This window comes from Capricornis sumatraensis, chromosome 12, assembly GCF_032405125.1.
Source record: "Capricornis sumatraensis isolate serow.1 chromosome 12, serow.2, whole genome shotgun sequence".
Taxonomy (NCBI): Eukaryota; Metazoa; Chordata; class Mammalia; order Artiodactyla; family Bovidae; genus Capricornis; species Capricornis sumatraensis.
The window spans coordinates 42080045-42152133 of NC_091080.1; the positions used below are offsets into that span (position 1 = coordinate 42080045).

Genomic DNA, 72089 nt, shown 5'->3' on the forward strand with positions numbered 1-72089 from the left:
AACTGCTAAGAGGAAGGCGTGTGTGCAGAGCAGCAGGAACAGGAGGGAAGGCCGTGGTCCTGAGAGCAGGAAGGAGCCTGATGGGATCTGACAGGAGGTAGAGGCAGAGCTGAGACTTAGAGAGAGGAGAGGTTTTCTCAGATGTGTCAGAGGAACCAGTGATGTGTTATATCCTGTCCCATCCCCCTACCCACCCCAACCATACTTTGGTGCTAACTCTTAGCTTATCATCTTTTATCCTGGGCTGGATCTTCCAGGTTAGGGCCAATGAGGACCCTTTTAGCCTAAATGAAAAGTAACAGTAAGATAAATTATCTGAATAACATAGTTTAGGAGTGTGCAGATTAACTGAAAACTACCCTCCATCTGAGTTTCTAAGATGTACCAGGATAGTCTTGTCTCATAAACCAGGAAGAGCAAGCATATTAATAGTGACTGGAGTTAGGTGGTAAACAGTCTTATAACTCCCTCTCCAGTGCTATTTAAATGTGTTGTAATATTCCCAGCCAGTTTAATAGCATCCATCTGTTTACTGCAAAGAATATAATCAATCTGATTTCAGTGTTGACCATCTGGTGATGTCCACATGTAGAGTCTTCTCTTGTGTTGTTGGAAGAGGGTGTTTGCTATGACCAGTTCGTTCTCTTGGCAAAACTCTATTAGCCTTTGTCCTGCTTCATTCTGTACTCCAAGGCCAACTTTGCCTGTTACTCCAGGTGTTTCTTGACTTTCTGCTTTTGCATTCCAGTCCCCTATAATGAAAAGGACATCTTTTTTGGGTGTTAGTTCTAAAAGGTCTTGTAGGTCTTCATAGAACCGTTCAACTTCAGCTTCTTCAGCATTATTGGTTGGGTCATAGACTTGCATTACCATGATACTGAATAGTTTGCCTTGGAAACGAACAAAGATCATTCTGTCATTTTTGATGCTGCATCCAAGTACTGCATTCCGGACTCCTGTTGACTATCATGGCTACTCCATTTCTTCTAAGGGATTCCTGCCCACAGTAGTAGATACAATAGTCATCTGAATTAAATTCACCCATTCCAGTCCATTAGTTTGCTGATTCCTAGAATGTTGATGTTCACTCTTGCTATCTCCTGTTTGACCACTTCCAATTTGCCTTGATTCATGGACGTAACATTCCAGGTTCCTATGCAATATTGCTCTTTGCAGCATCAGACCTTGCTTCTATCACCAGTCACATCCATAGCTGGGTGCTGTTTTTGCTCTGGCTCCATCCCTTCATTTTTTCTGGAGTTATTTCTCCACTGATCCCCAGTAGCATACTGGGCACCTACCAACCTGGGGAGTTCATCTTTCAGTGTCCTATCTTTTTGCCTTTTCATACTGGTCATGGATCAAATTGCCAACATTCACTGGATCATCGAAAAAGCGAGAGAATTCCAGAAAAACATCTATTGCTGATTTATTGAGTATGCCAAAGCTTTTGACTGTGTGGATCACAATAAACTGTGGAAAATTCTGAAAGAGGTGGGAATACCAGACCACCTGACCTGCCTCTTGAGAAATCTGTATGCAGGTCAGGAAGCAACAGTTAGAACTGGACATGGAACAACAGACTGGTTCCAAATAGGAAAAGGAGTACGTCGAGGTTGTGTATTGTCACCCTGCTTATTTAACTTCTATGCAGAGTACATCATGAGAAATGCTGGACTGGAAGGAGAGCAAGCTGGAATCAAGGTTGCAGGGAGAAATACCAATAACCTCAGATATGCAGATGACACCACCCTTATGGCAGAGAGTGAAGAGGAACTAAAAAGCCTCTTGATGAAAGTGAAAGAGGAGAGTGAAAAAGTTGGCTTAAAGCTCAGCATTCAGAAAACGAAGATCATGACATCTGGTCCCATCACTTCATGGCAAATAGATGGGGAAACAGTGGAAACAGTGTCAGACTTCATTTTTTTGGGCTCCAAAATCACTGCAGATGGTGATTGCAGCCATGGAATTAAAAGATGCTACTCCTTGGAAGGAAAGTTATGAGTAACCTAGATAGTATATTATAAAGCAGAGACATTACTTTGTCAACAAAGGTCCGTCTAGTCAAGGCTATGATTTTTCCAGTGGTCATGTGTGGATATGAGAGTTGGACTGTGAAGAAGGCTGAGTGCCGAAGAATTGATGCTTTTGAACTGTGGTGTTGGAGAAGACTCTTGAGAGTCCCTTGGACTGCAAGGAGATCCAACCAGTCCATCCTAAAGGAGATCAGTCCTTGGTGTTCTTTGGAAGGACTGATGCTAAAGCTGAAACTCCAATACTTTGGCCACCTGATGCAAAGAGCTGACTCATTTGAAAAGACCCTGATGCTGGGAAAGATTGAAGGCAGGAGGAGAAGGGGACAACAGAGGATGAAATGGCTGGATGGCATCACTGACTCAATGGACATGAGTTTGGGTGAACTCCGGGAGTTGGTGATAGACAGGGAGGCCTGGTGTGCAGCGGTTCATGGGGTCGCAAAGAGTTGGACACGACTGAGCGACTGAACTGACTGATCTGTATACAGTATTCCTGGAATACTAGATACAAATAATGTAGCTTGTGAAGATACACATTTTGTGACATTTTGTCTTTATATTTTGGAGACTATTTAAAACTAGTATTTAACTTGTATTTTGGAGAAGGCAATGGTACCCCACTCCAGTGCTCTTGCCTGGAAAATCCCATGGATGGAGGAGCCTGGTAGGCTGCAGTCCATGGGGTTGCTAAGAGTCGAACACGACTGAGCGACTTCACTTTCACTTTTCACTTTCATGCATTGGAGAAGGAAATGGCAACCCACTCCAGTGTTCTTGCCTGGAGAATCCCAGGGACGGGGCAGCCTGGTGGGCTTCCGTCTATGGGGTCACACAGAGTCGGACACGACTAGAGTGACTTAGCAGTAGCAGCAACTTGTATTTTTATATTCAGATTCTGCTCCTAGAATATCTGAAATCAAAATTAAACATGGGCGTATGCTTCTGTATGTATAAGTGTATTTATAGCCACCTAACTAGCAGGAGTGAGCAAACATTTTGTTACTCAGTTGGTCACTCCACGTTTACGGAGCTTCAGCCCCATGGGAGGCTCAGGTGTGCGGAGCTCTCTGTTAGTCAGGGATGGCAGTGTGAGATGCTGTAAGAGCCATTATCATGGGCTTGCTCCCAAAGTAGAATTACGTCCTGGGCTGCAAGGAGAGGAGTTGGGCTGGGGGTTGGAAAAGCAGGCTCAGGCTCCCTGGTCTTCACAAAATTCATACACTAAGACTTTCATGAGATAACTTTCCTCTTTCATGTAATTACTTAATGTTATTCAGTTGCTAAGTTGTGTCCATCTCTTCACAATGCTGTGGACTGTAGCCCACCAGGCTCCTCTGTCCATGGGGTTCTCCAGGCAAGACGACTGGAGTGGGCAGCCATTTCCTTTTCCAGGGAATCTTCCCACCCAGGGATTGAACTGACTTCTCCTGCACTGCAGGCAGATTCTTTACCACTGAGCCACCGGTGGTAGCCAATTACTGTTGGGTTATTTTGAAACAAGAAGGAACTGGATTTATTTTCCTTCTCTCTTACTAAGTAATTATAAGTTGTGTGGCTTTGAGCAAATCATAAAATCTGTCTGAACGTTTATTCCTTTATCTTTGATAATAATAGTAAGAGCTCATATCTCTACAGCACCTATTATGTGCCTGTTTGTTCTGTGTATCACCCCTCTGAGATCGGCACTGTCACTAACCTCATTTTACTTGTGAGCAGGAAACAGCCACAGAGAAGTCCAGTCAGGCCACAGGGCTGGTAAGTGACTGAACAAGGGTTTGAACCCCTTGCAGACTGGCTCCAGGGTATATGTACTTGTAACTTTCTAGGATCTATGATCTTGATACTCTAATCCATATTTATATGAGCATGTTAGTGATTTACCCCTGAAAAAATTTCAGTGAACATTTGTGTCATGGTACCATGGAGGCATTTTGGGGCTGGCTGTGATCGTGCAATTGTTATTTGGAATTTTGAATGGGAGCATGTTATTTTTCCTCATGAAAAGGTTTTGTGATAAAATAAAAATAAAGAACTAAAAGTTATTTAGAGATTTAGCAAATAACTAAAATATAAGTGTCTTAAGAGAAATGCTTCCTTAGTCATTACATGGGAGGTCAGAATTGCAGTATATTTTCTTGAGAAAAAATTAGCGTGAATGCTGTCACAAACCAAGAAGAGCAAGGGATATATTAATTTTCTTGCTATTTGAGTAGGGAACAAGAGTCTGTGCACATCCTGTATTAAAATGCCTACATTGAAGTCGTCTGTTTGCCTGAGATAAATTTTGTTTCTATCCACAATCTCACATACCTCGTACTGACAGAAGTTATGGTGCGCAGAGTAAGGCCCATGAGTTACAGAATAGGAGAAGTGTTTGCTGTCTTAATGCTCTCCTGGTTATATACACGGAGAAGGCAGTGGCACCCCACTCCAGTACTCTTGCCTGGAAAATCCCATGGGCGGAGGAGCCTGGTAGGCTGCAGTCCATGGGGTTTCTAAGAGTCGAACACGACTGAGCAACTTCACTTTCACTTTTCACTTTCATGCATTGGAGAAGGTAATGGCAACCCACTCCAGTGTTCTTGCCTGGAGAATCCCAGGGACGGGGCAGCCTGCTGGGCTGCCGTCTATGGGGTCACACAGAGTTGGACACGACTGAAGCGACTTAGTAGTAGTAGTAATATATACATATATGTGGATGATCAGGGGAGAATGATCACAGAGACAATGCCAGCAGCATTAACATGCTGTCTGCTCTTTCTCATCTGGTACCGGACCCCAGGTTTCAGGACCACCCCACCTGAGTGCCTTTCTTGTCTTCGCCATTTCACCTGCTCATGTGCCCAAATTGCTGTGCCAGTTCAGGTGTGACTTAGTCGAGCTCCCCTTGTCCATTTTCTCCTCTGGCCACTGATTCCTGCCACTGCCCAGCAGCCACAAAACCAAACTGAGTTAGATACCAGTTCTTCTCCACTTTCTCTGTGTTTGCACAGCGTCCTGTGCACAACTTTCTTAAAAGTTTTAGTGCCTTTAGTTTTCACACTGGGCTTTCTTAACCATCCTTTCCCTACATCCCCTCTCTCCCTGTTCACTGTTTGGTACTTACCAGGGTCTGTAAGTATTCAGAGTAACTTAGCTGCTGCCTTTGGAGGTGAACTTTTAACCCCTGGTCCTGCAGTGGCAAGAGTTATGGAACCTTCCCTGCTGGCCCTGCACTGGAGTGGGCTGCAGTCTCAGAGGAGACACATACATGTACACACACACACACCCCTGTGCTGAGTAAGCCAGAACCAGTGGGTGTGTGGAATAATATGAGCTGAGATTGACATTTATAACATAGCTTATCTCTGTAATTGAATTATAGCAGGTTTTTTTCTCCTAAAGGCATATAATAATATTGAAGTTTATGGAGTTTGCCTAGACGTCATTCATCTATGCCATGTCTACCAATACAGGCAAAATCTGTATTAGAGAATATTCTAATCATACATACGTTCTTTGAAATCCATTTTTTCCTAAACAGTGTAGTGCAGAGGTCATTTTTTCACAGATACTGACTTATCCTTCCAAAGACACCATCTTTGGGATGGCACTGTATATATGTAAAAATCCATCAGAAGCAGGGAGCCATGACTGGGATAGCAAATGCAAACATGTTACATATAATATATCTCAGTTTGCACTGTTAGCATACTGTACAGATTAATTGGCATTAAAACTACCATTAAACAGTGAAGTCTTGAGTGATTTCAGTCAGTAGAACATGTGATTCCTGTATTATAACACATATAAATATGACTTCTCTGCTTTTAATCCTGAATTCTTTTCTTACTGATAACTTGGCATGGTAAGTCATTCTTCTCAGCCAACAAGCAAACTATATTAATTTTCTTTTTTTTCTTTTTTTATGTTTTTATGGGTAATTTATTATATGACCTAAATTTTAATTTTTCACTGAAATTTTTTTAGTAACATTTTTATTAAAATGTTAACTGCTAATATGATGTTGATTCTTTTAACCTATGTTGATTGATATTAATTACTTTTTTGGTTATTTTGCTTTGTCTAGTCTAGAAAACCAGGCCTGGATTTTAAAGGACAGCATCACTGACTTTTAAAGGAAACCAAACCTTTGGTGGAAGTCCAGCATATGAAGATACAGAAACTGCTGCAGTTGATTCACAATGGGAACCACAAGTGACGAGATGGGGTCTGTGGAACAGACCTCGTCCTCCTTCAACCCTTTGTGTTTCGAATGTGGCCAGCAGCACTGGACGCGGGAAAACCACCTGTACAATTACCAGGATGAAGTGGATGATGACCTGGTCTGCCATATCTGCCTTCAGCCTCTGCTGCAGCCGCTAGACACTCCCTGCGGACATACATTCTGCTGCAAGTGCCTCAGAAACTTCCTACAGGAGAAGGATTTCTGTCCACTGGACCGGAAGAGACTCCACTTTAAGTCGTGTAAGAAGTCTAGCATTCTAGTTCATAAACTCCTGGACAAATTGTTGGTTTCATGTCCATTTTCTTCAGTGTGCCATGATGTGATGCAGCGCTGTGACCTGGAAGGCCATCTTAAGAACAGGTGAGTGAGAGAAAGGGAGAGCGTGGCTCTAGGCTTTGTGGAAAGGCTGCTCAAGCAGACAGAAATGAGAAACATGAATATAAAACCTACAGACAGAAAGTACCATTTTATACCTATCAATCAGTATTTTTAAAAAATAATATTTACTTATTTATTTGGCTGTGTGGGACCTTAGTTGTGGCCATGTTATATCCATTGCAACTCTTAGTTGCAGCATGTGGGATCTAGTTCCCTGACCAGGGATCAAACCCAGGCCCCCTACATTGGGAGCTCAGAGCCTTAGCCACTGGACCACCAGGGAAGTCCCCCTGTCAGTGTTTTTGGTGGTATAATATGAAGTTGTTATATTCACATGGGTAGCAGAATATGCAAGGCAGTTTCACAGTTTGTTTCAAAACTGGAACTGTCAGTATCATCTTACCTAGCTTTTCATCTTAAGGACATAATCCAAAAGGAGGGAATGTTGTATATAAAGATGTTCATTGCAACCTTGTACAGAGTTCAGTAAATTGGGGTCAAGCTAATAATTACTTAACAGTGCTACATCAGTGCATCGGGTTACTATGCAGCTGTTAAAAATGACAACATTGCTGCAACATGGAAATGGGCACAGGCACACCTCAGAGATGTTGCGGGTTGGGTTCCAGACCACCGCTATAAAGCGAACTTCAGGGAGCATAACACCACGGGTCACAGGAGCTTTCTGGTTTCCGAATGCTTATGAAAGTTATGTTTACACTATGCTGTGCTCTAGGAAGGGTTCAACAGCATTAGGTAAAAATGTACCCACCTGGATTGAAAATCCTTTACTGCTAGGAAAGAAATACCCATCATCTGATGACACATAGGACTGCCACAATTTGTAAAACATGGAGTATCTTTGAAGCACAGTAAAGGACATGCGATAAAATGAGGTCTGCCTGTATCCATGATTTCTTTCTTTAAAATCTTAAAAAATTCTATGTTCAGGAACTAGACTGAACAAGAACTAGAGGTTGGAAACATTTTAGTAGGGGTTTTTGTTCTACTAACAAAGGCTTTTTAAAGGGTGAAGTAATCTGTTCAGCTGATTGTTTAGTGAGTTTTTATCATTTGACCTTAATAAAAGACTTGTTCTTTAAAATTGTTTATACACTTTGGGAAGGGTTAAAACTTACCTCTTCTTAGAATAATATAAAATGACCAAAATAAATGTATTGATGTTTCATAGGTAAACCACTCTTGCAGTGTAAATCTGCAGTAATTGTGAATAACAAAGCTTAGTGTAAGATACTGGATTTAGAAATAATATAGTATAAGTCTGGTATAGAACAGCTTGTCAATATACTCACACTTGAAATCATAGAGTTGAATCTAAGCTCATCCCCTCACTTTACAAATCAGGAAGCTGAGTCACAGAGATTTGAAGGTAGGTAAAAGCATGGTTAGACTTAAACTTCAGTGTTCCTGCTTACTGTTCTGCCATACCATGCTGGCCTTATGCAGGGTGAATCCCATTCTCTGCTGTGTGGTAGTAAATGTTTGATATGTGAATATGTGTTCATTCTGATCCTAAATATCAGTGTTATATAATGAGTGTACTCATTAGAAGTAATTTACATTTATGAGAAAGAATGAGAAGATTTACAAAGGAATTGCTTAAAGTTAAGCTCCACTGAACTAAGAGTGGGATAAATATGTACACTTTTGAAAATGCATGTGATGTTAGGTTCTTGTTTGTCTTTGATCACCAGCAGGCATAGAATCTGAACACAATAACAGAGACTTCCTGGAAACTGACCCCAGACTTTTGAGTCTACTGTCTGGTTCAGGCCTAGTTGTGGTTGAGGTTGAAGATTTTAGGCTTTTCCTTGAAATGTTTCTTTTCTGGCTCTTACGAACATCAGTTTTGGGATATTAGAGGAACTGAACAGAGTCTCAGTTATTTTGATAGCAGTGAGATAAAAATTACACAATTATTATAGGAATGTTTACTTAAAATGTATATAAGAATTTAATATGTAGTTGAAGTATCATGAATTTTTTCTATCAAAGTGTTATGTTGATGATGTAAAAACTTGGGAACTGCAAACTATCCTTTCACTTATAGGTTGATAAAAGCTAAGCAGTTATGTCCAATTGAAAGTTCCATTTTCCAAGTGTGTTTATTAATATTTGAGCTACTAATTTAATCATTTCCAAAGTGTGTTAGGCCTGTGTTTTGAAAGATAACACTGAAAAAGGTGTATGATTTGAAAGGTGAGATGACTTGCTTGATGGAAAGAGCTAAGAGTGACTACTGATTATCAAAATTGGAACTAATTTTTGTTCAGTTAAGTTGTTAATCTGTGTTCTGGTTATCTATTGTTGGATTGCTAAGTCATATCTGACTCTTGCAACCCCATGTCCACCAAGCTCTTCTGTCTATGGGATTTCCCAAGCAAGAATACTGGAGTGGGTTGTCATTTCCTTCTCCACAGATCTTCCCGACCCAGGGATCAAACCAGTATCTCTTGCATTGGCAGGCAGATTGTTTACTGCTGAGCCACCAGGGAGGACCCTGACTTCACTTACCTATTGCCTGACTGACCTCACAAATGTTAAATGTCAGTATTGGTGAGAAACCAACCACTGCAAATATAACCACATAAAAACAGTAAGCACATGGAAACATATTCCACTTGTGGATTCAGTGAGTCCCAGGGACTCAGGGCATAGCAGGGCTGGCTTGTCTCTGCTCTGTCCACTCTGGGCCACAGCTGAGAACTGAAAGCCCAGGACTGCAGCCATTGGCACTGGAGTGTTTACATCCAGGAAAGAAGCTTCATTCACGTGTCTGGCACATTGATGGAGGTCACAGGAGGCATGGGCTCAGGCAGGACTCGTCCGCAGGAGAGCCTCCAGGTGCCTCTCTAGCTACTTTAAGTTCTTACACGGGTTCCAGTGAATTTGGAGAAGCTGCATGGCCTTGTATGGTCTAGCCTTCAAGTCACATAGCATCTCTTATGCTGTCAGTCATAAGACCGCCCAGATTTGAGGCATAAACTTCCCTTTGTGGGGAGAGAACAAAAAATGTACAGTCACGCAAAACCAGCACAAACTAGCAATAAGGGTGATGTCATGAGACACAGAATTATGATAATTTTATTAGTAGAAATAGTTTGTTAAATCTGGTAGTTTTGAGTGCAAAATTACCTTCCCTATTTGAAAAAAATTCTACTCTTAAGAAATCTGCTTCAGTTTGAGAACAGTTGACATTTTGTCCTAGGGCTAAGAGTAAAACATTTGTGAAAGATGACTATTTTTAAATAAAATTACTAGTTATTAACTGATTATATATTAGGAAAACAATGAAGAATTTTAAAAGACGTGGGAAAGTGCTCATCTTTGAAGGGAGAACTAAAGCCCTCAAGAAATATTCCATATATTGTATGACACATGTAACATTTTAGTAATTGCCTTATGAAGTTCTGCCAAGCAACATCAACTGTGAGGATTCCTCTTCCCCTCTCAACCCCATCCTGCCTTATCCTCAGCAATTTAACATTTAAAGCTTGTGGTAATTTAAGTGATAATTTTTTTAAATTAAATTAATCATTTGTGCCCTAGTTTATGGCAAAATTCAGAACCGTTTTTTCTTTTCCTCTTAGAACTTGAGTTTAACAGTGTTCTAAAAGAAAGTACAATACAGAGAAAAACTGGAAAGAAGTCTTTCTGTGCTGAGAGCTTCTCTAGTTAAGTTAACATGGTTTTGAGCCTTTAAGGGTCAGGGTACTCTGAGAGAAGACTGCTCTTTTATTTTTTATTTTATTTTTTTTTAAGATTGCTCTTTTAAATTCACTTTGTAACTTGAAGAGAAGTTTGTGTCTAGCACATGCTCACCAGCATTTTTTCATCCTACATAATGTAAAAAACAGATATGTATTTGTAAATTGTATCCAGTAAGGGTCTAGTATCCAGAATATATAAAGAGTTCTTACAATTAAACAAAAATTCAATACAATTTTAAATGGTCAAAGGATTTAGGTAGATATTTCTCCAGAGAAGATATTTAAATGGCCCATAAGCTCATGAATAATGCTTAATGTCACTAGTCCATTTTAAAAGTGATTGTCTTTTTGTAAGTTTTAAACAGTCTCTATGTATTCTGACCCTTATTAAATATGTGATTTGCAAGTATTTTCTCTTATTCTGTCAGTTGTCTTTTCATTTTCCTGTGCCCTTTGAAGGACAAACAAGTTTAATTTTTATGAAGTCCATTTTATCTTTTCTTTCTTTGCTTGTGGTTTTGGTGTCATAGCTAAAAAACCACTGCCTAATCCCAGGTAATGAAGTTTTGCGCCTATGTTTTCTTCTGACTTTTATGCTTTTAGCTCTTACATTTGGGTCTTTGATCCAGTTTGAATTAATTGTCATTGGAGAACATGTATATGATTTAATACTTTAAATTTTATTGAGGCTTTTTTTTTTTTTTAAGTGGCCTAGCACACAGTCTGTCTTGGAAAATATTCCATTTGTACACTAGGTGTGTTTTACTGTTGATGGGTGGAGTGTTCTATAGATTTATTGTAGGTCTAGTTGATATATAATACTGTTAAAAGTCTCTCTTCTTTTCCTTATGTCTAATTATTCTATTCATTATTGAAAGTGAAAAAGAGAAGTCTTAGACTTTTTTTTTCTTTTTTTTAAAGACTATTAATTTTTTCCTCTAATTCTGTTGTTTTGAACTTCATGTAAATACTTTGAGGGCCTGTTGTTGTGTTTATTTATAATTATAGTTTTGTGATAAACCCTTTTCATTATTGTAGAATGTTCTTTGTCACTAGAAAGTATTTTTGTCTTAAAGTCTCTGTTGTCTGAAATTAGTATACCCATTCAACTCTTTATGTTGTTTGCTTGTATATTTTTTTCTCTCCTTCTGATTTAAACCTATTTGTATCTTTGAAATGTGTCTCTTGTAGACAGTATATAGTTGGATCCTGTTTGTCTTTTTAATCCATCCTGCCAGTTACTGGTTTTTGATTGGAGTGTTTTAATTTATTATTATTTGATGTAATTACCACAAGGTGGAATTTACATCTTTTTTGTTTGTTATTTGTTAATATATATATCATTTCTTTTCAGTTTCTCTAAAGGTTCATCTGCTTCTCCCCCTGTTCTTGTTAAATAAATGTTTCCAAGAATGCCATTTTAATTCCTTTGTTGTTTCTGTTCATACCTGTTTTTTGAATTATTTTCTTAGTGGTTGCCTAGGGGATTACAATTAACATATTAACTTCAACAGTCCAGTTCAGATTAGTATGGACTTGATTTCACTGGTACATAAAAATTTAGCTCATATGTACCTTCTGTTGAAACTCAGTCATTTTTCTTAAATAAAATGCATTCCAGATTGCTACCGAACCCTGGCTTATTTCCAGAGTTCAGTAATAGTTGGTACTGACAATTTTTCCCAGTGTTCGCATGGCTTTATGGAGGAGAGGCTTTTCGGATACCCCAGTCTAACAATTTTACTAATGCCATTTAAGTTGATTTTTGCATGCTATAATCCGTGACTATTTTTATCATTTTTCTTGGTTCTAAGATGCTCGTATTCATTGAACTTCATTAAGTGCCTGGCATTGTGCTGGCACTTAATCATGAGCTATTTAATCTTACGCCTACTGTTCCTGCTGCTGCCACCCCCCCGCCCCCTTGCAACACTGCTACTAATAATACAGTGTGTTCTGCTACACTCTGCATCTCCTGATGTGAGTCATCGTATATCAGGGAATGGTGCCACTATGCCGTAAATCAAGCTAGTTCATATGTGATTTTCCTCCATAAGGAGAGCCAGAATAGGGGAGTGCAGTTAACCACCTTCAGTAGGAAAGAAGTCCCTCAGTTTGCTCTGGCTGCTGCAAGAGCCTTTGGGATTTATTTAGGAAAATTTTAAAGACACACCTGCATGTAGAGGGCCCTCCCTGGGGAGTGGCAAGTGCTCGGCCTGTGGCCGGTCACATTGCGTCCAGTGCCCTTGGTGAGGGCCCACACTGTCTCAGGGTTCCCCTTCCACCCGCACTGAATGCACACCTACCCCGATCTTGTTCAGGGCATTTAACTTGGATCAGTGTGCACTTGTTTTCTGCTGTTTTTCATCATGTGCAATAGCGTCCACACTAGCCTCCTAGTACACTCAGTTACCTGCCCTCTGGTGCCAGTTGCAGTTTGTCTTGTTATTGTTAAATGCACCATTTAAAAAGCAGAGGTTTTGTTGTTGCTTGTGAGTTTTGTGTTACCAAGGCCTTTCTTACTGTAACGTTCTATGGCTGTGTTTCTAGGTAAAAGTTTGTGAAAGCAATGCAATTTATGTTTTCTTAAGGCGCAGAGATGGAACTCCATAAGATTGAACTTAGTATGATCCAGTATAAAGAGCAGACATCTTTGAAGTCAGATCTGAGTTTGTTTGGGTTTTGACTCTGTAATTTGATAGCTCTGTGGTTTTGGCTTAGTTCAGGTTTCCCATTTGTAAAATGGGGATAATAGAGTGGTTATGAGGAGTCAGTGGAATACAGTCCATAACGTCTACACAGCAGCAGGCACAGCTTAGACACTCAACACATCCTAGTGTCTTCCTTTCTCTTTCAGGTCCAAATGTTTACAGATGGGAGGGACACTGACTCTGGCCACCTGTGTCAGAGCTTTGCTCTGGTCTATTCACTCCCTAATATTTGTTTAAAAATTAGTTTTATTGAGATATATTTCATCTACCATAAACTTCAGCTATTTTTGAAGTGTACAATTCAGTGGTTTTTAGTATATTCGCAGAACTGTGTAACCATCATCACAGTCTAATTTTTAGAACGTGTCAACACCCCAGAAAGAAGCCCTGTACCCACTAGCAACTATCCCCAGACACCCTGGTTTTGGATGGCCTGCCCCAGCCCTCTTTTCCCCTAAGCTCTGCAGATTTTGTGGAATGCATGTATTTTGTTAACAGAGCGGCATGTGTTTGGTCTGGGCATCTGCCCTCATCACTGAAAGTGTTCTCTCTAAGGTCACCATGACCTTCTCATTTCCAGATCAAACAAGCGCTGTGGCCCTTATCTTATTTGCCCCTTCATGGCATTGACACAGTTGGCTGCTTTTTCTTTGTTTTTGCCCTTGTGTGGTTGTTCTATCTCCCTCTACTCAGCTGGTTCATCGTATTTAAACATGGGTGTTCCCAAAGGTTCCCTCTCTAACTTCCTTCTGGTGCTAGGCAGGCTTATTCTTTTGTATGTTTGTATGGCATCATTTTTAATGTCTTTAATTCTTGTTACCAATTTGCTCTCCTACTGGGAACTTATATATACCTGTTTCTTTACCTCTCTAGCAACTTTGTTTTGCTTTTTAAACTTGTTTTTCTGTATTTAATAACTATTTCTTAGCCTTTATGATTATTTACTTTTGTAGGACTTTTTTTAGTCATTTGTTAGGCTAATTCCCAGGTGTTCATATTGTTTGTATTTCCTCTTCAATTCCTGTTCCTAGTTCTTTTTTCTAGTCTGTGTAGATATTTGTGTATGATATGTTTTGAGAACTAAATCTTTACCTATCTTAGTGATAAGTGTTTTTATGATTCAGTTTTTTTGTGTCAGTTTTTTATTGAGTAAAATATTTTAAAAGTGAATTTCAAATTAAATTCTAATTACTTCTCGACAGAAGTAATCTTTTCAGTGATCTAATTTTCAAAAATATTCACCAAGCCCTTACAGAAACACTCCGTGGAGCACTGCCCCGCAGTGCAGCTCAGAACATCCATTGTGCCCCTTTTTAGCAAGGTGAAGGGAAAATGAGTCAGGAGAGAGTGCTGAAGAGAGACTTCATAATGACCTTCTCAAGACCTTGAAATCCAGGACCTAAAATAAATCTTCGGTTCATGTGGGAAATTGTATTACTCATACCCTTAAGGAATAGCTTCTAATTTTAATTGAATTCTATACTTTAATTGAATTTAATTCTATACTTAATTTGTTTGAAATTTTAGGTTTTTTAAGAATGCTGTCATTGAAAGGCTGCAGGCCTGAACACAAGACTCTCGTCTACCCTGCCCCACCTTTTCTAAACTTCTTCCCCCAGCAGGAGAGTCGGTGGGGTCTGTGGAGTCGTGTCAGGGTCTGGGGCTGTGTGCCTGGCTCTCTCCTTCACAGATGCCTGACTCCTCCTGCTCACTCCTCAGACGGCATTCATTATACATCCTGTGTCTTGTCAAGGCGTCAGGTGGAAAAGAGCTGGCACCTTGCAGCATTTCCAGCGTGTGTATGTTTCTTTAAATGTTTAAACAAGCATGTATCTGCTTCCTTTGTTTGCCTAAATAAGTCAAAACAAGCCAGGTAACAGTTCTTATTTCTTGGTACTTATGGAAGTTTCCCCAGAACTTAAAAATACATTTTAAGTTTCATAGCGTACCTGTAATTCCCCTGTTGCAGCTTTGCTTTTACAAACCAGGAGGTATGTTTTCACCTGCTTCCCTGTCCGTCATAAAGTAGGTAGTCTGAGCCTTGGCTGAGCTTCCTGCAGCTGGTGAAGCTTCATGTGGATCTCTGCTCCTAGCGGGTGAGGTGCAGTGTTGGTTGCAAGAGCAGAGAGGCCAGCAGTGCTCAGGGTCTGAGGCAGGGTGCTGGCGGCATGTGGAGAAAGGCGCTCGTTCCCACTACTGCGGTTCAGCCGTCTACCTGTGAAAAGGGGGATTAACTGGAGCCTCAGGACAGCCTTCACAGGGCAGAGACTACTGTAGTGCTGTATACTGGGTATGTACTAATATATTCCTAAACACAGCTTCTTACTGAAGTATTCTTTGAGATATACCAAATCCTTGTTTGTACAGATGCCTTGTTTTAAATTTGCTGCATGGAGTGGTAAGAACTTAGTTTCTTTGGAAATTAAGATCAGAATTATGTACTGCTTGCGGGTACTTCTAGGTGCTTTTTGCATAGAAGCCTTTGCTGTTGTTTAGTTGTGGTACAAACTATTAGTCACCTTTTTTTTCCCCTTTCACACTGTCTGGAAACCACCCCCTGTTGTCTTTCTAGATGCCCTGGAGCTTCTCATCGGAGAGCTGCCCTAGAGAAACGGAAAACTAGTAAGACTCAGATGGAGATTGAGAATGAAAATGGAACCACTGTTATAGACCTTCCAGCTGCTTTATCACCCGAAACGGACTGCTCAGGGCGGACCCTGACATCGGCATCCCTTCCCTCCTGGACGGAGGAGCCCGGCCTGGACAACCCCGCCTTTGAGGAGAGCCTGGCTGGGGACAGTACGTGCCACCCCCGCCTCTGTTCTCCACCTTGTTTGAAATCAGGCGTTTCTTCCTTCCTTCCCACCTCTCCCCACTGCCCTCCCACATGTGTTGTTTTCCTCTTTAAACAGTTAACTTTGAGATATGGTTCACATACCACAGAAGTCACCCATTTAGGGGTACAGTTCTAACAGTTTGCAGCTTAGAAGCAGGACGTGGACCTTAGCCCGAGGAAGGGGACCTTTCCACTCCCTCTTATATTCAGTCCAAGATTCACTGGTTGTTAAACTGCTTCTTATTGTGTTTGTGTTCAAGCATTTGCTTATCACTTCTTGACTAAGAAAACAATATCAAGAACAACGAAAATAATGACCCTGATTAAGTGCCTCTTGTGTCAGGCTCCGTGCCAGACCCTCTCCATCCACTAACTGACCCAAAACCTGTGTCAGTGCCGTGAGGAGGTTGTATCAGGGAGAGTCTGGAGAGTGCTCGGTCAGCATGTGCGGCCAGAGAAGGACTGGGTGTGTCCCTGACACCGAGGCCACTCCTCTGGTGCGATGCTCTGGTGGCCCCCTCGACTCCCACCCGCTAGGAAAGCCTATAGTCGTAGCTCCTAGGCATAGCTTGGTGGTTGGCCCTGGGTATTTACTTTTAAATACTTAAATTAAATTACTTTTAAATATACTTTTCTTGAAGAAGTTCCTACAAATTCAGATTTTGCCCGCAATAGCCATAACCCATTTTTAAGACGCTCCCTTTCTCAGGGCCTATATGACTTCCCTCTTACCCCTGTGGTGACCACATACCAGAACTGTCTTTTCTTTTTACTGCTGTGCACTGTTGAGATTTGTTCCACCCTCCAGGGGCTTCCTTCATAGCTCAGTTGGTAAAGAATCTTCCTGCAATGCAGGAGACCCTGGTTCAGTTCCTGGGTCAGGAAGATCTGCTGGAGAAGGAATAGGCTACCCACTCCAGTATTCTTGGGCTCCCCTTGTGGCTCAGCTGGTAAAGAATCCGCCTGCCATGCGGGAGACCTGGGTTCGATCCCTGGGTTGGGAAGACTCCCTGGAGAAGGGAAAGGCAACCAACTCCAGTATTCTGGCCTATACAGTCCATGGGGTCGCAGAGTCGGACACAAGTGAGTGACTTTCACGCATACCACCCTCCAGACTGTCTCATCAGTTAGGATGAGGTGATGTTCTCTTAATACAGTTTCCAGATCTCTGTGTCACCCCTCATGATCTGATACATAGTAGCTGGTTGCAATAATTTACTGATCACCTTTAGGAGAAGAAATGTTTAGATAATCTTAACACACAGATATTGTTTGTCATTCTGTTTTCTTATCCAGTGGTATTGCATAGCTGTTAATGTAATATGACTTCTTTGCCTGAAGATAATCAAGATATAAAATGTTGTTTCTCTTTCCATCTATTTTTCTCTCACTTTTAACTTGGCAGCCACACCACAACCACTTAGCTTACCAGAAGGTGAAATCACCACCATCGAAATCCACCGGTCTAATCCTTTTATTCGGCTAGGAATTAGTATTGTGGGTGGCAACGAAACGCCACTGATTAACATTGTCATTCAGGAAGTCTACCGCGATGGGGTGATCGCCAAAGACGGACGCCTCCTTGCTGGGGACCAGATTCTTCAGGTACTTGTTTTAATTCCTCTGTCAACTTGGCGCTTTCTCGTTCTTACTCATAAGATTAGAACAACATTGTGGTACTGTGGGACCTGAGTTGTATGTAAGTAAGTTTTGCTGTTTTTATATGCAAAGTGTGTCGGAATTTGTTAGCAATTTCTCCCCTTTCCCAAGAGCTGGCTTAGGACAGGTGGTGTTTTCTTAGCCTTAAGCCTGAGAGGAGAGGGAGGTGAGGCTTCTGTGTGGGATGAAGTTCCAGCCTGGCCCACTGTGCTGGCTTGTCCACCTTCGTCCTTCCAGTTCTGCTTAGCCTTTCTCCCCTCTCCTTTGTGAGCCACTGACCACCTTCATTGCTCCATTCATTACTTGGCACATCAGGACAGTGCACTGTGTAAGTGGACTTGTCTTTTCTGTGTGACCGCAGCCACCCTGATGGAGTGGATGTGGCTTTAACATCCTGCCAGGCATAGCCACCTCCTTTATTGAAGTAAACCTGGAACCTCTAGGAATTTCCCCACCCCTAGGTGTATGCTGCCCCTCAGGTATGTTATCCCCACTATAACGCTTGGACCCCAAACCCTTAGCACGGCTGATACAGACGGAACTTCCCAGCAGAGTTTTGTTAGAAATACTAAGAAGAAACAGGGTACAGGAAGCGTCACCAGTCCTGGTTATATAAACTCAGCTTCTTGACTGTGCAGTGTTTACCAGTAAGCTCATTCTTCACTGCACAGCTGTGATTGCTCTCACCTTATGACATTAGTCTCTAGCTGTACGAGGCTGGCAAAACCTGTGGGTACCTCACCTGTACTCCCAGCCCCGAAGGCTGGGTCCGCGGGTTGCCCCCACATCGTGACACGTGGGCGGTTCAGGAAAAGAAAAGAGCCCAGCTGCCCTTTTCTGCAGCTCATATATTGTCTTATTTTGGTCCCATTTTCTCCAACTGCCAGCCATTCTGTTAATAAGTGTACATGGGTTTTTCTGTTTTCTTTTTTGCCAATAGTGATATACTAGCATTAGGTATTCTTTTTCTAAATTTTAAAGGTAAAAATAAATACTTTGTTTTCATTTGCATTTGTTTGATTACAACTGAGGTTAAATAGTTTTTTAGGCTTTGTTAGCTAATATAGTTGGGCAGTAGACTTTTTACTCCTCTGTTTTAGTGAATTGTGTTAAGTAATATAACTGAATCCTTATAACTCAACATTACAGTTATCTGAAATTATTGACTATATTTTTTGAAAATTTACTCAAAGTTATATACATTTACATTATAGAAATTCCAAGGCTCTGTTGTTTATGGAGGCATAATACTAATAACTCTAGTGATAGTCATCTGAAATCCAGTTTAATGATTCAAATTGGTAACAAAATTATGAACACATAACCTGATTAATGAATTCAAAAGGATCTCTGCTACTGTGGGCCCTGACTTCTGCTTAGCCTCTTGGCTGGTTGTGCTAGAACCAGTAAGTAAAGCCACACCCCTCACCCACATGTGGAGTATTAATGGTCACTCAGAAGTGAATACTGGGAAAGGAGGCTGCTTGGAATTTGTTACAATCTGGTTATCTCCATCTTTGTATGAGCTACATAAATAATACATGGAGCCCAATTTGAAAATACACGAGAGTTGTGAAGATGGTATATTTATAGAGCAAAGAGCTCTAAGCCTGTGCTTTTATTTTAGCAAACTATTTGCAGCAACAGGTGTGGCTTTGGTTTTCCCACATTAAACACACACCTTCTTCTGCTACATAGATTCTTTGACTAGGAGACCCATATACCTTCAGGGCCTTTTGTGATGCAGCCTTTGGAGCAGTTGGAAGAAAAAAAATACTGCTGGTATAAATTATATCAGTGTCACAATGAAAGATAATACAACTTTTAAGAGTATTATGAAGAATGAGTGTTCTCAGTTGGAATTATCATCAATGATTGAGGCATGTTCAGTTTTAAAGGAAAATAACTACAGCCATGTGTTGATTGAAAGTGAAGTGAAAGTGTGAGTCGCTCAGTTATGTCCAACTCTTTGTGACCCCAGGGACTGTAGCCTGCCTGGCTCCTCTGTCCATGGGGTTCCCTAGAATACTGGAGTGGGTTGCCATGATCTTCTCCAGGGGATCTTCCCGACCCAGGGATCAAACCCGGGTCTCTTGCACTGCAGGCAGAGTCTTTACTGTCTGAGCCACCAGAGAAGAAGCCCCGTGTGTTGATTATACTGGTACAAAGCACATTTAACCAAAATGGTAAAGTTTACTCTTCTGGCACTGCTTTTACAAAGCCTAGAAACAATAATTTATTTGGTCTCTTCTTTCTCTGCATTTTTCCAGCAACCACACATTTATGAGGGAAAACCTTTTTCCCTTGTGGGATATTCCACACCTACTGCTCAAGGCTAGTTAAGAGGCTATATGCTTTCACATGGCTACGACTGGGTTTCAGCCAGAGTCATGTGATATCTGAATGCAAGAAAGACAAATGTGAGCTGAGAGCTAGGTGGCTCTTAGCTGAATAGACAGAAAGGATGGTTTTTGATTCATGGATCCATGGCTGACTAGTCTTTTTAGACACCGCTTTAATTATGTACTTGATCCCGTGTTATAAAGTGTTCTTATTGAGGGCTTGGGTGGCTACCAAATGCACAGAAGGCTCAGATTTGGGAGAATAGCAAGTTTGTGTACGATACCTATGAATTTGATTGAAGTTTTAAAGACATCAACAGGCCAAAATCAACAAAATTTCAAGGTAATAGTGTTCAGAACTATCAACCCTAGAGTAACAGGAAGTGGGGAGGCCTTGCTTCATGTAGATTAACATGAAAAAAATGTAAGGAGTTCAGGTGATCACAGCTACCTCAGCCAGAGCCTGTCACTGCTATTCAGAGCCTTGTCCCCCTCGCTGTTGCATTGGGTTGGGAGCAGCTCTCACTGTGAAAAACTCAAGACCTGTGCTAATCTCCTCCCATTGGGTAAACAACTGGAACTGGGTGTATTTTCTTAGTGATGTTACATGTCCAAGGATCAGTCACTGTACTTATTTCAGAGTTACAGTTTAATAAGTGTTCTGTGAGTACTAAATTATGCTTATGTTTGTTAGATACATTACACTTGTGAGCCAAAGAATTAGAGTGAAATTATGATTATCTGCTTTAAAGTAACTCACTCATCTGAAATAAGATACATTTGGAATGCGCCAGTTTCCTTATTTTCTCTAACTTAAGTGGATTTCATTTGATCAAGCAAACTTGTAATCCAGTAGACCTTCCGTTTCTGTTCGACTAGAGCTAGTCTTTCATCACCCCTTGTCATACCTGATGTTAACTAGTTAGGCTCATCCTGACTCGGTGGAGTGGATAGTGGTAAACACATTTTACGCATGAGACACTCACTCAAACAAGCTCTGAAATCCACCACAGGTTATCCAGCCATCATTAAAGGCTGTGATCTGAACTACCAATCTCTACATACTGCTCTTCATTTAAAGTTAATTTTAGGAAGTCTGTCTTTTAGAATGTCTTTGTAAAGTGTTCTTTGTAAATAATGACTGTATATGTTTTTCACAAGGTTGGTCTCCTTTAGAAATGTTACACATTTCTACAACTTGGGAAAATAAGAGTCGTCCTAATGCTTTCTTTACAGGTCAACAACTACAACATCAGCAGCGTGTCACACAACTATGCCCGGGCCGTGCTGTCGCAGCCCTGCAGCACTCTGCAGCTCACCGTGCTTCGCGAGAGGCGCTTCGGAAGCCGCATGCACGGCCACCCCGAGGGCAGCTCGCCCCGGGAGGAAGTCTTCCCAGTGGTGCTGCACAAGCGCGACTCTGCTGAGCAGCTAGGCATCAAACTCGTGCGCAGAACCGACGAGCCGGGAGTCTTCATCCTTGACCTGTTGGAAGGGGGGCTGGCGGCCCAGGACGGTCGGCTGAGCAGCAACGACCGGGTGCTGGCTATCAATGGCCACGACCTGAAGCACGGGACGCCCGAGCTGGCCGCCCAGATCATCCAGGTGAGCCCTGCCTATGCCCACTGCGCTTGCTCAGTCTCCCCTTGGAGCTCAATGTGCGTTCCCAACAGCAGGTAACAGCGATTGGTCCGGGGTGGTGCAACGTCACCTCACCATCCAGCCAGGCCACCTAAATTCTTCCATACTGTCTAATCCATGCTAGTCCTGCCGCCTCCCAGCTGGTCTACACCCCCATGACCTTCTAGGTGGGCTGTTTCTAAAGGCCCTTTGGTGTCAGGTGGCCGGTGGTGGTGTCCACACTTCACATGTGGACTTGTGGGAGCAGCAAGACCCCAGGGGCTATAGTCACCAAGGGTGCGACTCACCTGGTCTCTCCACTCCCCTGCACTTCTCAGTCCATAAAAATAGGGGAAGGTAGCTTACTATTCAGAGTATCTCTATAGTGCCTTTTTAAAAAAATATAATATTCTCTAGAAGTAGGTTGTCATTATTAGAGAAAAGAAATGTGTTTTCAGTAATAGCATCAAAACAGATGAGTTAAAAACCAGAGAAGATCTTTAGGTTCTAGGATGCCATGGCATCTAAGGGGGAGTGGGGAAGGGAGGGGGCTTCCCGCAGCCTTACAGAAAGGTAAAGCAAAATGGGTTTTTTTAAGGAGGCACAACACATATTGCAGTGGAAACCAAGCATCTGTTAATTGAATATCTGAAATTAAGATAGGTTGATAGTCATGAAATATGTATATGTACATAGAATCAAATAACATGAGGTTTTAAGACTAAGAAAACCCAGGTTTTGCTCCCCCTTTGACCTATTCCCCCCCCCCCTTTTTTTTCCACTTTTTGGTTAAATGTAGCCTTCAGGAGACACACTCACAGCCATACTGCACTGAGAGGAGTTTCAGGCATTGGTCTTATTTCATAGACTTCAAGCTTAAAGAAATCGAATGCCTTGACATTCCCTCACATCAGAGGCAGCACTCAGGGCACCAGGGGCTATACCTGTGGGTTGCATCAGCTGCTGTACTGCTGAGAACAGTTTATCTTGTGTGTGGGGGGGAGTTAACCCAGTTTGGAAATTTGTTAAAGGAAATGAGTGAGTTGGATAGGCTTTTTGAAGTGAGAAGTCAGTTCAGTAAGATAGCCAAGAAGAGAGCAATATATATTGACTATGTCTCAGGCAGTGTTCTAAATTTCTAACCAAAATGTGGAAAATAAAGTTACACAGGTAGAAAACACACTTAAAATTTTTCATCAGTAATACATTTATTTGGATTTTTATAATTTAAATAGTTACATCATATTTTGTGTTGTGATTTTTTTTCTCCCAAGGCATAGAAAACTCAAGTTGCTCAATTTAAGTTTCTTTTTGAGAAAAATGAATGGGTTTGACCCCTGGGTTGGCAAGATCCCCTGGAGAATTCCATGGGCAGAGGAGCCTGGCAGGCCACAGTTCGTGTGGTCACAAAGAGTCAGACACAACTGAGCAACTTTCACTTTCAATAATCTTATTGAGGATTGTAAAAATAGATTCTGTGTCTAAAATGGAAATAAAATACCAAAGATAAAATATTGAAAATATGTCAAAATTGAATTTGCACTAAACACTGCAAGCGATGTCAACATTGTTTGGAGAACATCCTTACAAACTCCTGAGTGTATATGTCCACAGACAGACACACATTTATACAACACATACACTTACCTTGTAAGTTCTGAATTTGCAGCTTTGTGTCTGCAGTATGTTGTGAACATCCTAACTATGAAAGTAAGTGTAGAACTGTGTCCTGATCTTCACCAGCTGGTTGACTCCGTCATCTCCTATTGACAGACTTGCATGTTTTGTTTTCAGTTTAAAAGAAAGTTACCCTTCAAGAAGTCCTGGGGAGGTGGACTGCTCTGCCTGGGTTGTTGGGGAGGGGGGTCTGGGGAGGGTCTGTCCAAGAGCTGTGTGTGTATTTCAGCGGCAGACACCTTGAACCACAAGCTCACAAGACCAGCTCCCTTCCTCCTACCACCAGACACTTGCAGCCACCCCAGGCAAGGCGCTGGCGCAGTGATGGGAAGTACTTGTGCTCTGCGAAATGAGAAACATCGGTAATGACTGGTGGCTGTGTCTGTATTTCCTCCAGGCCAGCGGGGAGAGGGTGAGTTTAACAATTGCCAGACCAGGGAAACCCCAGCCTGGAAGCACTGTCCGAGAAGCAGGAACTCAGAGCAGCAGCCAGCACCACGCACAGACGCTGCCTTACAGTAGACCCAGCTCACATAAGGTGAGGCGCCTGCTCATGGTTCTGAATTCATCCACCCTCCAAGGATAAGTCATTACAAGCTGGTGACACTTGAATGAGGGCTGTGCACTCCTGGAGAAGGTGCACAGAAGTGTTTGTGCAGTGTGTGCGTCCTGCCACCTTGGAGAGTGCCTGTCTCAGTCCCTCAGTCAGTAGTTTCTTGGTGGGGAAGGCCTCCTGCCAGGTGATTAATGAGAAGTAATTGTCCAGAAAAATCTTTGGTTTGTTTAGTTCTGTTTGAAAGTGGGACTTAACTTGCTCATTTAAATGAAAAGTTTACATAATTGAAAAGGCATAATGAAGACAATGATTGACAGCCTGTATTTAGAAACTGTAGGTAGCTTGCCTAAAACAGAATTAGACATGTGAATATTAAACACATAACTCATAAATTTTGACAGCTACATGTATAGCATATATAATTTTATCTGCTAGAACAGGAAGACTATTCTAGAATAGGAAGACTACCATAAATCTTTTTAAAATTCCTGTATGTTTTATCCCTGCTTCTTCAGTATTTCACTGGTTTTATAACATATTCCAAGGTCTTTTACTTGTGCTGAGAATTTTGATACTGTCTCACTGAAGTTGCAGAAATTTAAAGAGGGTTTGTAGTTCCTTCTTGCTAAATGAGCTTCCACAGTCAATCTCTTTAAGTAAAATTAAATTTCTTTACTAAACAAAAACATCTGTTGGTCTGCTTAAAACCACAGCAAGTTCCCTGTGTGTTCAAATGACTTCTTAGTGTAAGGAGAGTATTTGAGAGAATACTTACCTTTGGAATGTCACAGGGACCCTGAGAAAAGCACCCCTTAACAGCAGAAGTATTTTTGGCCTGTCAGGTGTATCTGGTTTCCTAGCTTAAGTACAGACTTGTCACTGGTTTCTGGTTTAGTTAATACTTGTAAGAAATTGTACCCACAGGCTCGTTCTCATTTCTGAACTGAAATTGAAGTATATGAAGGAAACCTGTAATTTCACCTTCATGATGATGACTATGAAAAAGGACTTACTGTTTTTAATAGGAATTTCAAATAGTTGTTTCATATGGCTTGTCCTTGCTTTATGCATATAATGTATATTCCTAAAGAATCATAAGGCAAAAATAGATTACTGAATCAATTTTTGAATTTTATATCATTGAATTTTACGGTAATTTGAGATATGAGTGTCTGAACATAATTTTAAGACACTTAAAAAACTGTACTTGGTCATTCCAACATTCATATAGAAAACTCTGCTTATTTTATTTGGGGCAAATATTTTTTTCTCTTTAACTCTCCTGTTAACTCTTGTTGTCTTTAATGTTACATGACAACTGACTGATGCATTTGAAAAGACCCTGATGCTGAGAAAAATTGAAGGCGGGAGGAGAAGGGGATGACAGAGGATGAGATGGTTGGATGGCATCACCGACTCAATGGACAAGACTTTGAGTAAACTCCAGGAGTTGGTGATGGACAGGGAGGCCCGGCGTGCTGTGGTCCGTGGTGTCGCAGAGTCAGACATGACTGAGCAACTGAACTGAACTTACATGACAACATTTTAAATAGAATAAGTTTAGCATTACTGTGTACTCTGCAAATCTGATTGGTTAGAACAACCACATGAAATCTACTTTTAAGTGTTAGCTATTTACTACTAAAATACTACATTTGTTATATAAAATCCTGATTTGGAAAAAGGGTCTCCTAGGGAAGACAAACACAAATTCACCCAAAAAAAACCCGTTCAGATGATTATAATCATTGTAAAATCACAGCATACATGAGCCTACTACTAGGCCTCTAAGTAGCTGCTTAGATAAACATTTGTATGATTTAGTACTTTAATTGAAGTATACTGAGTATAATCTTTAAAGTTTGGTTTGGTTCCATTCCCAAGGAGAAATTGTATATCTGAGCCCTCTAGACAACTAAAGTAACTAATTGATTAAATACCTGAAAGCCAAAATTGCTTGTAAATATTCTCAAGACTACTGAATTTACAGTTGTCGTCTTAATAAAGTGGGTTTTGTCCATTTTTGAAGGATACTAAGATGGATTTCATACCTTTAAACAGGCTTAAGACATTTCCAAGTTTTCTACTAGGTCATAACAAAATAAGGTTCATGACATTGTACAGGAGACAGGGATCAAGACCATCCCTATGGAAAAGAAATCCAAAAAAGCAAAATGGCTGTCTGGGGAGGCCTTACAAATAGCTGTGAAAAGAAGAGAGGCGAAAAGCAAAGATATAAGCATCTGAATGCAGAGTTCCAAAGAATAGCAAGAAGAGGATAAGAAAGCCTTCTTCAGAGATCAATGCAAAGAAATCAAGGAAAACAACAGAATGGGAAAGACTAGAGATCTCTTCAAGAAAATTAGAGAATCCAAGGGAACATTTCATGCAAAGATGGGCTCAATAAAGGACAGAAATTGTCTGGACCTAACAGAAGCAGAAGATATTAAGAGGTGGCAAGAATACACAGAAGAACTGTACAAAAAAGATTCTCACAACCCAGATAATCATGATGATGTGATCACTAATCTAGAGCCAGACATCTTGGAATGTGAAGTCAAGTGGGCCTTGAAAGCATCACTATGAACAAAGCTAGTGGAGGTGATGGAATTCCAGTTGAGCTATTTCAAATGCTGAAAGATGATGCTGTGAAAGTGCTGCACTCAATATGCCAGCAGGAAAACTCAGCAGGGCCACAGGACTGGAAAAGGTCAGTTTTCATTCCAATTCCAAAGAAAGGCAATGCCAAAGAATGTTCAAACTACCACACAATTGCATTCATCTCACATGCTAGTAAAGTAATGCTCAAAATTCTCCAAGCCAGACTTCAGCAATACGTGAACCATGAACTCCCTGATGTTCAAGCTGGTTTTAGAAAAGGCAGAGGAACCAGAGATCAAATTGCCAACATCCACTGGATCATGGAAAAAGCAAGAGAGTTCCAGAAAAACATCTATTTCTGCTTTATTGACTATGCCAAAGCCTTTGACTGTGTGGATCACAATAAACTGTGGAAAATTCTGAAAGAGATGGGAATACCAGACCACCTGACCTGCCTCTTGAGAAATCTGTATGCAGGTCAGGAAGCAACAGTTAGAACTGGACATGGAACAACAGACTGGTTCCAAATAGGAAAAGGAGTTCATCAAGGCTGTATATTGTCACCCTGCTTATTTAACTTCTATGCAGAGTACATCATGAGAAACGCTGGACTGGAAGAAACACAAGCTGGAATCAAGATTGCTGGGAGAAATATCAATAACCTCAGATATGCAGATGACACCACCCTTATGGCAGAAAGTGAAGAGGAGCTAAAAAGCCTCTTGATGAAAGTGAAAGAGGAGAGTGAAAAAGTTGGCTTAAAGCTCAACATTCAGAAAACGAAGATCATGGCATCTGGTCCCATCACTTCATGGCAAATAGATGGGGAAACAGTAGAAACAATGTCAGACTTTATTTTGAGGAGCTCCAAAATCACTGCAGATGGTGATTGCAGCCATGAAATTAAAAGATGCTTACTCCTTGGAAGAAAAGTTATGAGCAACCTAGATAGCATATTCAAAAGCAGACAGTACTTTGCCGACTAAGGTCCGTCTAGTCAAGGCTATGGTTTTTCCTGTGGTCATGTATGGATATGAGAGTTGGACTGTGAAGAAGGCTGAGCACCGAAGAATTGATGCGTTTGAACTGTGGTGTTGGAGAAGACTCTTGAGAGTCCCTTGACTGCAAGGAGATCCAACCAGTCCATTCTGAAGGAGATCAACCCTGGGATTTCTTTGGAGGGAATGATGCTAAAGCTGAAGCTCCAGTACTTTGGACACCTCATGCGAAGAGTTGACTCATTGGAAAAGACTCTGATGCTGGGAGGGATTGGGGGCAGGAGGAGAAGGAGACGACCCAGGATGAGATGGCTGGATGGCATCACGGACTCGATGGACCTGAGTCTGAGTGAACTCCAGGAGTTGGTGATGGACAGGGAGGCCTGGTGTGCTGCGATTCATGGGGTTGCAAAGAGTCGGACACGACTGAGCGACTGAACTGAACTGAACTGAGGAGTGCTGGGCAGTTCTTGCAAGTAGCTCCCTTAAATAAAATTTCAAGAGTTATATGTGTTCTAGGATCAGAGAAAGGGAGATGGGCCTGCAGTTTCAGGGGCTGGATTAACAGATATGTACATGTCAGTGCTTTCAAATCATGTCATTAAAGGAGTGCTACAATTCTGTAACCATAAACTCATATTTCTGTTGTTAATAATGTTAATTCTTACCTGCATTTTCTCATAGTTGATAAGTGTTGGAAACCTTCTTACGTTAGCTTTCCCTGTGGGACGGTAGTGGTGTGGTGTGGGTGCACATCATATGTGCACATGTTCATATATTTGCATCTGCTCAAGTGTCTGTGCAGGGGCTTAAAGAGCTGTATGATTTGGGACAAGTTACAAGAGCTGAGCTGTTCCTCATCTATAAAAGGGGGGTGCCAATAGTACACTTACTTTGAAGACCGAGGATTAAATTAAATAATGTACATAGTGCTCCCCTGCTGGCTCAGTGGTAAAGAATCTGCCTGCTAATGCAGGAGACACGGGTTTGATCCCTGATCTGAGAAGATCCCATGTGCCACTAAGCCCGTGTACCACAGCTGTTGAGCCTGTGCTCTGCAACAAGAGAAACCACCACAATGAGAAGCTTCTGCACCATAATGAAGAATAGCCCCCACTTGCCACAACTAAAGAAAAGCCTGTGTAGCAGTGAAGACCCAGCACAGCCAAAAACAAGTAAACTTTAAAAATAATGCATAAAAACCATGAGCTTTGCATAGTAAGCCTTCAGTATTGTTTTAATATTCCTATTATATATGTACCTTGATTTTATTGAATTCTATTTTCAAAAGAAAACTGGTTATCAAGAGTATCTCACTAATAAGTAACAGTAACAGATGTCAATAAAAATAGCTTTTCCTTGAGAATACAGTTTGTTGGGGATTTATTTCCCTGTCACCCTGTCATTAACTTCAAAAATTCAATTATTTTATATCCTTTTAGTTTTTCGTAAAACGTTTGAAGGTAGATTTGCATCTGCTTCATGACTGAGTGCTCTGATAACCTTTGTAAGTCAGAATCAGAAGATAAGTATGTAGCTTTTTTGTTTTTGGCAGTTAGTAAAATCCATACTTTAATACTACTGTCAACTTTTCTCTCAAAGAATATAAGAGAAAAATGGAAGTAAAATTAATTGGCTTCTCTTCAGGATCTTAAAATTCAAGTGCATTATTTACTTTTGTAGATTGATCCGACCTGGGAGCTCATGGTAACTATATACAAATGATGAGCTTGTTTTACTTGGACTTGCCTGTGTCAGCAGCCCTGAGTGTTTCAGTTACATGTAGTCATGTGAAGAGACCGTAGTCCAGAGTTTGCCATTGTGATCCACAGGGTTCCTGTGCCTGTGAAGAACTGTGTATTACTTTCAATTCTATAGTGATTTTTTTTAATGCCTTTATAATTGCCATGTAAGTTTTTACTTCAGCTGTCTTTACTTTGCCTATATATATTATTCATTAGCCAATAAGTTTTTCTTCTCACATTTAGGATATTGCCCAGTGTGTTACATGCCAAGAAAAACACATTACTATAAAGAAAGAACCACATGAGTCCCTTGGGATGACAGTAGCTGGAGGCCGAGGAAGTAAGAGTGGGGAACTGCCTATCTTTGTGACCAGTGTTCCACCTCATGGCTGCCTTGCACGTGATGGCAGAATCAAGAGAGGTAAGCTAGGGGCTTGGACAGTTTCACCACATCTCTCAAATTCAGCTCGCATTCTTACAAATAAGAATATCTAACAAAGTTTACTATTAAGCATAGCTTCTTAAAATATCCCTTGCATCAAGAATCCCTGGCCTCTGGGATCTAATGCCTGATGATCTGAGATGGAACTGATGTAATAATAGAAATAAAGTGCATAGTAAATGTAATGTGCTTGAATCATCCCCCGCCCCCAATCCCAGTGGAAAAATTGTCTTGCGTGAAACTGGTCCCTGGTGCCAGAAAGACTGGGGACTACTGCTTTACATATGGAAGCATAAAGCCTCTATAAGGTTAGAAAAATTCCTAAGTAAAGGGAAATTGCTGGAGCTTAATAATGGTTCTGTTACTTTCTGTTACTCAGACTTTTATGTTGGAAAAGATCCTCTAAGAGGTTTATGTTCCCAGCATTATGGCAGACTAGATACTTGGAAAGATTCTCTTGATTTTACTAACTGCCAGCAGAAATACACTTGCTGACTATTAAAGTGTCTGAGTGGGAGGAAGCTCACAGAAGAGGTTGAGCAGAAGATAAACTTAGTAAAAAGGTAGTGGTTTTAGGGATTAATTCATTCACAATTTCACAACCCCTATCAATACTACTAGAGAAGGAAATGGTAACCCACTCCTGTTTTCTTGCCTGGGAAATCCCATAGACAGAAGGAGCCTATAGTCCATGGGGGTCACAAGATTTCAACATGACTTAGCAACTAAACAGTCAATACTATATAATTTGTATGGGGGGTAGTAGTTGTAAAAGTAGCATTCTCAATATATTTGGTTTGTTTCATATGGAAAAGTAAACCTTAAAAGCTATTTTCCAAAAGTGAAGTTGGAGCCCTACCTTACACCATATATAAAAATTAACTGATCCAAGACCTAAATGTAAGAGGTAAACTTTTAGAGGAAAACCAAATGTAAATCCTCATGGCTTTGATTAGGCAATAGATTAATCAATGGTTATCTTAGATATGATACCAAAAACACAAGCAGTAAAAACAAAAACAATAGAAAAGATCAATGAAACTAAAAGCTTGTTCTTTGAAAATATGAACAAAATTGATAAACTTTTTTCCATGCTCAGTAGGAAAAAATGGAGAGAGCCTAAATCAGTAAAATTAGAAATGAGAAAGACGTTAACAGCCAACACCACAGATATACAAATACAAAAGACTTTAGAGACTACACTAGGAACTATAAGCCAATAAGATGGACAACCTAGGAGAAATGGACAAATTCTTAAGAGAAGTACAATTTCCTGTGACTGAACCAGGGTGATATAGAAAATATGAACAGACCGATTACAGGTACTGAAATTCAATGTCAGAAAAAAACTCCCAATAAATAAAAGTCTATTACCAAGTGACTTCATAGGAGAATTCTGTCAAACATTTAGACAAGAGTTAGGACCTGTTCTTCAGAAATTATTACAAATAACTGCAGAGGAAGAAACACTCCCAAACTCAGTATAGCCACTGTCACCCTGATACTAAAACCAGACAAAAATACCACAAAAAAATAAAAATTACAGACCAGTATCACTAATGAACATAGACTCAAAAGTCCTCAACAAAATACTAGCAAATTGAACCCAACAATACATTTAAAGGATCATATACCATGATCAAGTGAGATTTATACCAGGGGTACAAGGATTTTTCAATATCTGCAAATCAATCAGGGTGATACACATTAACAAATTGAATGATAGAAACTATATGATCATCTCAGTAAATGTAGAACAAACTTTTGACAAAATGTAACATCGATTTATGATAAAAAAAAAACTTTCCAGAAAATGAGCATAGGGGGAACCTACCTCAACATAATAAAGACCATATGTGACAGACCCAGAGCTAACAGATTCAGTGGTGAAAAGCTGGAAGCATTCTGTCTAAAATTAGGAACAAGACATGGTTGTCCATTCTTACCATTTTTATTGAATATAGTTTTGAAAATCCAGGCTACAACAGTCTAATAGAAAGACTCTAAATTGGAAAAGAAGTAAAACTGTCACTTTTTGCAGATGACATATTAATATTTATAAAGTCCTAAACATGCTACCAGAAAACTACTGGAGTAGTTTTCAGTGAATTCAGTAGAGTAGCAGGATACAAAATTAGTGCGTAGAAATCTGTTGCAATTCTATACACGAACAATGAAAGACAAAAAGAGAAGGGAACAATCCCATTTACCATCACATCAAAAAGAATAAAATACCCAAGAATAAACCTACCTAACGAGTTTCCCTGGTGGCTCAGACAGTAAAGAATCTTCCTGCAATGCAGGTGGCCAGGGTTCAATCCCTGGGTTGGGAAGATCCCCTGGAGAAGGGAATGGCAACCCACTCCAGTATTCTTGCTTGGGAAATCACATGGACAGAGAAGGTTGGCACACTACAGTCCGTGGGATTATAAAAGAGTCAGACACAACTGAGTGAATAACACTTTCACTGTTCAAGGAGGCAAAAACCCTGTACTCTAAAAGCCATAAGATGCTGATGACAGAAATCAAAAATGAGACAGATGGAGAGATGGATACCATGTTCTTTGATTTGGAAGAATCAATATTGTCAAAATAAAGGAGTTTATTTATTTTCAGATTCAGTGCAATTCCTATCAGATTACCAGTGGTATTTTTCACAGAACTAGAACAAAAAACTGTAAAAATTTGGAAAGATAAAATATCTGGAATAGCTAAAGCAACCTTGAGAAAAAAGCAGAGCTGGAGGACTCAGGCTGCCTGAACTCAGACAATACTACAAAGGTACAGTAATCAAAACAGCATGACACTGGCACAGAAGAGAAATACAGATCAATGAAACAGGACAGCCCAGAAATAAATGCTACAGTCAATTAATTACACACCTATAGTCAGTTACAAAGGAGGGAAAAATATACACTGGAGAAAAGACAGTCTCATCAGTAAGTGGTGCTTGGAAAACTGGACAGCTACATGTAAAAGAATGAATTGAGAACATTCTCTAACACCATATATAGAAATAAACTCAAAATGAGTTAAAGACTAAATGTAAGACTGGATACTATAAAACTCCTAGAGGAAAACATAGGCAGAACACTGATGAAAACTGAAGCAATGTCTGGATCCGTCTCCTGCAGTAATGGTAATAAAAACAAAAAACAATTGAGATCTAATTAAATTTAAAAGATTTGCACAGCAAAGGAAACCATAAACGAAACAGACTACCTACAGAATGGGAGGAAATATTTGCAAACGATGCAGCCAACAAGGGGTTAATCTCCAAAATATACAAACAGCTCAGATATCAAAAACAAAACAACAAAACAATCAAAAAACAGGCAAATGATCTAAACAGATATTTCTCCAAAGAAGACATTAGATGGCCAAAAGGCATGTGAAAAGATGCTCAAGATCTATGTATTTATATGTATATATAAAACTGAATCACTGCTGTACACCTGAAACTAACATGACATAGTAAATCAACTAAAAATCTAAAACAGTAAACTGAACTTTATCAAAATCACAGATTTTTGTGCTGCAAAGGATACATCATTAAAGTGAAAACCCACAGAATCGAAGAAAATATCTATAAATCATGTATCTGATGAAGGGCTTGTATCTAGAGTACTTATAGAACCCTTATAACTCAATAATAAGAGATAAACCAATATTAAAATGGGTAAAGGATCTGAATAGTCATTACTCCCAAGATGACACACAAATGGCCAATAATCATTTGAAAAGATGCTCAGTGACACTAGTTATTAGGGAAATGCAAATTCATCACTAGGATGAATATAGTTTAAAAAGACAATAACAAACATTGGCAAGGATGAAAAGAAACTGACTTCTAATTTGCCAGCAAGAATACAGAATGGTACGATTGTTTTGTTAAACAGTTTAGCAGTTCTTTCAAAAGTTAAACAGTTATCATATGACCCAGCAATTCCATTCCTAGAAAAATGAAAACATATGTTCACAAAAAACGTGTCCATGAAGGTTTATAGCAGCACTTTCCATAATAGCCAAAAAGGAAAAACATCCCAAATGTCCATTTACTGGTGAATGGAGGAAGAGAATGTGATTCATCCATACAATGGAATATTAATTAGCCATAAAAAAGAATGATGTATTCCCACATTCTATTGTATAGTAGAAATGAATCTTGGAAACATGCTAAGTAAAAGAAGTCCGTCACAAAAGACTACATGATTCCATATATATGAAATATCCAAATTATATCTATATGTCTACATATCTATCTTTAGAGATAGAAAATAGATTAGTAGTTGTTTAAGACTAGTGGTATGAGGTTTTGGAAGTGATAATAAAAATGTTCTCAAAATGACATGTGATTGTTGTACATCTCTGACCATAAGACCATAAAATTACAGACTTTAATTGAATGGTATATGAATTATATCTTTATAAGGCTGTCTTTTTAAAGTTATTCATTCTGTTGAGGAATTTGAGGTAATTTTATTTGTTTATATATATATATATTTTAAATTACCTACAAAGAGAATGTTTTGCTTTAGTAATCTAAAAAATGATGAATTGGGAGAGGATTACTGTGGACTTTCTTACTACAAATGTTTGTGCTGCTTATAAAACTAATCCTTTCCTTCCTAACCTTTTATATAAGCTGCATTGCTGTTTTTCATTATATTACTCAGCGTAGCAACAGACACTGTTTTTCTTCCTCAAGCAGGACACGTTCGAATAATGAATTTCGTTTGTGTTGGCCTAAGGATACCCTCTGTACATACTCTGATAAGTTTGCACTGTGTGAGCTATGTAGAGGTGTCTAGATGTATAAAACTGTATAAATATAAACTAGAATGTATTAAAAATCCATTTCTAAGGGCAAAAGATCAAATCATTTTCTTAATTGGAAGGAACTGTAGATAGAGAAATGACAGTGTCCAGGGCCTGTCCGCTGCTACACCAGCGCTGACAATGTGAACCCAACTGAATCCCACAGCCACAACTTTTCCTGAATATTACTACATTAAAAAATTTTTTTTGAATTGTTTGGGAGTATTCTCTGTGAACTGGATTTTTCCTCAGTATTCTAGAATTATAAAGACGAGAAAAATGGTCTTTTATCTCATTGGAGATTTTGGACCTAACCTTTGATTAGTTTACAGATAGTAGGATTCATAGGGAAGTAACCACTTGGTAACTCATTTTCCTTGTTTCTTCATTTGAACAGGTGACATCTTGTTGAACATCAATGGCATTGATTTGACCAATTTAAGCCACAGTGAGGCTGTGGCTATGCTGAAGGCCAGTGCCACATCCCCCACAGTGGCCCTGAAAGCGCTGGAGGTGCAGGTGGTGGAGGAGGCTACCCAGGGCCTGGACGAGCCACTCAGCGCCGTCAGTGAGAACGAGTACGACGCCAGCTGGTCCCCATCGTGGGTCATGTGGCTCGGGCTGCCCAGGTGCTGAGGCTTTTCTGTTGTTTTATGGAAAATTATCATTACAGCCTTTATCAGGGTGTAGCACAGCAAGTTAATGAGGAAGGAAAGAGGCTTTGGTTAGATAAAAGTAACAAACCACTCCAGTGTTCTTGTCTAGAGAATCCTGTGGACAGAGGAGCCTGGAGGGCTGCCATCTATGGGGTCTCACAGAGTCGGATACAACTAAAGCGACTTAGCATGCATGCATGCATTGGAGAAGAGAATGGCAACCCACTCCAGTATTTTTGCCTGGAGAATCCCAGGGATGGAGGAGCCTGGTGGGCTGCCATCTATGGGGTCACATGTATGTGTTGAAGAAGGAAATGGCAACCCACTCCAGTATTCTTGCCTGGAGAATCCCAGGGACGGAGGAGCCTGGTGGGCTGCCATCTATGGGGTCGCACAGAGTTGGACACGACTGAAGCGACTGAAGTTGCAGCAGCAGCAACTTCAAATCAGGTCAGTTTTTCTTCGTGCTCGTGCTCAGTCACTAAGTTGTGTGTGACACTTTGTGACCCCATTGGTTGTAGACCAGGCTCCTCTGTCCATGGGATTTCCCAGGCAAGAATAATGGAGTGGGTTGCTATTTCCTTCTCCAGGGGAACTTCTCGACCCTGGGAACAAACACATGTCTCCTGCATTGGTAGGCAGATACTTTACCACTGAGCCACTTGGGAAGCCCCCAGTTTTTCTTAGGTTATTATAGTCAAAAAAGGTAAATTTAACAATAAGAACTAAGCTGAAGAGATTTACATATGCTTATAAAAATGACCCCTACTAGAGGCTCCCACGTGGGCCACTGTGAGAGTGGGCATTCAGTCTCCTGCTCAGAAGACTCTCCTTTACCAGCCTTCACTCTAACACGCTGCTGGGAGGTGCTGATGCGTGCTACTAGAGGCTCCCATGTGGGCCGCCTTGAGAGTGGGCGTTCATTCTCCTTGCTCAGAGGACTGTCCTTTACCTTCACTCTGACATATGCTGGGAGTCAGGTATATTCTCCACTGGGAAAACCAGGTCAAAGTGTCTTCCTGTCCCAGAGCTGTTTTAAAAGCCCTTTCTTAATCCTTTTAACTCTTCCTTAAAAGGAATGTAAAACAGTTTTTATTGGACATAGAGAGTCTGTAGGCCAAATCACTGATGTTCACAAATACGTGCTCTTAACCCCTGTTACAAAGAGGTAACAGCTGATCAGCCAGGACATTCTGCAGCTGGTTAGTGTCTGGTCATGAGATGTTTGGGACCTCCAGACCATGGCTGTGTGGCTTGGTACTGAGGTAGGGAGGATGCCCATTACATTATCATCTTTGTTTCCAGCTCAGTTTAGGTTCTTACTGTAGAGAAGAATACTGAAACTGAACTATGACAGAACATTCTTTTAACCCAGTGTGAAAATGATCGATTCGTTAAGTAGTAAGAATGTACCAGTTTCTGAGCCATCTGGTTTCATTTGGAATAAATCACTAATAATTAGCATTTATATGGTGCTGTACGGTTTATAAAGTATTTTCGCATAAAGAATAACAGAAAAAAGCAAGAACGTTATTGAACTTAGTTTGTTAATTTAATTTTCTGACTTGTCCTCTTGGTTAAAACGATAAGGGGAAAAAAAGAAGGCCCAAAATTGTAATAGAATTACTGTTACAGGGACCTATAGGGCTCTTGTGGAGAGAGATTTTTTTTTTTTTTACAACAGAGATGATTAACTGCTTTATAGGTTTATTCCAAGTACCAAAAGTGATCTTTTCCCCCATTAAAAAGTCAACATAGCTATAAATGCTTGCTTTTCAATTCCTGCAGACATGCCATCTAAGTTGTGAGGTGTTGGCCCTGAGAAGGAGCCTAACTGATCATAAACGCTCATCCCAAAAGTCTTTGCGTGAAGTTGCGCCCTCATGCTGAGCAGTTCCGCACAGGTACTCCCCACCTCTGCCTCTGGACAGGACAGGACCAATGAAGTCCTGGAGAAACACCCCTGTTACTTGTAGCTCTCCTTTTGTGTTATCCCAGGCTAGTTTTGGGGTCAGCACTTCTTCCTGTGTTCAGAGCATTTTCTGATGTGCCAGGAACAGTAACAAAGATTTTAGGTGAGAAATACACAATATAGTACAAGGCAATCAACAGATTCAATGCAGTGTCTATCAATGGCATTTTTCACAGAACTAGAACAAAAAGTTGTAAAATTCGTATGGAAACATAAAGGCCTCAAATAGCCAGAGCAATCCTGAGAACGAAAAACAGATAAGTGGTCAGGATGGTGGAGTAGAAGGACCTGAAGCTCACCTTCTCCCACAAACGCATCAAAAATGCATCTGCGCATGGAATGAGTCTCACAGAGTGCCTGCTAGATGCTGGCAGATGACCTCAGACAGCTGAAAGGGCAAGAGAATCTTGGGCTTCAGAAATGAGACCCGGGAGAGGAAGGACTGGGGTTGGCTGTGCAGAAACAGCCAGGGAGTGATGGGTGTCTGCTGCGACTGCAGAGGGTGTACACGGAGGATGGCTGGCCACCCTTGAGACCAGGTGCCAGTGTCTGGGGATGTGCAAGGCGAGGGTCAGGACCTACCGTTTTCCCCATATGCACAGAGGGCAGGACACAGCCTGCACAGGATCCAGGAGCCGCCATGAGCCACCACTGCCGCCCGCCCAGACACCAGGAGGATCACAGCTGCTGCCATCTCCCTTTCGGACTCCAGGCGTGGTCGCAAGATACCATCATATGAGCCACTGCTGCCACCACCTGCCCAGATGCCAGAAACAGTCACAAACCACCATCGCTGCTCCCCTGGGACTCCAGGAGTGGTCTCGAGCTGCCTCCATGCCCACTGTGTGCTCTGGGGGTGTGCCCAAACCACCCCTGCCACCAGAAACTCCAGGAGCAGGCCAGCCACTGCATCTGCACACCCCCATCAAGGGACATGACCGGCATACACTGAGGAGAGGCAGCAGGCATCCATGCTAAAGACAGCCCTCGCACCAAATATATTAAACCTTCACAAGTGACACAGGGATGCCCCCTCATATAAGTAGCCCCCAAGACCACAGTTTCTCCTAAACTCAGAATAAGAGAAATAGAAGTAAAATAAAGCAGAGGAACCATTTCCCGTTAAAAGGCCAAGAGAATTCCCCTGAAAAAACAAACAATGAAAGACCTCTTCAGTCTAATAGACACCAATTTTAAAAAGGAGGTGATGAAAATATTGAAGGAATTAAGAAAGGCTATGGACAGAAATGCAGAGTACTGTAAAAATGAACTAGAAATATAAAGAAAAACCAAGAAAAATAAGAAAGCTCATTTGCAGAGACAAAAGCTGAGCTGAAGGCAATGAATAGCAGAATAAATAATGCAGAAGAATGAATAAATGGCCTGGAAGAAAGAATAATGAAAATCATCCAGTCAGGACGGCAGAGAGCCAAGTGGGGGGAAAAAAGTGAAAGCAATATAAGAGTGCCATGGGGTAATATAAAGTGTGCCAGTCTACTCATAGTAGGGACTCTGGTAGGGGAAGAAAGAAAATGAAATCAAAATGTATTTGAAGAAATTATGGCTGAAAATATCCCAAACCTAAAGAAGGAAACAGATACTCAGGTTCAGGGATCACAGAGGGTTGCAAACAATCTAAACCCAAACAGACCTACCTACACCAAGATGTAGTATAATACAAATGACAGAAGTTAAAGATTGGATCCTAAAGGCAGCAAGAGAAAAAGTTGATTACAAGGGAACCCCCACAAGGCTATCAACTGACTTCTCTGCAGAAATGGCAGCAGGCAAGGGAATGGTGAGATAAATTCAAAAGTCCTGGAAAGAGAAAACTATACCATCCAGGATGCTCTCCCTAGGAAGATTATCATTTAGAACAGAAGGAGAGAAAGAATTACTCATACAAGCAAAAACTAAAGAACACTGCAATACTAAACATATCCAAAACTCCAATACTTTGGCCACCTGATGCAAAGAACTGATTCATTGGAAAAGACCCTGATGCTGGGAAAGATTGAATGCAGGAGGAGAAGGTGACGACAGAGGATGAGATGGTTGGATGACATCACCGACTCGATGGACATGAGTTTGAGCAAGCTCCAGGAGTTGGTGATGGACAGGGAAGCCTGGCGTGCTGCAGTCCATGGGGTTGCAAAGAGTTGGACATTACTGTGTGACTGAATTAAACTGAAAACATATCTGAAAGGAAAGATCGAAAGGTCTTCTCTAAATAGGAAAAAAAAAAAAGTAACAATCTACAGGAAAGAGAAAATCATAAATGGAAAATAAATCACTTCTATAAGCCAGTACACAGATTAACATATCATTGACCAGAGACACATGTTTTTAGAGAGTAATGCAATTAATGTGCTCACCCTGGACTGTAGCCTGCAACGCTCCTCTGTCCATGGAATTTTCCAGGCAACTTTATTGGAGTGGGTTGCCATTCCTTCTCCAGGGGATCTTCCTGACCCAAAGATCGAACCCACTCCTCTTATGTCTCCTGAATTGGCAGGCAGATCCTTTCAAAACTGATGCATCACGAAATTTTGTGTTTCTAAAAGAACCCCCCTCAGAGATCCACTTTGTTTACTATCATGGAAGATAAAAGAACATATTCTAGAGGAAATACCACCCATAGGACTAAAAAAAAAAAAAAAAAAAGCCACCAGAAAGTATAGCGTCTGCTCTTCCAGGGGAAAGCACAGTGAAACACTATGTTTTTGTAGTAGATGTTGTGATCCCCTGAACAGAGGAACCCGCCACACTGCCTGCCACGCTTTAATGAAATACTAGAATGCTTTACAGTAAGACATGTACAAAGTTTCAAATAAATACATTAAGTGAAAAAAAAAGTTGCTGATATGATTTGAGTTTACTCAAATGCAGGTGTTTCAATATTCACTTACATAACAAATTGCCAGCACAGGTGTTAAATTTCTGCAAAGAGCACCCCCCCCCAGTTGATAATATGTTAAAAAAAAAAAAATTTCCATGAAAGTGATAACCACACTGAACAACAAAAGAATGAACATAAAGATGTAAAAGAGGTCATCAAAATTATATAAAATGTGGGGGAGGAGAGTAATTAAATGTAGATTTTTTTTTCCCTCTAAAATGTGTTTGAGCCTGTATGACTACCAGTCTAAGGCAAATAGATATAGGAAGTGGGTAACATACTTGAAAAACAAGATAACCACAAATCAAAAATACAAAATAGATTCACAGAAACCAGAAAGAAGAGAACATTAGTATAATACAGAAGAAAATCAAACCACAAAAGGAAAAACAAAAAGAAAAAACAAGGGACAAAGAAGAAATATAAAATCAATGGGAAAACAAAGTTTAAAATGACAACAAATACATATATACTACAATAAATATTATGTCTACTACTGTTGACAAGAATCCCTTAGAAGAAATGGAGTAGCTGTCATAGTCAACAAAAGAGTCCAAAATGCAGTACTTGGGTGCAATCTCAAAAACGACAGAATGACCTCTGCTCGTTTCCAAGGCAAACCATTCAGTATCACAGTAATCCCAGTCTGTGCCCCAACCACTAATGTCAAAAAAGCTGAACTTGAACTTGGACGGTTCTATAATGACCTTTTAGAACTAACACCAAAAAAACAAAAAATGATATCCTTTTCATCAGAGGAGATTGGAATGCAAAAGTGGGAAGTCAGGGGATGCCTGGAGTAATAGGCAAGTTTGGCCTTGGAGTGAAAAATGAAGCAGGGCAAAGGCTAACAGAGTTTTGCCAAGAGAATACACTGGTCATGGCAGACACCCTCTTCCATCTACACAAGAGATGACTCTACACATGGACATCACCAGATAGTCAATACCGAAATCAGATTGATTATATTCTTTGCAGCCAAAGATGGAGAAGCTCTGTAGAGTCAGCAAAAACAAGACCAGGAGCTTACTGTGGTTCAGATCATAAATTCCTTATTGACAAAGTCAGGTTTAAATTAAAGAAAGTAGGGAAAACCACTAGGCCATTCAGGGATGACCTAAATCAAATCCCTTATGATTATACAGTGGAAGTGACAAATAGATTCAAGGGATTAGATCTAATAGACAGTGCCTGAAGAGCTATGGACAGAGGTTCATAACATTGTATAGGAGGCAGTGATCAAAACCATTCCCAAGAAAAAGAAATGCAAAAAGCTAAAATGGTTGTTTGAGGAGGGCTTACAGATAGCTGAGAAAAGAAGAGAAGCGAAAGACAAAAGAGAAAAGGAAAGATATACCCATCTGAATGCAGAGTTCCAGAGAATAACGAGAGATAAGAAAATCTTCTTAAGTGAACTTTGCAAAGAAATAGAGAAAAACAATAGAAAGGGAAAGGCTAGAGATCTCTTCAGGAAAATTGGAACTATCAAGGGAATATTTTGACCAAAGATGGGCACAATAAAGGACAGAAATGGTATGGACCTAACAGAAGCAGAAAATACTAGGAAGAGGTGGTGAGAATACATAGAAGAACTGTACAAAAAAGATCATAATGACCCAAATAACCATGATGGTGTGATCACTCACCTAGAACCAGACATCCTGGAATATGAAGTCAAGTGGACCTTAGTAAGCATTACTAAGAACAAAGCTAGTGGAGGTGATGGAATTCTAGCTGAGCTATTTCAAACCCTTAAAGATGATGCTGTTAAAGTGCTGTATTTAATATGCCAACAAATTTGGAAAACTCAGCAATGACCACAGGACTGGAAAAGGTCAATTTTCCTTCCAGTCCCAAAGAAGGGCAATGCCAAAGAATGTTCAAACTACCACACAGTTGTATTCATTTCACATGCTAGCAAAGTAATACTCAAAATCCTTCAAGCTAGGCTTCAACAGTAGGTGAACCAGGAACTTCCAGATGTACAAGCTAGATTTAGAAAAGGCAGAGGAACTAGAGATCAAATTGCCATCATTTGTTGGATTATAGAAAAAGCAAGGGAATTCCAGAAAAAAAAAAAAAAAACCATCTACTTCTGCTTCATTGACTACCCTAAAGTCTTTGTGTGGATCACAACAAACTGTAAAATTTCCAGTGAGAGCCAACTCATTGGAAAAGGCCCTGATGCTGGGAAAGATTGAAGGCAGGAGGAGAAGGGGGCAAAAGAGGATAAGATGGTTAGATAGCATCACTGATTCAATGGACATGAGTTTGAGCAAACTCTGGGAGATAGTGAAGGACAGGAAACCTGGTTTGTTGCAGTCCATGGTATAGCAAAGAGTCGGACATGAATGAGCAATTTAACAACAAAATACATATCTTAGTAAATTACCTTTAACATCAGTGGACTAAATGCTCTAGTCAAAACAGAGTGGTAGCTGGATAAAAAAAAAAAAAGAAGCCTATAATATACTGCCTGTAAGAGACCCACTTTAGGGCACAGGACACAGATTAAAAGTGAGGCGCTGGAAAAACATTTCATGCAGCAAATCACAAGAAAGTGAGGGCTGTAGTACTCAGACAAAATAGACCTTAAAGGCTTCAAAGAAAGATAAAGATGGACACTATATAATGATAAAAGGATCAATACAAGAACAGGATTTTATACTCATCAACATATATGCATCTAATATAGGAGCATCCAAATACAGAAAACAAATACCAGCAGACATAAAGGGAGAAACTGATGGGTATACAATAATAGTAGGAGACTTTGACACCCTAGTGACATCAATGGACAGATCTTCTAGACAGAAAATCAGTAAGGCAACAGAAATCCTAAATGATACAACAAAACAGTTAGGCTTAATTTATACTTTCAGGATATTACATTAAAAAAACCCCACAGTACACTTTTCTTTTCATATGCACATGGCACATTCTTTAGGAATTAACCACATATAAAGGCACAAAATAAGCCTCAAGAAATTTAAGAGTATAGAAATTATATCAAGCATCTTTTCTGATCACAATGGCACAGAACTAGAAATTAACCACAGAAAAAGAAGAAAAATCAATTACATGGAAACTAAACAGCATGCTACTAAAAAATCAATGGGTCAACAAGGAAATCAAAGAGGAAATTAAAAAAAAATACCTTGACAAATGATAGGGAAAGCAGTCATACAAAATCTGGGAATGCAGCAAAAGTATAGGGAAGTTCAAAGCAATATAGACCTTCCTCAAAAAAACAAGAAAAATCTGAAATAAACAACCTAACCTACCACTTGAAAAGATTAGAAAAAGAACAAACAAAACCTAAAGTTAGCAGGAGGAGGAAATAAAAGATCAGAGTGGAAATAAAACAGATTAAAAAAATAGGAAAAAATCAACACCAAGAACTGGTTCTTTGAAAGGATAAACAAGATTGACAGATCTCTGGCCAGGCTCACCAGGAAGGAAACAGAGAGAGAACCCAAGTAACCAAAATAAGAAATGTAAAAGGAGACATAACAACCAATGCCGCAGAAATACAAAAAAAATGAAAGAATACTATGAATAATTAAATGGCAACAAATTTGACAATCTAGAAGAAACAGATAAGTTTCTAGAAACACAGCCCACCAAAACTGAATCAAGAAGAAATAGGTAATTTTAGATTACTAGAAGTGAAATAGAATCTGTAATTTTACTATCTTAGACTTTTTACTTTATATTGATGTATACCGATTAAGAATGTTGTGATGGCTTCAGGTGCACAGCAAAGTTACTCACCCATATATATGCATGTATCTATTCTCCCACCCACTCCCTACAAACAAATGTCCAAGACCAGATGGCTTCACACCAAATATACAAAAAAGAATTTAAACCAAACGTTCTCAAACTCTTCCGAAACACTGAAGAGGAAGGAACACTCCAAAAGACATTTTGTGAATTCACCATCACTCTGATACCAAAACTAGACAAATTGCCAAATTCGCTGGATCATAGAGAAAGCAAGGGAATTCCAGGGAAAGTCCTTGATGCTGGTAAAGACTGAGGACAGAAGGAAAAGAGGGCGTCGGTGGATGAGATGGCTGGATGGCATCACTGATGCAATGGACATGAACTTGGGCAAACTTCAGGAGAGGTGAGGGTCAGGGAGGCCTGGCATGCTGCACTCCACAGGTCTCAAAGAGTTGGACACAGCTGGGCAGCAGAACACCACCACCTGTGGCTGGCAATTTGTTATATAAGTGAATATTGAAATGTCTCTGGTCAAATATACTTTTGTGTGACAAAAGACATATTAATACGTCTCTGGTCAATAATGTGTTTAAGTGGCCATACTACCCAAAGCAATCTCAGATTTAATGCTATCCCTATCAAATTACCCATGACATTTTTTCATAGGATTAGAACAAATAATCCTAAAATTCACATAGAACCATAAAATACCAGAATTGCTAAGGCAATACTGAAGAAAAATAACAAGGCAGGAGGCATAGTCCTTCAGACATCAGATAATACTACAAAGCTGCAGTGCCTGAAACAGCATGGTAGTGGTACAAAAACAGACATGGGGCATGGAGCAGAACAGAGCCCCGAAATAAACCTGCACACCTACAACCAGGTAACCTCCGACCAAGGGGGTGAGAGTATACAATGAGGAAAAGTCTTTTCAGCAAGTACTGTTGGGAAAGTTGGACAGCTGCAGACAAATCAGTGAAGTTAGAACACATCCACTCACCAGACACAAAACAAACTCAAAATGTCTTGAAGACTTAAAACAGGACACCATAAAACTCAGAAGAGAACATGAGCAAAACACGCTTTGACATAATCATACCAATGTTTTCTTAGGTCAGTCTCCCAAGGCAATAGGAATAAAAACAAAAATAAGTGGACCTAATCAAGTCTACAAGCTTTTGGATAGTGAAGGAAGCCATAAACAAAAAGACAGCCTACAGAATGGGAGAAAATATTTGCAGACATGTGACCAACAAAAGTTTAATTTCTAAAATGTATTGATATAAGCACCTTATATACTGAAACAACAGCAACAAAGAACAACCCAATCAAAAAATGGGCAGAAGATCTAAATAGACATTTCTCCAAAGAAGAAATACAGATGGCCAGTAGGTACATGAAAAGATGTTCAACATCACTAGTTATTAGAGAAATGCAAATAAAGATACAGTGAGGTACCACGTCACAGTCAGAATGACCAACATCAAACAGTCTACTAATAAATGCTGGAGAGTGTGTGGAGAGAAGGAAAGTTCCTACACTGTTGGTGGGAATATAAACTGGTGCAACCCCTATGGAGAACAGTATGGAGGTTCCTCAAGAAATTAAAAACAGCTACCATGTGGTCCAGCAATCCCACTAGGGGGATATATCCAAACAAAGCTATAATTCGGAAAGATACATGCACTCCTGTGTTGACAACAGCACTTCTCACGATAGCCAAGACATGGAAGCAACTTACATGTCCACTAACAGAGGAACGGATAATGAAGATGTGGTACACAGTACAGTGGACTGTTACGCAGCCATACAACAAGAACAAAATGCCATTTGCTGAAACATGGACCTAAAGGTATCATACTGAGTGAAGTCAGACGAAGAGAAATATCACATAATGTCACTTACATGTGGAATCTAAAAAGAAAATGATACAGATGAGCTTATTTACAAGACAGACCCTCAGACATTCAAAAATAAACTTACAGTTACCAAAGGGGAGACATAGCAACAAGGGATAAATTAGTTTAGAATTAACATACACATCACTGTATACAAAACAGATAATCAATAAAGATCTGTATAGCACAGGGAACTGTACTCAATATTCTATAATAACCTATATGGGAAAACACCCTGAAACAGAATGGATACATATTACTGAATCTCTTAGCTGTATACCTAAAACACCGTTATAAATCAACTGTGGTGGTGTTTGGTCACTACGTTGTGTCTGTCTCTTTGCGATCCCATGGACTGTAGCCTGCCAGGCTCCTCTGCCTGTGGGATTCTTCAGGCAGGAATACTGGAGTGGATTGCCATTTCCTCCTCCAGGGGATCTTCCCAGCCCAGCAATCGAACTCACGTCTCCTGGACTGGCAGGCAGATTCTTTACTGCTGAGCCACCAGGGAAACTAAATCAACTATACTCCAATATAAAAGAAGAAACACAGGATACTAAAACCTAGTTTAGTATAGGTCAAAAGAATACCTGTCACTAAACAGCCACTGTTCTATAGACTCCCAGAGGACTCTACTGTATGCAAACCAGTATTCAATGACCGTGGGTCAGAAGGGCTGTCATTTGGGGCAACAGCTCTGGTTTCCCTGTTGGGGTGGGAGTGGGGGCCCTTCCACTGTGTGTGCTGGCATGTACACACACCTGCTTGTTTGCATTGTTTCATCTTCTGCAGAAGATTCAGAATAACGAAAATAACCTGTACTGTCCTAAAACATCAGGCCAATGCATGGGACTCCTCTCTACTGGAAGCCTTTTTACACATTAATGACCAGAGATGTAGTAACACCACAAGCGTTCCTTTGTGCAAAGTAACTTCTGTCAGTGTTCTGTTAAGTGCTTCTCATTGAGCTAAGAAACCAGAGCACATGAGCAGCTCTGTTCTGGCATGTTGTATGTTGCTCCCCATCCATAATGGAGGCACGGACCATGGTGTGGAGTTACAACAAAGATGAACAGGCTATAAAAAGCCCTCACACTAATTTTTCTTGGTCTCTGTGTTGACAGTGCCCTTCATAGCTGCCATGACATAGTCTTGCGAAGAAGCTACTTGGGAAGCTGGGGCTTTAGTATCGTCGGTGGATACGAAGAGAACCATACCAATCAGCCTTTTTTCATCAAAACTATCGTCCTGGGGACCCCTGCTTATTACGACGGAAGATTAAAGTGAGTCTTATTGTGTCTAATGATGTGATTTGCATTTACTGTGATGGACACAAGGTCAGCTCCCAAGTCCAGCCTGTTGTCCATCCTTGTAAATAAAGTTTTATTGGAACATACCCATGCTCCCTTGTTTACCTATCTCCCCGGGCTGCTTCTGAGATGTGATGGCAGAGCCAAGTGGCCAGTCCCGAGACCAGTGACTCACAGAGCCCAGGCCCTCTGTCTACCTATCATCTGGCCCTTTACAGAGACAGATCTGCCAGGCCTGATCCAGACTGAAGCATCTTGGTACCACAGGTCAGTGCCTGTTGTGAGATTAACAGTAACGCAGAGTCATGCGGACACATCATGACCCGAAGCTTGCCCTGAGCACCTGAGTCCAGTCCTGTCAGTAGGTGACTTTTCTCTACAGCACTTATGTCAATGTAACGCTCAATTCACACAAGTCCACGTGGGAGGGATTTTGTTGCATTTTGTGTTAGATCCCTGGCAGCCAGTGTGGGGCCTTGCATTCGTAGTAAAGGTTTCATCAGTATTGATGGATGATGTGCATGCCAGGCGTGGTGCTAAGTGCTGGCTATGGGTTACTGCACCTTCTTAGCAGCCTGTGAGGTAGATGCTGCTGGTGTTCCTATTTTATAAGCAAGACACTGAGGATTCAGGTTAAAAAAACTGCCCATAGTCAAATAACTGGAAGTCGTTGACAGCAGTTAATCTAGGAGTCTTGGCCATTCAGCCCCTGCTGTTGTCACCACTGGGCAAAAAGTACCCTCTCAGCCTCTGTGCCACCTTTCTCAGAGCTCAGGCACCATGAGAAGAAACAGGCATTCCATCAAGAGATTATACAGACAGAGGAGACGGGTGACTGTAAGTTCTTAGGACCTAGTTTTGGATGCAAGAAACAGTTCTTAAAAAGTAGATGCTGACATCCTAGTCAGAGTGCTGCACAAATCAGGGCATTTACATTTTGCAAACACAGAGCAACAGCTCAGGAATATCGAGGAAAATCCATCAGGGTCAATGTGCTCCAGATCCCACTATCACCTGGTAGAGATGAAAAAATCACTTCAGGAGAAAAGAGTGGGAGGCTGGGATGAAATAACCATTCTGTTAGCCACGTGTTCAGCCAGTCTGGGTCTCTTGTAAATTATAGACTAATTAACTTCCACTTCCTAAAAGAAGTTGAACTAGATCACAAGAAAGTAACATATTCATATTCAAAATAAAGACTAAAAATTATAAAAGATAGAAAGGTCTTCAGATTCACCATCCATTTGTGATAATTCAGCTGAAGGACAGTGAGCATCCTTGGCTGAAAGAGGTGTGGGTCTCATTTAGTTGAAGCCTCGAATGAATGGACTAAAAAATCAACCATGAAAATGGCAGCCCCCTCCAAATTTATCATGTGGTATTTTTAAAGGAGGCAGCAGATTTATTCTCTTAACTATACATTGCTTAAGCTTCTGTGAAAATTACTCTGCTTTCCTTTGAAATCATCCACCAGTTACAGGAGAGGCTGGCACGGGGGTGTCCCTGGTTGACGAGGGAAAGCCAACATAGGCTTAAAAATCACCCAGATATTTCTCAAAGAAAGTCATATAGCCTGATCATCAACAGTTAATGGGTAAGTGTACCAAACAAATCTCAGGACAACATTTCTGATACCATGAAAACAGTGACTGTTTCTGTCTCTCGTTGTCCAGATGTGGAGACATGATCGTGGCTGTGAACGGCCTATCGACCGTGGGCATGAGCCACTCGGCGCTGGTCCCCATGCTGAAGGAGCAGAGAAACAAAGTCACGCTGACCGTCATCTGTTGGCCTGGCAGCCTCGTGTAGATTTTGAATTTGATGTTAAGTCAAACAGCTTCCCTATTTTTTTAGGTCTTGGAAAGAAACCCCTTTGGTTTTGTTAAGTTTCTGTTAGGGCCTGCTGACTCAGCTGGGACACACAGGGCCAAACCCACTAGGCTTGTCCTTTTGTTATTAATATTTAAATGCCTCCTCCCCCCCAGTTTGTCACATTTCTCTCAGCTCAGAACGCGTCTTCCCCTAACCCTCGTGGGGTCACATTTTCAGAATCCAGGTTCTCAGTTGTCAGAATATGAGCTGTAATAAAGAATGAAGTCTGCCCAAACTGTGAGCCAGCGGGCTGCATCAGGCGGCTTCCAGTAGCTCTGTTTTAAGTAACTGAGTCATAAAATGAGTTCCATGTGCCCGAGACGGGCCAAGTGGGCTGTCACTTGGGTGGCCAGTGCCGTGAGTGGCCGCCTGCTCAGTGTGGAGAAGCTGCTCCCCATTTTCATCTGTGCCAACATTTCAAACAATACTGTTTAAAAGGTCATTTTTCTGGCTTATTTTGTATCTACTTTCATCTCAGTACTCATATATGAAGATATAAGTCTGAGACCACTAAAGGTATTTTTAAAAAATAATGTACCATTATTAGAATACTACAGAATAAAAGATAATATTATCCAATGAAAAAGAATTTGGGAGGTAATTATAGTTTAGTGCTAGAGATGGTAAAAGCTGCATTTACTTGACAGTCTAAAAGATTTCATTTCCAAAGGAATGTTTTGTTATGTAGGAAAATTTTGAAGCAATTTCTGCTAAAAATCATTTTCTAGAGTTTGTATTATACTTCTGTCAGCAAACTTGGCTGGGAATGTTTTTGTGATTTATGCAATTAGATGATAAAAATAAAGGCATATTGCTATTAAATGCACACTCATATATCACAGCTAAGTAGAAGATAGGCCTTTTTTATTTTATTCTCTTGAGCGTTTTAGAAGCCCTTATTTTCCCCCATTATTGCTTTACTTATATTATACACTTAGTTGTTTCAGGAAAAAGTCTGAAAGATATTAATGTCTGAAACCACCTACTCCAGATTTTAAAAAAAATTTTCAGCTTTTCAATCAATCCTTGATCACTAGACTGTCTCATGTTTTTTGACATGTTTCTGAAAACTGACCAGCCCATTCTGTTTATCCTTTAGTCATCACAGTTGTCCACTGGAAGAACGCATGACGTGAATAAGAGGAGAGTCTCCACCTTATGGATATTATGCATACTTGAAAAGTTTCATTTATAAACCTAGTTCAGAATCTGAGCTAATTTACAAGTGCCCTCTGTAATAAACGGTGTTAATGATCAGAGAATGTATTTCAGAACACTACAGTATATTATGAAGCATGACCATGTTACTTTAAAACCTCGCCATCGCATCGTTTGTGTAGCGTGTCAGAGATTATTCCAGTTAGTTTTTAAATTGTTTTTTTAAATATATCTCTTTACTAAATAAGAAATGGCAACAATGACTGTTATGACACTCTAAGGTCAGTAGTTAACCAAGATGGAGTGGAGTGCCCCTTGCAGGGTGTCACTATTCTATGGTGACTGGCTTCTGAAGCAGTCTGGTATTGTTACTTGTTACTCTGTTTTGTTACTCTAATTGACATGGAACAAGTTTTTTGTTTTTGTTTTGTTTTTTTTCCCCAGCTCCTCAAACAGAATTTTGTAGCCCAGTTTGCTATTTTTTAAAACATTTTATAAGAATGTGTCATCCTTGGCAAGTGGCAGTCCATCAGCAAACATCCTGACCACCACTTTGTTATAAATAAAAGGCTTACAGCGGACCCAGGGGTCAGATGAGTATTTTGAAAGGCGACTCTTTTCCAATATTATTTTACCGTGGAAATCTTGAAATCAATTTAAGCTAATTTGGTTTTATTATGAAAGACCAGAGCTTTCGGTCAGAATGATGTTCGGTGATGGAAACTTGTTCATAATTTATTATTACTGAAAAAAAATACTCGAATTCCCTCATCTCAAGCTTCAGTTAAATGTGTTGATTTGTTCTGTGCCTTCAGTTTACATTATTTCAGGATTTTTCAAATGTGTTTAAATAATAATGTGATAATCACTTAGGATGGAAATAAAAATCATCCTTTCCACAAGAGCAACACTGTCTTTTCTTGCACCGCAGGTGCAGACTCATGTGGACTTATTTTTGTTTGTGGCATTGTGTCATACTACAGCATCCCAAGCTTGACGCCTTGGGATCACAAACCCGTCTTCTAATCGTCACTGCTGAAGGCGGAGCCCACTCCCTCCCTACTGACTGTCGGGTTGTCAGCCGGTGCCAGACCTCTGGATGGCGGCCACTGAGCACCAGAAACGTGGCAAGTGCCACGTGCAGAAGTGCTAATACCCTGGATGTATTGTGTAATATAAAGTTATTAACCTCACCAACTTTTTATTTTTTGAATGTGGCTGACCTTCCCTGGTGGCTCAGACGGTAAAGCGTCTGCTTGCAATGCGGGAGACCTGGGTTTGATTCCTGGGTCAGGAAGATCCCCTGGAGAAGGAAATGGCAATCCACTCCAGCACTCTTGCCTGGAAAATCCCATGGATGGAGGAGCCTGATAGGCTACAGTCCATGGTGTCGCAAAGAGTCGGACACAACTGAGCGACTTCACTTTCACTTTCACTAGGAAACTAAATTTCCAGGGTGGCTCACCTTGCATTTCTGTTGGTTTCCTCAGCCCTGGTTTCCTCACCCCTTCCTCTCACAGCACCTCCCAGGTGGCCCTCACTGGGGTTTCCATCCTTGTAGAACTTTGGGTACTGCCTGCATTAAAAAAAAAAAAAAGTTATTTTTAGTTGAAAGTTGGTTCCCAATTTCCTTGTAAATTAAGCTCAAACCGAGGCCTCTGGTCCAACCTCAGTCAGGATTTCTACGGCTCTGCAGCCACACTTACCCCCATCACTCCAGCAGGTGCCCCAGGTCCCACCCTCACGCACGCTGGTCGTCTTCCCTCCTGTGTCCCTATAATGCTGTCACTTCTCTGCCTGCTCACATGGTCCCATATATGGAGGCATAGCTTGAATGCTGCCCGCTTTCATCTCCACTCCCCACTTTCAAGAGAATGATCCTCCGTGTGATGATTCTCAGCAGGCCTTTGTGTTGGTATTTCTTATGGCTCCAATCACCTACTTCCAGGCATAGTTCTAAAGCACCATCTTTGAGCTCCACCTTGCCATTCTGAACACGCTGATGCCCTGTAACTCCCATAGTCTGTAGACCAAGCATCCTACTGCTGTAGGGCCCCTGAATTCCAAACCTGAAACATGTTTTCCCAAGCACTTGCCTGCTTCCACTCTTTCAATCCAGACTCCCCTCCCATCAGCGTAACTTTAAACCCCAACCCCAGTCATCAATGACCACGTCCTCACCCCATTCACAAGACCAGTGGTTCTGTGTTGTCCGAATGACAGCAGCACGTGACAGGCTCCCCAACACCTGGCACCAGCCTTCTCTGCCTCTCTGCTAACCCACCACCCACCCCCACCCCCTGCCTTCCTGTGTCACTGTGGCTGGCCTGGCTCAAGTGACGTCCACGTGAGAAATCATTATCAACCTCTCGGGGTGAGCTCCTCTCTTCTAAAAGATTTTACCAGCCAACTCATTGGAAAAGACCCTGATGCTGGGACAGATTGACGGCAGGAGGAGAAAGGGTCGACCAAAGATGAGAGTTGGATGGCATGTGAGTTTGAGCAAACTCTGGGAGATGGTGAAGGACAGGGAGGCCTGGCGTGCTGCAGTCCATGGGGTTGCAAAGATTCGGACACAACTGAGCGACTGAACAACAAAACTTTTAACAGTCATGGATGTGCACTGGAAAACTTGTCAGGCAGATGTTTACCACTATTTCAAGCAATTTTAAAAACTAGACATTAAATACCAGATTCTGTACCTTCTGAAGAACACAAGTTATCCCAGAGGGAAAATGTGGGCCTCCTGGGCTTTTCTGCTTCAGGGTCCCACGAACCACCAGTTGTCAAGTCTCCGTAGGCTTTCCTTGGCTGTGAGGCTACTTGACTTCGCTTGTTTAGGAGGATCTTGAAAGTGTTGAAGAGGATGGTCAGGGACATTGTAGAAAACCCTCCATCAGCACTGTCTGCTGTTCCTCGTGGTTAGGTGGGTTGTGGTTTAGGGTAGTAACAGCACCATGTCCCCATGTCCTGTTGAAGGTACCTGCTGTCAACAGGGTTTATGACCCCTGCTGCTGCCCTTGACCTAGCCCAAGTGTGTCCGGCTTCTCACAGTGAAGTGCTCTTCCTCCGAGCCTCCCTCTCCACCCCAAAGCTCTGTCCCCCCTGCACTGTCGACTCCAGTCACCCCTGCAGTCTAACGTGGTGACCACTGTTGTGGTCCCTCATCTTCTCCAATTCGTCGTTATGATTGTTCTGAGAAAAGATTTGTTTAGATTTAGTTTCTAACTATGTGAAATAGAGAAAAGCTGACACCAGCGCTGTTAGTAGTAGTTCCATCATTGGTAGTAGTTGTTATTGCCATCATGTCCCACAAGGAACACGAGGAGAAAAGTTACTGACACCCCCGTCTTCACCACCACACTATTCACAATAGCCAAGACCTGGAAACCACCTACCTGTCCATCCGTGGCTGAAGACGGTGTATGTAAACAGTAAAATACGGTTCAGCTGTAATAAATAGATCTTCCCATATGGCGCAGCATGGATGGACCCCCAAGGGCATCTTGCTAAGTGAGATAAGTCAGAGAGAAAACAAATACCAAACCATCTCATATGTGGAATGTTAAAACAGACTGCCCGAGTTGGGGTGCAGGTGTGGAAGAAACAGTGAAAGCGATCAAACGGTGTAAACTTGGAGTTATAAAATAGGTCAGTGGGCGGGGTGTGCAGGGGAGGGATGCTTCAGAGGGAGGGGATATCTGTATACATATAGCTGATTCACTGTGTTGATACAGCAGAAACAACACTGTAAAGCAACCTATGTGCGCTAAGTTGCTTCAGTCACGTCCAACCCTCTGTGACCTCATGGACTGTAGCCCACCAGGCTCCTCTGTCCGTGGGATTCTCTAGGCAAGAATACTGGAGTGGGTTGCTATGCCCTCCATCAAGGGATCTTCCTGACCCAGGGATCAAACCCGCATCTCTTATGTTTCCTGTATTAGCAGGTGGGTTCTTTACCACTAGCGCCACCTGGGAGGCCCTGCTATATTCCAAAATAAACATTTAAAAAATATTTTGAAATAAGTCATGAGGATGGAAAGTGCAGCATGGCGACTGTAGTTAACACTGTTTATTGGAGAGTTGCTGAGCAAGTAGATCTTAAAAGTTCTCATCACAGGGGAAAATGTTCTAACCATGCACAGTGATGACATTAACAAGACTTACTGTGGCCATTCTGCGATGTATACCAATGTCAGGTCTTGTACACCTGGAGCTCAAGTTGTAGGACAATTATACCTTAAAAAAAAAAAAAAAGAACAACACATGTAGGAAACAGGCCCGAATGGGATTAAAGGCAACATATTGACCTAGCCCAGAGGTCCCCAACGTCCAGCATCTAATGCCTGATGATCTGAAGTGGAGCCAATGTAATAACAATAGAAATAAATTGCACAATGAACGTTTGAATCATCCCGAAACCACCTCCCTACCCCAGCCTGTGGAAAGACTGTCCATGGGACTTCCCTGGTGGCACAGTGGATAGAAATCTGCCTGCCAATGCAGGGGACATGGGTTTTACCCCTGGTCCAGGAAGATTCCACACGCCCCAGAGAAACAGCGCCTGTGGGCCTAGAGCCTGTGCTCTACAAGAGAAGCCGCAGAGGTGAGAAGAGTAGCCCCCTCTTGTGGCAACTAGGGAAAACCCACCCACAGCAATGAAGACTCAGGACAGCCGAAAGGAAATAAATTTAAAAAAAAAATTGTCTACAAAATCAGTCCTTGATGCCGAAAAGGTTGGGGACTGCTGACCTAGACGATCTGGCAGCTGGTGCTACAGCCCAGATGTCAGGAGAGGCTTCAGAGAAGTGTGAGTGCAGCACTGTGGTCACTTCGTTGCCAGCTTCCAAGCTGTCTGAAGTCACTAAAGCAGTTTTTCATTTGCAGGGGATGCGGGGGAGGGGGCAGCTGCAGAGATCAATGTCAGCAGCTTGTCCAGAGAAAGGACAGCTTGTATTAAGCCCAGATACAGCTCCCATAGGAAGAGTCAGGAGGCAGGTCTGGAGGGTTGGTTTTCAGACCACAGAGCCCTACAAGACCACGGCGCCTCCAAATTCTATTGCTGCAGCTTCCCGATGTCCATTCTCCTGTGTATTAAAGTGGACTGCTGCTTTACGATTTCTCAAGTGCATGTGTGCATGCATGCTCAGTCGCATCTGGCTCTTTGCAACCCCATGGACTGTAGCCCTCCCAGGCTCCTCTGTCCATGGGGTTTTCTCCAGGCAAAAATAAAAGTGGGTTACCACTGCACAAACAAGTGGGTTACCATTCCTTTCTCCAGGGGATCTTCCCAACCCAGGGGTTGAACCTGCATCTCCTGCACTGGGAGATGTATATTCTTTACCACTGAACCACCAGGGAAGCCCTCTCAAGTGGATAGTTAAAATGAAATCTGAAGTTATCCACCCTGGATAGCTTCTAAGGCCACATCATCCCGTTTATCCTGCCTGAAACTCTGCTGCTGCTGCTAAGTCACTTCAGTCAAGTCCGACTCTGTACGACCCCATAGATGGCAGCCCACCAGGCTCCCTCATCCCTGGGATTCTGAAGGCAAGAACACTGGAGTGGGGTGCCATTGCCTTCTCCAGCTTGAAACTCTAGTGGTACAGTAAACTCTACCATGTAGAGTGAAACTCCATTCATTCAGATTTAACCAGTTTGCAGTATTAAAGCTTACAGCTTAAGTAAGACAACTATTCTTAAAGTGCCAAGTGAAGTCAAGGTGTCAGATAAGTGGAGGGCGGTGTGTTGAAGCTGCATGCAGACATACACTGGTTAAACTGCCTTAAATACCCAAGCACCTTCAAGCGATTGAAGGGTTTCTTTTCCACGTGGTTTTTTAAACAAGCATTTATCTAGCACCTATGTGTGCAAGAGACACAGACGGGTCTGGATCACTGCTTTAGAACACCTGACTTCCTCCTTCATAACCCAGACTCTCCTCTGTTTGTCTGCACTTGGTGATACATGAAGCCCTAGAGACTCCACCGGCTTGGTGGAGTCAAGTCACTAGACTGCTGCTTAGTCACAGATTGGGAATTCAGAAAGGGAGCTTTTCCTGTCACTCTCTTTGCCTGAAGGGAAGGTTTCAGCTCCTCAGAGTCCTTATTAGAAAGCTCTTTGCTATTTTGCAGTGTAAATCTGTGCCATTTAACTAAGCTACCAATTAGTTTCTATGGCAACGCGGAACCTCTCTGGAAGTAAGGTACAGACGCTCAGGGCCCAGGGTCTGTCTGTACAGAGCTAAGTAAGAGATGCAGAAACTTCTTCAGCGCAGCAGTAGACCAGCAGCCTGTGGGGGCCCTGCCACCCCTGCCCGTGGGCCGGGGCACACTTCCCACCTGGAGGGTGCTGCACACACACACCCCCACCCCGCAGTGAGCACAGAAACTCCCCCAGCTCTGTTCCCTCTCACCTGCAAGTCATGAAGCCAGCCTATTTACCAACTTCCATCAGTTCTCACCTGCTTCCCCAAGAGCTTCGGGTTTAGGGGTGAACCAACAACCACACCTCCTGGCACTGCCTGCAAACTCATCACCAGTCCTAGAAAGGCCAGGCAAGCGCTACTGCTTAGACTCTGATGGAAGAGAAGCAACGACTGCCCAACGTGGAGGCTCCAAGGGTGGAGGCAGCTGTTAAAAAGCAAAGTTTTTCTCCACTTTGCTTAGATTCTATGAAACAGTACTCTGTCGCCCAGGACTCAGAACCAACCTGAGAGTGTCCGAGGTCACGGGAGGTGTGGAGTCACTGGCCCCTGCCTCTCCCCGGGCCGTTTGCGCAGATCTACACCCTCCCCAGCCTGCTGCTCCCGGGACCTGTGGACCCAGCCAAGAGCAGAGTTGGCCTGCGCATAATTTATAAATGTTCTCAGGGAAAAAGAGTTCCTGTCTCATCTTGTTACAGGAATGAACCAGGTCCGGGCGGCTGCCACATGGGGAGCCAAAACACAGGGATGCCGAGGTGTGCAGCAAATGGGGGGTTATCCACAAGGTATCGGAGCAAGAAGATGTCAGACCTGCTCCACCGAGGGGTGAGGTATTCACGTGAAGAGGGATGGAGAGGCAGGCGTGGGGGCTGTGGGCATGGGGAAAGGTGATTGGAAGGTGAGGTTTACAGTTCTGCAGAGGCCTAAAGAGTCCGAAATGCTATCTTCCACCCAATCTCAAAAACAACAGAATGATCTCTGTTCGTTTCCAAGGCAAACCATTCAATATCACAGGGATCCAAGTCTATGCCCCGACCAGTAATGCTGAAGAAGCTGAAGTTGAATGGTTCTATGATGATCTACAAAACCTTCTAGAATTAACACCCAAAATAGATGTCCTTTTCATTAAGGGGACTAGAATGCAAAAGTAGGGAATTAAGAAACACCTGGAGTAACAGGCAAATTTGGCCTTGGAGAACAGAATGAAGCAGGGCAAAGACTAATAGAGTTTTGCCAAGAAAACGCACTGGTCATAGCAAACACCCTCTTCCAACAAGAGAAGACTCTACACGTAGACATCACCAGATGGAAATCAGATTAATTATATTCTTTGCAGCCAAAGATGGAGAAGCTCTATAGAGTCAGCAAAAACAAGACTGGGAGCTGACTGTGGCTCAGATCATGAACTCCTTATTGCCAAATTTAGACTTAAATTGAAGAAAGTAGGGAAAACCACTAGACCATTCAGGTATGACCTAAATCAAATCTCTTACGATTATACAGTGGATGTGAGAAATAGATTCAAGGGATTAGATCTGATAGACAGGGTGCCTGAGAACTATAGACGGAGGTTTGTGACATTGTACAGGAGACAGGGACCAAAACCATCCCCAAGAGAAAGAAATGCAAAAAAGCAAGATGGTTGTCTGAGGAGGCCTTACAAATAACTGTGAAAAGAAGAGAAGTGAAAAGCAAAGGAGAAAAGGAAAGATATACCCATTTGAATGCATAGTTCCAAAGAATAACAAGGAGAGATAAGAAAGCCTTCCTCAGTGATCAGTACAAAGAAATAAAGGAAAACAACAGAACAGGAAAGACTACAGATCTCTTCAAGAAAATTAGGGATACCAAGGGAACAATTTGATGCAAAGATGGGCTCGATAAAGGACAGAAATGGTATGGACCTAACAGAAGCAGAAGATAGTAAGAAGACATGGCAAGAATACACAGGAGAACTATACAAAAAAAACCTTCATGACCCAGATAATCCCGATGGTGTGATCACTCACCTAGAGCCAGACATCCTGGAATGCAAAGTCAAGTGGGCCTTAGGAAACATCACTATGAACAAAGCTAGTGGAGGTGATGGAATTCCAGTTGAGCTATTTCAAATGCTGAAAGATGATGCTGTGAAAGTGCTGCACTCAGTATGCCAGCAAATTTGGAAAACTCAGCAGGGCCACAGGACTGGAAAAGGTCAGTTTTCATTCCAATCCCAAAGAAAGGCAATGCCAAAGAATGTTCAAACTACCACACAATTGCAGTCATCTCACATACTAGCAACATAATGCTCAAAATTCTCCAGGCCAGGCTTCAACAGTATATGAACCGTGAACTTCCAGATGTTCAAGCTGGTTTTAGAAAAAGCAGAGGAACCAGAGATCAATTTGCCAACATCTGTTGGCTCATCCAAAAAGCTAGAGAATTCCAGAAAAAACATGTATTTCTGCTTTATTGACTATGCCAAAGCCTTTGACTGTGTGGATCACAACAAACTATGGAAAATTCTGAAAGAGATGGGAATACCAGACCACCTGACCTGCCTCTTGAGAAATCTGTATGCAGGTCAGGAAGCAACAGTTAGAACTGGACATGGTACAACAGACTGGTTCTAAATTGGGAAAGGAGTATCTCAAGGCTGTATATTGTCACTCTGCTTATTTAACTTATATGCAGAGTACATCATGAGAAATGCTGGGCTGGATGAAGCACAAGCTGGAATCAAGATTGCCAGAAGAAATATCAATAGCCTCAGATATGCAGTTGACACCACCCTTATGACAGAAAGCAAAGAAGAGCCTCTTGATGAAAGTGAAAGAGGACAGTGAAAAAGTTGGCTTAAAGCTCAACATTCAGAAAACGAAGATCATGGCATCTGGTCCCATCACTTCACGGCAAATAGATGGGGAAACAGTGGCAACAGTGACAGACTTTATTTTGGGGGCTCCAAAATCACTGCAGATGGTGACTGCATGAAATTAAAAGACACTTGCTCCTTTCAAGGGCAACCTAGACAGCATGTTAAACAGCAGAGACATTCCGTTGCCAACAAATGTCTGTCTTCAAAGCTATGGTTTTTCTAGTAGTCATGTGTGGATGTGAGAGTTGGACTATAAAGAATGCTGAGTGCCGAAGAATTGATGCTTTTGAATTGTGGCGTTGGAAAAGACTCTTAAGAGTCCCTTGGACAGCAAGGAGATCCAACCAGTCCATCCTAAAGGAAATCAGTCTGGAATATTCATTGGAAGGACTGATGCTGAAGCTGAAACGCCAATACTTTGGCCACCTGATGCGAAGAGCTGAGTCATTAGAAAAGACCCTGATGCTGGGAAAGATTGAAGGCAGGAGGAGAAGGGGACGACAGAAGATGAGATGGTTGAATGGCATCATTGACTCAATGGAGATGAGTTTGAACAAGCTCCAGGAGTTGGTGATGGACAGAGAAGCCTGGCGAGCTTAGTCCATGGGGTTGCAAAGAGTTGGACATGACTGAGTGACCGAACTAAACTGACCCATGGTTCACTCTCATCCATAAAGTCATTTCAAAGAATATTATGTCCTTGTGTCTATCAAGTCCCCACACCCTATATACTAAAGTCTATCCCCACTATTGATCCCCAAATCACAGAACCTTAAAATTGTTTCTGGTATGGGAATCACATCTATAAAATTGTTATCTAATACCTGCTTGAATGTTCCCATGACAGGGACCTCACTACTTTATTTCTAAGTGTAAGTGGCTTTTTTAGAGTTTGTCCCTGTCCCTCTTCCCAGCTAGAGTATGGAAATTTGGGTGTATGAGGGGGGTGAGTCTCTCCATTTGTTACTTTTAATATCTAAATGAATATCAGACAGGTATTATATACAAAATACTGATTCTTCTTTTCACCCAGAAAATATTTATTGAGCATCTACTGTATGCCAGGTACTATGCTCAGAATCCACCAGTTACCAACACAGAGCTGCTTCCTGAGCTTATATTCTACTGAGGGGAATAATAAACAATCAAATGAAGGGATAAAGTAGTTTTAGATGGTGATGAATGCTATGAGGACAGTTAAGCCAGATACCTGGAGAACACGAGATGGAAGTGAACTGGGTGGGAGAGGGGGTCAGGGGAGGTCTCTCTAAGGAGACACACAGGGCTGCTGTTGCAGGTTGGGTGCTGTGTGTCAACTGTGTACTGACCACGGGAAGCTTCCATCCCATTCGCAGGCGACCTCACTCCAGGACATGGTGCCGACATAGCAGGCTCCAGCTCGGGGCATGCTTGTGGACCACCCCCCAACACACACACACACACTTCTTACTCAGGCTCTGCAGCAGGAGCACCGACAGAGGCCGGTCCACACACGACACTAACCTAGGGCGAGGCTACCTGCTCCTCACAGGGGATGGAGCCAGAGCCCTAGATCTGCTGTGGCCACTGCCTCCCCAAGAAGAGGGGCAGTTCTCTTAACCTCTGACCTCAGCTTCTCGTGTGTCAAAGGAGAACACCACTCACTCGCTAGATGGCTGCCTGCTCTAGAGATGGTGCATGTAGAACGGTGACGCGTGGTGCAAAGAGGTGATGCTGCCCTGACACTGAGAGAATAAGCAGGAATCGTGCTGCAAGTGAGTTCTCTACTATAGAGACTCCTCTGAACTCAAGCTTTCGTCTACTCCCCAAATAGTGCGTGTTTCCTGAACACGATGCACTGATCGGCAGGATCGCTCACGCACCTGGAATCACAGACCTGCATCCTGTTCCCTATGTGTCGCCGAGTTCTGCCCTCGCCGGGCTCTGCTCGCACTGACCCCTCCATGGACACCCCAGCCCAGCCCCTCAAGCCCTGTGGATCCTTCCAGCCCAGCCCCAAAGCCAGGCTTGCAGAATGGCTTGTCCAGTTCTGACCCCCCGCCTGCAGCACTGCCCCACCCCTCGCTGTTCCTGCTTGTCCCTGCGGTGCCCTTGGTCCTTCGGGCTGTGCCCCCAGGGGCTGTGAGCTCCTGCAGGAGTGGGGGTCAGTCACCACACCCGACAGTGCCTGGCTCACCTGTCTCCATCCACCAGGGTGGGAAGCAGAGGATGAGACTGTGACACTGTCTCTGGGTCACATCCTCGGTGACTTTTATGAGAACACGCTCCACAGTGGGCTGAGGCTGGGAAAGCCCAGGGCTGAGGTCAAGGGAGGGGACAGAGCCCCCCCAAGGAAGATGCAGGCTGCACTGGCAAGGCACACAGGTACCTGTGGACAAAATGACATGACATCTGGGATCTGCTTTCAAACCGTCCAGCAAACAAGGAAGAACGTGTGGAAATAAGGGAACAGAAGGGAGTAAGGGATGTTTGACATTTTAACAGCAACAAAGCAACCAACAGAAAAGTTTGGAAGTGAGGAAAAAAAGCTGTCGTTGGCCAGATCCTTGCCATTTGAAACTGGAACTGTGGGGCTGCACAGGAAACACTGCAGTGTGGTGTATCTATTTTCGCTTAACCATTCGGACATCATTTCTAGGCAAATTCGCTGGTTTTTGTCTCTCCACACGTTCAAGGGCAAGACACCAGTGAAGCCCACACATCTGTCTGATAATTTTGCATACACATCAAAGCTTCACTTTCATACTCTCTGCATGCATCACACGTTTTCCATTTGATTCTCAGAGTCACCTTATGGGGTCTGCTCAGTATAGGTTATTCCCATTTCACAGCTGAAGAAAACTGAGGTCCAATGGCTTATTTGCCCCAAACTGGCAAATGGAAAAATGCAGGTCAAGTCAGAAGAACAGATGATCCTGTTCTGCTGGAGCTCGGAGAAGCCAGGTGTTAAAGCTCCGCCGAGAAGGAGAGCTGCAAGGTTGCAAACTATGCTAAGTCTATGTTGTACTGCCTCTTGTTCTTGATTCTGAAAAAGACTGGCTTTCTTGATTTATAGTGTCCAACCTAAAGCGTTCAGCCCATCCTGCGCATCGGAGCTCTTTGCTGTCACAATGTCTCATTTAAATTTCTAAATGGGAGAATGTCCTTGGAGGCCTCTTCTCAACCCCTGCTCTTGGCGGTGACCTACCATGTCTTGGAAAGCCTCAAGCGTACTTCAGAACTCCGAGACTGCACACATGAAGAACCAGACACTGAAATTCAGTATAAGACCTGGAGAACTGCAGAAATATAGCCATCTCCACCTGAAAAACATTTTCCACCGAGCACCCATGGGCGTGAGTGTTTGCCTCGTATTTCCCCAGCTGCACGGTGGAGAAACTGTCCCCTCCGTGGGTGCCGCCGTGGTGACAGCCAAGGCCAGGCCGGACCTGGTCAGTCGCTCCCAGCTCGAAAGCTGCTGCTGGCTCCTCAGTGTTAGTCACCCAGTCGTGTCTGACTCTTTGCGACCCCATAGGCTGTAACCCACCAGGCTTTTCTGTCCATGGGATTCTCCAGGTGAGAATATTGGAGTGGGTTGCCATGCCCTCCTCCAGGGGATCTTTCCAACCTAGGGATCCAACACAGGTCTTCCACCTGGCAGGTCAATTCTTCATGGTCTGAGCCACCAGGCTAAGGAATCTGGACTTTATTCAGTGACCCGAGGAGTCAGCAGGGCTTCCCTGGTGGCTCAGATGGTAAAGAACCCGCCTGCCAGTGCAGGAGACAGTGAGAGATTCGGGTTTGATCCCTGGGTGGGAAAGATCCCCTGGAGGATCTTTACTGGCATGGCAACCCACTCCAGTATTCTTGCCTGGAGAATTCCATGGACAGAGGAGCCTGATGGGCTACAGTCCACTGGGTCACAGAGTCAGACACAACTGAGTGACTCACTCCTTCACTTTTTTTTTTTTTTTTTCCATTTTTCTTTAGTCTAACTTAGGTTAAGGCTGCAGACCCATCACCTGCTGGTCTCCAGTTGCCTGTGGGGCTTGACCCTTGCTCTCCTGGGAGACCTGCCTGGAGCAAATCCCTGCCAATCCCAAGAGTTTTCTCCTGTTTGTCCCTCTGCTTCCCTCTGCCCTGGATCGCAGCTGGTTCAGTGACCCTTAATGACTTTGCACCGGCCAAGGCCCGGGCATCACCCACCACGGCAGGAAGGGAAGGAAGGTTGAACTGGGGTGCAGGGCTGGCACGTCTGCGGGGGGAGTCAGGGGCACGCCCCATGTCTCCGGCCCTCTTGCTGGGCCGCTCCTGTGACAGGTGTGTGTGTGTGTGTGTGTGTGTGTGTGTGTGTGTGGTGTGTGTGGTGTGTGTGTGTGTGGTGTGTGTGGTGTGTGTGTGTGGTGTGTGCGTGGTGTGTGTGTGTGGTGTGTGTGGTGTGTGTGTGTGTGGTGTGTGTGTGTGTGTGTGGTGTGTGTGTGTGTGTGTGGTGTGTGTGTGTGTGTGTGGTGTGTGGTGTGTGTGTGTAGTGTGTGTGGTGTGTGTGGTGTGTGTGGTGTGTGTGTGGTGTGTGTGTGTGTGCGTGGTGTGTGCGTGGTGTGTGTGTGTGTGTGGTGTGTGTGGTGTGTGTGTGGTGTGTGTGTGCGTGGTGTGTGCATGGTGTGTGCGTGGTGTGTGTGTGTGTGGTGTGTGTGTGTGTGGTGTGTGTGTGTGTGGTGTGTGTGTGGTGTGTGTGGTGTGTGTGTGTGGGGTGTGTGTGTGTGTGTGTGTGGTGTGTGTGTGGTGTGTGTGTGTGTGGTGTGTGTGTGTGTGTGGTGTGTGTGTGTGTGTGTGGTGTGTGTGTGTGGTGTGTGTGTGGTGTGTGTGTGGTGTGTGTGTGTGTGCGTGGTGTGTGTGTGTGTGGTGTGTGTGCGGGTGTGTGGTGTGTGGTGTGTGGTGTGTGAACTGAATTTCAGTTCCGAATGAGCGCGGACGTCCCTCCTGCATGTGGTTCCTCCTCCCAGCTGCAGCGGGGCGCTCCCCTGAGCTCTTAGCGTCCTTCCTTCTTTGAGGGCAGGAGAGGTCTGTGCTCCTGGCATGGCAGCCAAGGGAGGGCGACGCCCCCCACCCCCGCCACCCCCAGCCTGAGCGCCTGTGACCCCGGCGTCGCGGGGACCGGGAGGCCAGGCCGCGGAGAGACCCCGTGCGTGAGCCCCGGCAGTGGGGATCTTCCAGACTGGAGCGCTGCGCTCCATCCTCCTTCGGAGCAGTACCGAGAGCTCGCATCCTCACAGTGCAAGAGACAGCAAGGTGTGTAAACACGGCCGACCTTTCCCGTGGACGCGTCTCCCTCCTGAGTCTCCAGGACCGCAATTTGCCTTGTTCCCGGCATGCGAGTTCCCCGCATCTATAGTTGGGGCTCTTTGAATGGCAATGTGATTGAGGTTTTCATAATTATGCACCTTCAAAAGACGTAATTCTGATCATCCTCCTCGGAAAATGCCTCAGATTAAAAGCTTCTGCTGGCTCTTTAGGCCGTGGGCCTGCAATTACAGAAAATGAACCGCCTTTTAGCTTTCCATTGAAATTAATAACAGCAGCTCCCCAGTTGACTCCCGGTGAATAGTTTAATGGAACAAACAGGATACTTCAGTACAATGTGGGTTGGGAAGCCATTTGAGTGAGTTGCTGACTCTCCAATGGGAAAATAATTCATGCTATGCAAACCTTTCTCATGTACACTCAGTGTTCCTCCAAAATAAAAACTGAACTATTTAACAGGTGAGTAACGACTCCTGGGTCTGCCTGTTACTTTGCCAGACAAAGAAGGTAAGTCACTGGGCACGTGGCATGGAGCCCTGCAAATAGATGGACCTCCTCTGACAATGAAGAAGCTCAAGTTCGGCTCCAAAATCACTGCAGATAGTGACTGTAGCCATGAAATTAAACGACGCTTGCTCCTTGGAAGAAAAGTAATGACCAAACTAGACAGCATATTAAAAAGCAGAGACATCACTTTGCTGACCAAAGTCCGTCTAGTCAAAGCTATGGTTTTTCCAGTAGTCATGTATGGATGTGAGAGATGGACCATAAGGAAAGCTGAGCACCGAAGATTTGATGCTTTTGAACTGCGGTGTTGGAGAAGACTCTTGAGAGTCCCTAGCCAAGAGGTACATGAAAATATGCCTAAGACTACTAATCATTGGGAAAAATGAAAATCCTAATTGCAATTAGATCTTACCTCACACCTGTCAGAAGGCTAATATCTCAAAAACAAGAAATCAGTGTTGGTGAAGATATGGAGAAAAGGGAACCCTTGTGAACTGTTGGTGGGAATGTAAACTGGAGCAACCAATTATGCCTCCATTAGTGGATGCATGGGTAAAGAAATTGTGGCATATGTATATATATGCACACACACACATATACATGGGCTTCTCACGTGGCACTAGTAGTCAAGAACCTGCCTGCCAGTGCAGGAGATGTAAGGGATGTGAGTTTGATCCTCGGGTTGGGAAGATCCCCTGGAGGAGGAAATGGATACCTACTCCAGTATTCTTGCCTGGAGAATCCCATGGACAGAGGAGCCTGGTGGACCACAGTCCATGGGGTCGCAGAGAGTCAGACACGACTGACATGACTCAGCATTGTTTATTTATCACTCCCATTAATCCATTGGTAGCTGTGGAGCCCGCATCTCTGGAGGTGTCTTTCAGTCCTTCCGAGCAGAAAAATGTCACAGGGAAGATTGTGGCCTGGTGTGGCCGGAGGTGTTTGGTTACGAATCCCCGCTGGAGCACGGATGCTGTGCTGGAAACTTTGGAACCTCCTTCCCCACTGTTTCAGCAGACCCTTGTCCACCACCCTGCTCTGTGGCAGACAGGGTGACAGAGGCAGTGTTCCTGTACCTGGCACTCCAGCCCCCCTGGTTGCTATGCCCAGGGCTCCAGGCTCTCATCTGGCTCCAGGAGAGTTTCCCGAATGGGATCCCCTTCCTGCAAGTGGCTGCCCCGGCTCTGGGAGGCCATGGGGTCTCTTGCTGGTCAGATCTGTCTCCTCCCTCCTCCCTCTTCCTCTCCACTCCCTCTCCCCAGCTGCACGCCTCCCAAAGTCCTCCTGACTTCACTCAGGCTTCACCACTTTCCCCAGCAATGTCTTTTTGCCATTTCAAGAGCCAAGCCAGGATGCCACTGTGAATTTCATAAAAAGTTTCTTTATGTTGTCTTTTGATGCATGGAGATCTTAATTTTAATGTAGTTGCATTTACAATCTTTTCAGATATAATCAGTACTCTGAGGGAGTTTTTGAAGGGATTCTTCTGTATGCCTAGGGTACACTGCCTCATGCATTTATTTAAGTTTTGCCTCTCATGTTTAAGCCTTTCTTCATCAGAAGTTACCTCTGGGCATGGTGTCACATGGGGTGGGGGGTGATGTCGTTCTTTCCTTATGGTCATAGTATATAATGAGACTTTATATTTGATCTGAAAGTCCCTCTGTTTTTTCCTTCTTCGAGAATTCTTTGTCTATTCTTGACTCTTTACGCCTACGTAAGGTTTTAGATTCAGCCTGCTAACCTAAGGAAGGGGCAAACATGATTCCTTTTCTTGCATACCAGCAGACAGCAAACTGCACAACTACACACTTGTTCGTGGACCTGAGCTCTACATTTTTTTGAGGCACAGTGTGTGTTTCATTGCACTAACTCCCATCTGCTAAGGATGTGTTTCCAGAAGGAATTCCAGCTTCTACGATATTTCTAAAAATTACTTATTAAGAAAATTTACCCATTTATTTTTGACTGCTAGGTCTTCGTTGCTATGCAGCTTTTTCTCTAGTTGCAGCAAGTGGGGGCTGTTCTCTAGCCGCGGTGACAGGCTTCTCGTTGCGGTGGTTTCTCTTATTGCAGAGCATGGGCTCTAGAAAACAGGCTCAGCATCTTGGTGCCCGAGCTTAGTTGCTCTGCAGCATACGGCACCTTCCCGGACCAGGGATCGAACCCATGTTTCCTGTATTGGCAGGTGGATTCTTTACCACTGAGACACCAGGGAAGCCCTACGATATTTTTAAAAGAATTACTTAAAAAAAATTTTATTGGAGTATAGTTGATTTACAATGTTGAAGAATTATTTTCTAATTTTGATAAAATACACATAACAAAATTCCCCATCTTGACCATTTTTAAGTGTACAGTTCAATGGCCTTAAGTACACTCATGTTGTTGGGCAACCATCACAGCCATCTATCTCCAGAATGCTTTCATCTTGCAGAAGTGAAACTTTGTTCCCATTGAACACAACTCCATATCCCCACTCCCCTAGCCCCTGGCAGTCACAACTCTGTTTTCTGTCTCTATGAATCTGATGACTCTAGGTACCTTTTGTAAGTGGAATTTTACAGTGTTCATCGTTTATGACTGGCTTGTTTCACTGAGCACAATATCCTCAGAGTTCATCCATGTTTCTGCATGTGTCAGAACTTCCTTCCTCTTTAAAGCTGAACAATATTCTGCTGTACGGACAGACCACATCTTGTTTATCCATCATCTGGGGACACTTGAGTTCTTCTACCTCTTAGTTACCGTGGAAAATGCTGCTATGAACATCAGGTACAAACATCTCTTTGAGACGCTACTTTTGATTCTTTTCGGTGTCTATCCAGTAGCTTACATGGTTTTTAAGAAAGAAAGAAGTTCCAGAGTTCCAGCACAAGCCCTCCTAGCTGTTGCTGCCCCCATCACTCAGGGAAGATGCTATTTGCCCTAACTGTCTCACAGAGGTCACGAGAGGAGATATATGTACAGTCTGACTGGTCTGCTCCAAAGCCCATGTTCTACACACTGTAATTTGCTGTCTCCACCACCAACCAGAAAACTACTGGAAGTAATTCAGGTTCCCAGAATTGACACACTGACAGAAATCTACGAAAATCAGTGGCTTTCTAATATACAAGAGATAAACAGAAAACATAGTGAATGAGGCAATCCCCTTCACAGAACCTTAAGAATCTGCTTGGAAGGGGACTTCCCCAGTGGTCCAGTGGTTAAGACTCTGTGTTTCCAATGCAGGGGGCACAGGTTCAATCCCTGGTTGAGGAACTAGGATCCCACATGCTGTGTGGTACAGCAAAAAAAAAAAAAAAAAAAGAATATGCTTAGCAATTAACATACTGTGGCAATTTCAAGATCTGTTGAAAGAAAAATATAAAATTCTTGTGAGAGAAATAAAGGAAGTTTTAAAAAGTTGGGTGTTGGGTTCTATTTCAAGCTACGAAGATACAACATAGTAAAGATTTTAAAAACTACAATTAGTTATGGATGAAGTTCAAACTCCTGGGTGTAAGACAGGATATATTATACACAATGGGAAGTATAGCCAATACTTCGTAATAATTGTAAATGGAGAGTACACTTATATCTCATTAAAATTAATTAAAAATTATACAGTTCAAAAACTAATTAAAAAATTTCACAGGAATTTTACTAAGAATCCAACTGGAAAATTAAGTAGCTAAGAACATTCCATGGGGGAAGGAAAATAAAAGTGGAATCAGGAGAACTCACTTCCCAGATAATTATAAAATATATAATCAAATGATAATCAATAGGACAGTGACATTGGCTTAAGAACAGAAAAAGTAACCAACCAAATAAAGCAGAGATTCCAGATACATGCCCTAAACTACTAGGATCATCTGGAAAAAGAAAACAAAGGGGAAGGAAGCAATTTTTAATAAAAGTCATTGCAGAAACTGAATGACAATAATAGCTAATATTTAGTAAGTATTAATGTAAAGTGAAAGAAGAGAGTGAAAAAGCTGGCTTAAAGCTCAACATTCAGAAAACTAAGATCATGGCATCTGGTTCCATCACTTCATGGCAAATAGATGGGGAAACAGTGGAAACAGTGTCAGACTTTTTCTTTGGCTTCAAAATCACTGCAGATGGTAATTGCAGCCATGAAATTAAAAGATGCTTACTCCTTGGAAGGAAAATTATGACCAACCTAGATAGCATATTCAAAAGCAGAGAGATTACTTTGCCAACAAAGGTCCATCTTGTCAAGGCTATGGTTTTTCCTGTGGTCATGTATGGATGTGAGAATTGGACTGTGAAGAAAGCTGAGTGCCAAAGAATTGATGCTTTTGAACTGTGGTGTTGGAGAAGACTCTTGAGAGTCCGTTGGACTGCAAGGAGATCCAACCAGTCCATCCTAAAGGAGATCAGTCCTGCGTGTTCATTGGAAGGACTGATGCTGAAGCTGAAACTCCAATACTTGGGCCACCTGATGCACAGAGTTGACTCATTTGAAAAGACCCTGATGCTGGGAAAGATTGAAGGCAGGAGGAGAAGGGGACGACAGAGGATGAGATGGCTGGATGGCATCACCAACTCAATGGACATGAGTTTGAGTGAACTCTGGGAGTTGGTGATGGACAGGGAGGCCTGGCATGGGGTCACAAAGAGTCGGACATGACTGAACGACTGCACTGAACTGAACGTACTTATTATCAGGGGTTATTCTAAAAGTGCAATAACTTATTTAATCCAATTAACAACTTCAAGAGGCATGTTCTATTGCTTTCCCATTTTATGGATGAAGAAACTGAGTCACGAAGAGGGTGAATAAACTTTTGCCCAAAGTCACATAGCAGCTCTGGCAGCAGAGGTGGGATTCACCCCCACAGCATCAGTCCACACCCAGGCTCTTGACCCCACACTGCTCCTCCACTCACCCCACAGTGAGGTCAGAACTTCAACCCAGTTGTTCAAACAGTTAATCTTCAAAAGCCCTGCTAAATCCCACAGACATGGAAAACGAACTGATGATTGCCAAAGGGGAAGGGTGGAGGATAAATTAAGAGGATGGCATTAACGCATACACACTACTACATATAAAATAGATAAACAAGGTTATTTTGTAATAACCTATAAGGGAAAAGAATCTAAGAAAGCATATATATATATATATATATATGTATGTGTATGTGTGTGTGTGTGTGTGTGTGTGGCAGCATTGTTCATGGTAATCAAGAGGTAGAAGCTACCCAAGTGTCCATCAACAGATGAACAGATAAGCAAGCTGTGGTATGAACACACAATGGATATTACTCAGCCTTAAAAAGGAAGGAAATTTGGACAGAGGCTACACAGTGGATAAACCCTGAGGATGTGATACTCAGTGAAGTAAGCCGGACACAAAAGGACAAGTAATGTGTGATTCCGCTTATATGAGGTCCCTAGAGTAGTCAAGTTCATAGAGGCAGAGAGAATGGCGGGTGCCAGGGTCTGGGGGGAATGGAACGGGGAGTTGCAGGGTTTGGCTTGCAGGATGAAAAGGGTCCAGGAGAAGGGTCGCGCACACTGAGAACGTCTCCAGCGGCATCTCCTGGGAACACCTGTGCCTGGGAATGCCCCCATTGGGCAGGGCTTGGCACACAGAGACTGTCATATGCACGAGGCCAGCACGTCCCCAGTCATGCAGGACTTCCCCTCTATGCAGGCTGAACAAATCCCGAGGCCCCTGTGCCAGGCAGACCTGAGCTCCAGTCCCACTTGGTGTCGTTACTTACTAGCTGTCAGATGAGAGCAAATTGCTGCACCTTCTTAAGTCTCATTCTCTATAATATAAAACAGAACCAGCGTGACCAAACTCAAACACGTGTGGTGGACGATAAGGTATGTGTGTTTGACGAATGAGAGCTGCAGGGTCGGTGTGAGTGTCCAGGGGATGGGCAAAGCAGACCGCGTCTGCTCAGAGTCCACGTTCACTGCACACTCGGGCCCCTGCCCTTCACTGGATCCCAGGAACCAAGGGCTGACAAGTCAACTGCCCAGACACTGGGGAGACTGGGCTTAAAGCCTAAGGTCAGCGCCTTGGCCCAGGCCCCCTAGCCAAGCAGAGGCCATGCCAGGCCAGGAGAATTTGCCTTTCCCTCTGCATGTAGTGGCAGCTTTAATAAACACCTTCTCTCCTTGCAGCAGTGGCTTTTGGAATAGAGCTCAACCCCTTTGGACTAAAAAGACATTGGAATGTTTGTGCAGGCGTCACAGCACACAGGTGGGCTTGGACTCCTGGGGTCCTCCAGACCAGCGGGACTCCTGCCCAGGCCCCCTGAGCAGGGGACAGTCCTCTCTCCTGGCATGGCAACCCCCCCCCCCCCAGTGGACACAATGCTCCTTAGATGGGAGCCTGTGTCTTGTGTCGTATCCCAGCACGTTGTAGCTGCTCCATAAATCCTGAGTGAGGAAATGCATACTGCATTTCTTCAAAAGAGCCCCGAGATTTTACTCTCTTAGCCTGCATCTGCAGAAAAGCTTCCGATCTTCCCTGACAGCTCAGTTGGTAAAGAATCCGCCTGCAATGCAGGAGACCCCAGTTCAATTTTTGGGTTGGGAAGATCCCCTGGAGAAGGGAAAGGCTACCCACTCCAGTATTCTGTCCTGGAGAATTCCATGGACTCTATAGTCCATGGGGTTGTGAAGAGCTGAACACGACTGAGCGACTTTCGCTCACTTCTCTGTCAAGCATGGGGCCACCTTTGTTTGCAGTTTGTCTTCTCTTGTGTCTCACTGAATCCAGCAAAGGTCAAAATCATCTGCTGTTTACTCATCAGATATATATCTTAAAATATTTGTTTTTATTTTTGGCTGGGCTAGATGTTTTTAGCTGCGTGTAGGCTTTCTCTAGCCAGGGTTACCCTCTAGTTGAGATGTGTGGGCTTCTCATCATGATGGCCTCTATTGTGGTGGAGCATGGGTTCTCTGCTGGCTCAGATGGTAAAGAATTTGCCTGCAATGTGGGAGACCTGGGTTCAATCCCTGGGTTGGGAAGATTCCCTGGAGAAGGGCCAGTGCAGTATTCTTGCCTGGAGCATCCCTACGGACAGAGCCAGCCTGGCAGGCTACAGTCCTTGGGGTCACAGAGAGTCCGACAGGACTGAGCAACTAAGCACAGCATGGGCTCTAGGCACACAGGCTTCAGTAGTTATGATGCACAGCTAAGTTGCCCCATGGCATGTGGGGTCTTTCCAGACCAGGGACTGAACCTGTGTTCTTGGCACCAGCAGATGGATTCTTAACCACTGGACCACCAGGGAGGCCCACTCATTAGATATTTTTGAGCAGCCTCTATGTGCTCAGTGTTGGAGGTCTCGCCCTTGGAGGGTGACAGAATATGGTTGTATAATTTGT

General features: G+C 42.6%; 1 protein-coding gene and 1 non-coding gene across 2 annotated transcripts; both read left to right on the forward strand.

Moving 5' to 3' along the window:
- The first annotated feature begins 6220 nt into the window (after nucleotides 1-6220).
- Nucleotides 6221-50668, forward strand: LNX2 (ligand of numb-protein X 2). Its single transcript, XM_068984334.1, has 9 exons — nucleotides 6221-6624; nucleotides 15657-15883; nucleotides 17326-17525; nucleotides 21158-21526; nucleotides 23616-23756; nucleotides 29362-29539; nucleotides 34776-35007; nucleotides 46660-46818; nucleotides 48519-50668. The coding sequence occupies exons 1-9, from the start codon at nucleotides 6221-6223 to the stop codon at nucleotides 48652-48654; spliced, it is 2046 nt and encodes a 681-aa protein (XP_068840435.1). The 3' UTR covers nucleotides 48655-50668.
- Nucleotides 50669-67921: 17253 nt separating this feature from the next.
- On the forward strand, nucleotides 67922-67994 carry TRNAG-UCC (transfer RNA glycine (anticodon UCC)). Its single transcript has one exon. It is a non-coding gene; the product is annotated as a tRNA-Gly (tRNA).
- The last annotated feature ends 4095 nt before the right edge of the window (nucleotides 67995-72089 follow it).

What these genes read in the sequence shown, in the direction of transcription:
- LNX2 (XM_068984334.1), top strand. Translation starts at nt 6,221, where the DNA reads ATGGGAACCACAAGTGACGAGATGGGGTCTGTGGAACAGACCTCGTCC. An exon ending in GTAGACCCAGCTCACATAAG is followed by an intron (nt 23,757 to 29,361) that starts GTGAGGCGCCTG and finishes TCTCACATTTAG; the next exon opens with GATATTGCCCAGTGTGTTAC. An exon ending in TGATGGCAGAATCAAGAGAG is followed by an intron (nt 29,540 to 34,775) that starts GTAAGCTAGGGG and finishes TCATTTGAACAG; the next exon opens with GTGACATCTTGTTGAACATC.